The sequence below is a fragment of the Dicentrarchus labrax genome, unplaced genomic scaffold (genome assembly GCF_905237075.1).
Source record: "Dicentrarchus labrax unplaced genomic scaffold, dlabrax2021, whole genome shotgun sequence".
Lineage (NCBI taxonomy): Eukaryota > Metazoa > Chordata > Actinopteri > Moronidae > Dicentrarchus > Dicentrarchus labrax.
In genome coordinates, this window is record NW_026136718.1 from 28,694,220 (window position 1) to 28,766,308 (window position 72,089).

The window sequence follows — 72,089 nt, forward strand, 5'->3', positions numbered from 1 at the left end:
AATTGGTGTCAAATACGGCACTAAGATCTAATAATACAAGTACAGAGACATTGTCAGAAGCAATCAGAAGGTCATTATTAACTTTAACCAGAGCTGTCTCTGTGCTGTGATGAACTCTAAATCCTGACTGAAAATCCTCAAATAAACTATTGTTATGTAGAAAGTCACACAACTGTTTGGCGACTACTTTCTCCAGAATCTTAGAGAGGAAGGGGAGGTTAGAAATCGGTCTATAGTTGGCTAAAACCCCTGGGTCAAGAGTGGGCTTTTTAAGAAGGGGTTTAATTACAGCTACTTTAAAGGACTGTGGTACATATCCTGATAATAAAGAAAGATTAATCATATCTAGTTAAGGCAATTAAGGGTATGACTTCTTTAAGCAGCCTAGTTGGGATCGGGTCTAACAGACAGGTGTCGATGTAGAAATTACTGAAGTTAGTTGATGAAGATCGATAGCAGAAAAACAGTCTAAATATATATATGATTTTTCATTAGTTAAAGTTCCTGAACTTGGAGAGCCAGTGATAGCTGTTGAGGGCATTTGGTTATTAATTTAGTCTCTAATAGTAACAATTTTATCATGAAAAGAAGTAACTACTGAGGGATATGGGGATACGTGGCTCAATAAAGCTGTGACTCTGGTTACAGCGCTGAAGAGGAACCTGGGGTTGTTCTTATTTTCTTCTATTAGTGCTGAATAATAGGCTCCTCTGGCATTACGGAGGGCCTTTCTATAAATTTTAAGATTATCTTGCCAAATTGAGCGATATTCTAATAATTTCAAAGAGCGCCATTTCCTTTCAAAGTTCCGCACTTTTTGCTTTAACTGGCGGGTTTGGTGGTTGTACCACGGTGCTAGTTTCCTATGTTTTAATATTTTCCTCTTTATAGGAGCGATAGAATCTAACTCGTAGTGAGCCTGCAGCACTATTAACAAGATTATCAATTTGGGAGGGACTAAAGTTGTTATAGGACTCATTCAGACATGGCATTGAATTAAACACTGATGGAATGTTCTCCTTAAATTTAGCTACAGCACTGTCAGATAGACATCTGCTGTAGGAAGTTTTGCCTAATGGCTTATAATCTAGTAATAGAAATTCAAAAGTTATTAAATAATGGTCAGATAGAAAAGGATTTTGTGGGAAGACTATTAAATGTTCAATATCAATGCCATATGATAGAATGAAGTCAACAGTGTGATTAAAACAATGAGTTGGTTTATTTACACTCTGACAGAAGCCAATTGAGTCTATTAATGATATAAACGCGTTACTAAGGCTGTCATTGTTAAAATCCACATGAATATTAAAATCACCTACAATAATTACTTTATCTGATTTAAGGACTAAACTTGATTTCAGAGTACGGGCCCGGAGCGTGGTACACTATAACAAATAGAACTGGCTGCAGTGTTTTCCAGGCTGGGTGAGAAAGACAAAGAACAAGGCCTTGAGGAATGTGAGTATTAATATGACTGGGGGGATGGATTCATTTAGGCTAACATACTCCTCGTGGGACAACCAGGTCTCAGTAAGACAAAGTAAATCAATATCATAATCTGATATTAATTCATTCACTAAAGCAGCTTTAGAGGACAGAGACCTGATCTTTAACAGTCCACATTTCATTAATTAATAATTAATAATTATTATTATTAGTGCTGTCAAACGATTAAAATATTTAATCGCGATTAATCGCATTAATGTCATAGTTAACTCGCAATTAATCGCAATTAATCACACATTTTTATCTATTCTAAATGTCCCTTGATTTCTTTTTGTCCCATTATTTTTTCTCATTTTAATGCTCTTATCAACATGGAAAAGTGGATCGGCTTGCTTTGTGCAAATGTTGTTTTTATTGAAAACAACATTGGCATATACTGTAGTGTTCAATTTCACACTAACATTCTCACGTGGAGCAAATAATCTCTCACACAATGTAACACTGTCCATCAATAAAAGGGTGAAAAAAATACTTTGTCACACAAACAGCCCCTTCAACAGCCCCTTCTAAGGGATCAAAACAGGGCGATACAAAATAAAATTACAAAGTGCACATGTAAGGTAAACTAGGACTCAGCCTATAGTGCAGTTAAACCATGGCTTAATACTTTTCTCAAGTTTGCTTTGAACATAGCAGTCAGGCTACTGCTCTTTATTCTTTTTAAAATTAAAATAAAATTTTTTTTTTTTTTTTTTTTTTTTTATCAAATTAATAAAAAAAAAAATTTTTTTAAAAATTTTTAAAAAAAAAATTTTTTTTTTTATTTTTTTTTTTTTTTTTGTTTTTTTTTTTTTTTTTTTTTTTTTTTTTTTTTTTGTTTTTTTTTTTTTTTTTTTTTTTTTTTTTTTTTTTTTTTTTTTTTTTTTTTTTTAAAATATTAAAAAAAAAAATTTTTTTTTTTTTTTTTTTTTAATTTATTTTTTTTAATTTTTTTTTTTTTTTTTTTTTTTTTTTTTTTTTTTATTTTTATTTATTTTTATTTTTTTTTTTTTTTTTTTTTTTTTTTTTTTTTTTTTTTTTTTTTTTTTTTTGTTTTGGGGGGGTGGGGGTTTTTTTTGGTTTTTTTTGGGTTTGGGGTTTTTAAGGAAGGAGAGGAGGAGTGTGTTGGTGGGAAGTTTTTTTTTTTTTTCCTTTTTTTTTTTTTTTTTTTTTTTTTTTTTTTTTTTTTTTATTTTTTTAAATTTGGGGGTTTTTTTGTGGGTGGGGGGGGTGTTTTCTTTTTTCATTTTATGTTTTTTTTAAAAAGTTTTTTTTTTTTTTTTTTAATTTTAAATTTTTTTTTTTTGACCCCTCCTCAACACCAGGGGGGGGAGGGAGGATTTGGGGTTTTTTTTTTTTTTTTTTTTTTTTTGGGGGGGGGGGGGAGGGGAATTTTTTTTGTTATATTTTTTTTTTTTTTTTTTTTTTTTTTTTTTTTTTTTTTTTTTTTTTTTTTTTTTTTTTGTTTTTGTGTTTTTTTTTTTTATTTATATTAATTATTTTTTTTTTTTTTTTTTTTTTTTTTTTTTTTTTTTTTTTTTTTTTTTTTTTTTTTTTTTTTGTTTTCGGTGTGGGGGGTTTTGTCTTTTTTTTTGTTTGGGTTGTTGTTTTTTTTTTTTTATTTTTTTTTTTTTTTTTTTTTTTTTTTTTTTTTTTTTTTTTTTTTTTGTTTTGTGTTTTTTTTTTTTTTTTTTTTTTATTTTTTTTTTTTTGGTGTTGTGGGGGGGGGAAGGGTTGTTTTTTTGGGGTTTTGGTTTTGCATTGCTTTTCTTTCCCAAACCACTGAAGCTGCCATGCATCACTCAGTGAGCACTTCACATAGGTATGAGCGGTGACCCACACTTGGGGCTCATGAAGCCAGTCAGCACCCATCAAAACATAATCCATCACACTGCAGACCCTTCTTTTCTATTAATTTGATGTCCTGTTGTCCTTCTGGGTGTGCATCACAATGAGAACCTCACCACAGTGTAAAAAACAGTTTGTTGCTTCATTCATAGCCAAGTTAAGGCTCGCACCAAACAAAAGTAGAGCTTTGATTCAACTGCTGCTGTAATGTGTGTCAGGAGATTTTATTTAAAAAAATATGTTTTTATTAAAAATGCATGAGACTGTATTTGTTATTTATCCATTTTAAGAATAATTTTAATTTTACCTCTTATGTCATTCTGGCCCGCACTGAATTTTGGCTTGCACAGAATCTTTTCAGGTTTGGGTCGGGTCAGGCATGAGTTGTGCTTATTCACACATTATCAGTCAGAAGGAAACCTCTCAGAAACTGGATGGAGCAGGGAATGCAAACAGGACTGTAGTAGGAAGTAAACTCTTAAAGCAAGAGCGTTGAAACTCATCAGTGAACTCATTATCTCTGACTCCATGTTTGATGTGCAGTGTGTAACTTTCAAACATGGAGAGGTTAAGGGTCAGCACTGCCAGAGACTGAGCAGCTGTAGGTGGAGGATTTCAGCCTTTTACCAAAACCCATACACTACTGGCCTCCTGACACCTCAAGCAAAGCTCACAATTATTTGAGCTCAGTTTTGCAAAGAAATGGACTCGGGCATGAAATAGAATGAAAAATACCTCTGGAGAGAAAAAAAGGATAAGCAGGGATATTAGCATATCTGAAAGGGCTTAATAATGATGTCAAATCTCCAGAATGGTCAAGGCAGTTGAGCAGGAAGCTTGGTGAGATTATAAGTCATTACCATATAGGCTGTCATACATAGTCCTCACTCCCCTCACTCCCATACACACACAAAATCAGCATCTGTACCCAGATCCAGAGACAAAGGCGACATCTGATCACTGTCAGCAGCACTGCTTAGCCAAGGGACCCATCACCAGCCATATGTGAAATAAATGCACTCTGCCTAATAGACAGTCTGCCTAATGTTACAGTCATTTTGAGAGGAAATTGATGATTATACATGGAAGCACTTGAGCTGCCATGATACTCGTCTCCAGTCTTTCCATATAATGAAGGCCACTGGAATTATAATCAAGGCTGTGATTCACAGTTTGCTTCGGAAGTTCTTCAGATAACACAGAGACAATGCACTTGCAGTTGGACTGTGCTGGTGTGTAACCCTTATTCTTTGGTCTTTTATGTGTATCTAAAGGTTTTAAATGAGATGGTTGCAGTGCCTGCCCTCTGGGATGCCAAGCTTTGAGAGATAATTTGGGGAACAGGTTTTATCTCATGCATCCCCTCGAAGGCATTTGCTATTAATTCCATGAAATTACTTTCAGGCATCTTGCCATTACCTGAATCAAATAGCCCAAAGCAGGGACAGACACCAATGAATCATGTCTAGCTATCCTTTTTGGGAACTTAACACCTGCAGTTACAGTGATTTTGAACCATCAGGTGACTGTAACCAACCATTGTATTATTTATGTTGCCCATGGCCCATCCAAGAAAATCAGAAGGATGGCACTAAAACAGGTAGCAGAATCAACCAGATTAAAAAAAGGTGCATCATTTGAGATTCTTTTTTATGATGTCACAGCACTGGAAAGCACTTTGTGTTTCTTGCTTGAAACGTGATAAAGAAATTATTATGATCTCTGATGATCCTGTTTGCCTTCTTCCTGCAACGCTGGGTGTATGGGTCCTCCATGGAGGGCAGCTCCTTCCTACTGATGTGCTGAGCAGTTCTCACCACCCTCTGTAGAGCCCAGCTGTAAACCTGCTGTGACGTCTCCATTGGTTTGTGGAGTTTGCGGAGAAGCATCAAATTCAGCATTATGCATGACGGTTTTTCAGAGCCAGCAGCAGTGACAGACTGCGAGTTGAGATACGCTCATTGGTTAGCTGTAGCAGGAAACAATGGCAGCTGGCTTGGTCACAAATACAGTAAAATATGTTTGTGAAAAGGTTTTACAAGAGAAATTGTCAACGCATATTTGATCAGACCTGCATAGTTTGACAGTTTGATCTGAGTTAGGTGCATTGAGCTGGAAGGACTCACTAAGAATGACCAATCACAAGGTAGCCACGCCCTAAAGCATACCCTGCTTTATGGTCTATTTTACTCTAAATGGGACCATAATTTACTAAATGAACATCATGCTGCATGGAAAAAGACTGAAACTAGAGGTTGAGACCATGAACTCATCAGTAAACTGTTTACTGAGCTCATAAATCAAGTCAGAAGTAGGCTCATTTCAAAAGACACGATACAATATCTGAATTCTTTTTTTGCCCTCTGCTGGCCATTAGAAAGAACAGTTCAGGTACATACCGGTAATCATTTTCTAACTAATTTGAACTTGTAAATAATTAAAATTAGAATTACACACTGAAAACGTGTATTATTATTATTATTATTATTATTAATTGGCAGCCTTTAGACTCGACACTAGCAGGACAGAAGAAAGCAAAAACAGTTACTATGTTTGTGTTTCACAGCACACACCACTCCACAGCACTAAGAAGTGGCCAGGTCTCCAGTTAATTAAGGTACCGCAGTAAAATTAGTTCCATCAGATTAAACACACAGTTTGATTAAATTCCTCATTAAATTAAATGATGGTAGTCACATTGTTCAATACAACTACAGTACACACACACACACACGCACGCACGCACACAGGCCTCATGAGCACCTCTCATTTAGCTCATGTTTTTCACTACATTGCAGCTCACACCTTACTTCAACGTTCAACGCACAACCCTCAGACTCCTTCTGCACCCCATTTATCACCTGGGCTATTTAATGCTTTTGTTAGCTGTACACGTAAAAGCAGCTGCCTGTAATTGTCATCTACCTCACCTAGGTGTGTACATGTACACTCTCTGTCTGACTGCTTCATGCTGTGGATCAGTGACACAAAGGTTTTCAAGAGCAATCCAGAAGGAGGGGAACAAAGTGGATTCATTATGTTATTTGGCCAATTACATGTGATAGAGGGAACTGGCTGTTGGGAAGTGACCTGCTGCTGTATGCCCTTGACAACTCTGTCTCCCCTTCCCTCTCCTAGCAACACACAAATACACATACCGTGCGCATACACAATTACATAGACAGTATAGATGAGAGCAGCCATACATCACTTTCTTGTCTTCAGAACGACCACGCCCCCTTTTGGGTGAAACAAACGGTGTAAAAAGTGCCCATTTGGCACCATGTCTTAAAGCTGCTGTGTCACATTTTGCTTTTGCCACAGCAGTGTGATTAGTTAACAGTAACGTCACATTGCACAGACGTGCAAAACAGAAAATAAAATGTCTTAACGCCACGGAAAGTGACAGATGTCAGAAATATGAGATTCAGGAATGTAGCTATATATCAGGTGGAGATAATGATAATGATTCCGGCACGGTACAACGACAGCAATGACATAATGTGATTGTTTGTCTTGCTGGCCATAGGATTTTGGCTACTAATAGCTATAAAACAATACGCTATTCTTATTTTAAGCTATTAAATTGGCAAAGACTTCAGAATTTGCATTTACTGCCAGTCAAATTAGATGGACTGCTTTCACCCAAAAGGGGGCGATGGTGGGCTGCTCTCCATACAGCTGCTGTGCTCTCACTGATATTCACTAAGGTTGTATCCAAATAAAATATTTTAAAGTGAATCTACGTAACTTTGGCTGCACAGAACTGTGGGAATAAGAGGCAAAATTAAACGATAATGGTAATTGCTAAAACAAAATGTAAACCTGCTGACCCTAACCTAACCTAGCCTTGAGACATCAAAAATGGGGAGGATTTCAAAACCATTTTTCAATATGAGTGACTCTTACAGTATCTCATGCAGGCTTTTATACTGCTTCATACAGTATTAAACTCTTCAGTTGTTGAAATTCCTTTTGGACAATGTGCTGCTGCACTTACATGAACCAACCTTGGAGCCACCCACACAGTCTAGACCAACCTACTCTACACTTTACGTGTGATTAAAACAGTTCTAATTGACTTGGGGCTATGAGAGGTTTGTCACATCCAGTCAGCCTCTCATTAAATTTCCCCTACAGTGGGATCAATAAAAGTAGATCTTATCTTATAGCTGGTACTACATAGAAACTCCAAGATCAGCTCCACAGTATGTCTATGTACCCCATAACTGCAGAAGCACCCCCTGGGGTACAAGTACTTCTTGTTGGGAAGTACTTGTACAGGTAGGGTCATTCTGCAGGGCAGGTGAGGTAAAGATCTTTGATAACCTGTACAAGCTGCATTGATCAGCCACTAGCATGGCTGTGGAGTTGTTGAAGCTTACACATCTTGCTATTAATGTTTCCCAACTCACCTCTAACACACACACACACACACACACACACACACACACAGAGAGAGAGAGAGAGAGAGAGAGAGAGAGAGAGAGAGAGAGAACCACCAGGCTATAAAGTTTCTTCATCAACCTTCAGCCTGTATTTTATTTCTATTAAACCTCCTTCTTTACATCCTGTATAGTGGGCTATTAAGACTAATGATGAATAAAATAAGTTTTTTTCATGCAGCACTGCTGCGTATCCTAACAGGACATATCCTGAACTGCCTTCATAGGATGTAAGTATAATCATCTTTAATGAATTTCATACTTAATTATTATTTCTAATTCAGGAGGAAATGGGATTCATTAAATTGGTACTTTTATAAATGAAATACTGTAAAGGAGCTATTAAAGGTGTAGGAGAGAAGTGTGTTTGATTATTTTTTAATGATGCTGGACTCATGGTTGGATTGGGTAAATTAGGTAAATGTGTTTCAGGCGGTTGCATATATCAGCAAGGCTATAACTAAAAACTTTTACTGATGTTAAATGTTGTAGTTATAAATTGTTTGACAAAAGCTTCATACAATGTCCACTTACTGGCTTTGTCTGAAGCATTCAGCCACATTTCACAGTGTTCAGAAGATTTTTGCTCAGTTGTCATCAGGGGACCACAGTACGGAACCTCAGTCATGTGATAAAAGGTGTTTGTATATGGACGTGAACGAGACAATAGGGAGGACCAAAATGCAGACACTGAGGCAGAACAGGTCAAAGCAGGACTCAACTAATGTTCAAATGAACAGGCTTGTTAAGGCAAACATCCAAACAAATCCAGAGGTCAAAACACACGTAGCATTAATAATGCAGAAGATGACATAACATGGCAAACTGGCACTTTTAAACGTGCCCACTAATGTAATGTTTTGATGTGCTGTTGAAATCAGGTGGCATACTATAAAGAGCAAGAAAGGCCACATATGATGATACATGAGAGAGGCACATATTAAGCGCCACAGTTTTGAAGGTGAAGGCCACTCACCAAGTGGCCATATTTGACAAGTTAAGAATAACAATGTGTTGGCTAATGCATACATTTTGTCCATCCTTTTGTGTCATCACTGCACTACAATGTGAATGTAATGCTTAGGGTTACCTCTTACAGGAACTTTTGCCTTGAGTTATGCGGTGCCCTCTTGTGGTGAAAGTTAGTAACAGTTCTTTTCTTTCTCTTACAATGTACTGTGTCTGTGTGCAAAAGACTGGAGCACAATACATAAACATAAAACATTTATAATAACCACATATGTTTCCAACTTTTCCAGACTAATATGAAGAAATGTGTGAGGAAATAACTAAACAGTTACATATGTACAGCACATCAGTCCAGCTGACCAAGTCAAAATGAGGGACAGTGTTTGGTTTTGAAAGGCAGAAATCTCATTGAAGTGATCAATGGCCCACTTTATTCACTTACATTATGACCTGTCCATTATGTCCTCTTATTTATGTAATCTCTCAATATCTCATATATCTCTGTAATAGTTGCTGCTCCAGCTCAAGCTAACGAGCATCCTAAAAGTTAAATTAAATTGGTATTGATTAGCAATCCCATCAACACCCACACATTTTATGGTCACTTTGTGGTTTGGGGCAGTAACACATTTATTCATAAGACCTTTAATAATTGGACCGTTTGTTGACCAAAAGTATGGAATTAAACTGTCAGAATGGTGACTGTTGATTTCTGTCTGATCCTGTATCACCTGCTAGGCTTACACACAGACACACACAGCCATAATGACCATAATTAACAATCTCACTGTTTTTTTTTACTAGCACGGTATACTGAATAAAGTTACTGACGTCACTAGGGTTAGGGTTAGGGGACTGTAGTCAGAAAAAACAGGATTAGTACAGTCTAGATATCATGATTTTTTAAATGTACAATCACAGAGGGTATAGGACAAAAGTTTGTCTTTGGCCTGTACAAATACATAAGCTACCCATAAGTCAGTTTTTGCACGGCTACTATTTGTGTCTTAAAAACGTTGCTATCATTAGATATTACTAAGACTAATGTGCTCTTTCCTTATTTTAATTTTTTGCTAATTTCCTAATGGGTTCAGAATTCCAATAAAAAGCAAAACAAATGCAGCAAAAAATCTTCTGAAACTGCCTCTTTGTTAACTTCAGTTACGAGTGTCAAGGTACTGTATAGAGCACAAAGGCCCATTGAAATGAATGATAACTGAATGATAAAAAAAAAAGAATAAAAAAACATCCAATTCATGTTAATTGTGGTGACAAAAAAAGGGTGTGTTCACTAGCCTTTACACCTGCTCATTGAAAATGATAAGGGATTGATACTGCACTCTACTTGTTTTTATCAGGGGAAACATACCAAGTTAACAAAACCATTTGTACTGGTCCACTAAAAGCAAAGTAAACCAGCTCTGCCTCCCAATTCAAATCATCAAATACTATCACTTGGTCAGTGGCCCTCTGCTTCAAAATATGAAGGTACCCATTTTGCGTCATCTTTGGACGTACAGGACATCTGTGGGCAGGTTAGCAACAATAAATATGCAACATCAGCTAATTCTGTTCAAATTAGCACTAATACTAGAGATAGTAGAGTAGAGAGTAATAGAGTAAACTTAATTGTCCCTGAGGGGAAATTTGTCTTGGGCACAGTGCCACAATCTGTTACTTTACATTAAAAACAAAACATCACAAAACATGTTAAAACAGTTGATTATATTTTTCTTTTTATTTCCCTTTATCAGGTGCAGTCATATACATTCACACATACAACACAGGTGTAAATGGGGCAGAGGTAGTCCATGGATTGACTTTACTATTCTTAGTTATTTTTTTGGCCTTTATTTGATAGAGACAGCTGAAGATTGACAGGGAAGGGGGGGGTAGAGGGAGGGGATGACACGCAGCAATGGGCTGCAGGTCGGATTTGAACCCGGGCCGCTGCAGCAACTCCGTATATGGGTTGCCAGCTCTACTGACTGAGCTAACCGGGCACTGGGATTGACTATACTTTTAACATTGTCAATGTGGCAGCTTAAAAAGAGACTATAAGAATTACAGTGCTAAAGTGCTGGTATATTTATTACATTTAGTGTTAGAGCAGATTGATGGAGGTTTGGATGAATGATAACTTCAGTCAGTTTGATTTGCATTTTGGCACACAGAATCTTCGTATTCAGAGGAGAGGGGATGTTGAGGGTCTGCAATGATTTCTGCTGCTGGTTATGACTGCCTGCTCGTACAAAGTCTGTACAGGCTCATATTCTTTCCTTCCTATTATCCTCATAGCTGTTTTGTGTGTGCTGGCAAGCATGCTTTTCAGCTGCAGTGTTAGGTTGCCAAACCATGCTGTAATTCCATATCTAATGATGCTCTCTAGTATTGCCTGGTAAAACAACAGCATGATCTGGCTGCTGACTCCTTACAGTCTCAGTTGCCTAGGAAAGTAAAGTCAATTGTACGTTATCAGTGTGTGTTTTCCAGCAAAGAAGGTTGTCTATGTGGACACCTAAGTATTTATATAAGGACACCTTGGTCATTTTCTTGTTTTTTTTCTGAATGTCCTGATTTTTTTTTGTCCCCGATATAAGTAATTTAACATTGAGTATCTGCTGATACCGAGTCCCGACCTGTCTGGAGGGAGTTTCTCTTTTCAGTCGTTGTTACCCCAGTGCATCCTTTACCTTTACCTTTTTCAGTTACCTGAATGAACTGTATTCTGACTCGGTGTTTATTTTCCTCATCTGTACATCTCTTGCACGGATCACATTACTAAATCACCATTAAGGGTCTTTATTTTTAAATACACGTAAAAAATGCCTTGATACATATATGTCCATAAATGACGCCTGTTCATAAATGACGCTAGTGGGATACATACAGTGGCCTCTATAACATAGCTAGATTAGGTTTGATTTCATAATGTGTTTGCAGTATCTTCTATGTGATGGTAGATTTTCATATGGTATACTGGTGCATTTATATAGCGATTTTATCCAAAGTCCTTCATGGCTCCAGTTCACCCATTCACTCACTCACACTGATGGCCATGAGCTACCATGCTGTCAGTACAGTGTCTTATCCAATCCAAGAACCAAACTAAACCAACAAAAGGGTTCTGAACTATTCTTAGTCACATTAACAGCATGATATTCAGGCAGATATGCGATTTGTAATGAAAGTCAATGATTTAGTAAACTTTTATTGCCATTATGGCTCAGGCTAAAAGTCAACCAGTGGATCAAAATAAGATTTGGGGCCAGTCTATCCCGAGGTGCAGAGGGCTACAACGAGATGCTACCAGATTCTGAAACATTATCGTCAGACAGAGAAGGTAATAGAAATGTGAAGCGGGGACAAGTAATAAATCAGTAATCTCTCGAAGACAGGAGATAATTAGTCAGCGCTAGTGATAGTGAGTGTCGGTGAAAAGGAGGGAGCGGGATGAGAAGGAGGAAATAATTATCTCATTAGTGTATTTCCATTATGCCAGACGCTGGCTGCTTCTCCTCCCACCATTATGATTAGGTTTCAGCTCAGCAGGGTCTGTGAAAGAGAATATCAGCCATATACTTTGTGTCAGCTGTTAACACCCATTAGCTCAGTGATGGAATTCAATTGGCAATAACAAATGGGGAAAATCAAAATTATTTAGCTCAAATGAAAGCTCTTATATTTGCATTTGTAACAATAGGTGGTGTGTTTGTGAGTGTGTGCATAAGTATGTATGCGTTTTTGCTACCTATTGTGGTCCTTTTTATAGTATAAACACTGACCTCGTTGAACACAGGACAGGAAGACTGCCCATGCAGAGGGCAAATATAGATATCAACAAACCTTATGCAACTTTGAAAAGCTTTGTCAAATGACAATTCACAGACAATCCACACTGCGATGTTACGATCCCAACAATTAATGCAAATTCAACCAGTCTGTGTAGCTTTGCAGAAAAACTGCGGAAAATTGTAAAGTTAACTAAGCATTTTTATTCTCACTAGAACAAGTTGCCCTTTTTTATTTTTTTTTTTTTTTTTTATCTTTCTTCTGCAATTTCAACATGAATCGCAATTTAATTGAAAAGCTGCAGTAAAATCAGCCATTTTAGGCTGTAACAATCCCAAGAACAGCTCACAACATCCTGTAGGGACTGATTTTGTAGCAATTGGACCTACGGTTTAGGAGGAAATGTGTTTTTCCAAAAATTCTAAATAATGGAAAATCTTGTTAGGTGGTCCAAAGTTGTAAAGCACATTGAGCTGGAATTAATGGTTCCAAGGAGGAGTGTGGCCTTTCCAAATTGGATTTTTGTTAATTTTCTTAATTACAGCACCACCATCTGGCCAACTGGGCTAGTTTTTACTTGGGAAGCACATGCACATCATTTGCAGTCATTTCCAAGTTTCATGTGTCTAGCTCGGCCAGTGTACATTAATTAAACATTCCTGTAAATGCACCAGAGTTAGCCAGAAGGCTATTTTCCATCTGTTGTCCCTGGACAGATGTTCTAAGTCAACCTAAAAGTAAACTACAATACAATGTACAATGTTAAAATGTTAAAATAGAAAACAGGATTATCACAATGAAGACAATGGATTAATATACAATAGTTGAACATCACACAAGTGATTAGTTAAGACAAAGACTTAAAACACACACACACACACACACACACACTCTCTCTCTCTCTCTCTCTCTCTCTCTCTCTCTCTCTCTCTCTCACACACACACACACACACAGCAAGGTGGCAAAAAGGAAGCAGGTGGCAGCAAGGGAAGTCATGCACTAATTGTGAAATAATCACTGAGCCTAAATGTTTTAATGGTCACACATCTGATTGTGTATGAGCCATTTTTTCAGGTAGAATTTAAAAGACGAATGTGAGTCCAATTCCCTAATGTGAGCTGTAATGGTGTTCCATTCTTGTGCTGCTTTGTGTGAGAATGTGGATTGACCAAACTGACTTTTCCTGAGTGGGATGATGCAGTCCCCTCTTGCTGCACCTCTTGTTGAGTGATATGCAGATTCTCGAACTTGTACAAATTATTTGAGTGGAGGGGGATTGTTGATGACTTTGTTCATTAAACACATATTTTCATATTTTATCATGTTATCCCAGCTGAGCGTATTTTTTTAAGATTGGGCAGTGGTGGGAGCGGATTGGTTTCTTATCCAGTGTTTTGATGACCTGTTTGTACAAAGACTGGAGTAATTTTAGCTGAGAAATACCTGCATGTGACCATGTTGTGAAACAAGACATCATTTGTGACAATATCATGGAGTGCATATACATTTTAGCTACTTCAGGTGATAGTTGGCATCTGATGCTTCTAAAATTTGAGAAGCTGAATTTCACTCTATCACAGACCCTTTTCACCTGGGACTTGAATGAGAGCCTGGAATCTATTATAATGCCACGGTATTTATATTCTGTTACCACCTGCAACTTCTCCCCTGATATGTACACATCTGGTGGTATTGTGTCAGTCTTGGATTTACTAAAAAACATGCATACTGTTTTGGACACGTTGAGTTGTAGACAGCACTTCTCCAGCCATGCAGCTACATGACCCAGGGACTCTGTTAACTTACTAGAAGCTTGTGTGCTACTGTTGCCATGTGCATAAATGAGTGTGTCATCTGTATACATTTTCAGGTAGGTGTTGGGACACACTGATGGCAAATAATTTATATATAGGCTGAACAGTATTGGGCCCAGGATGGAACCTTGTGGGACTCCAGTTGATAAATCAAGGGTAGTTGATTGATGATTTTGAATTCTGACCTGCTGTTGTCTCATTCCTAAATACGATTGTATCCAGTTAAGTGTATCTGGGGAGAAGTTGAAAGCAGATAATTTTGAGACTAGGACTTTATGATTTACCATATCAAATGCCTTTTTGAGATCAAGAAAGACAGCTGCTACCACACCACCTCTGTCCATCAGAGTCTTCATTTTTTCGGTGAGAAAACAATTTGCTGTTTCGGTCGAATAATTATTAAAAAGGGGATGTGTTCAGGTAATCAGAAATTTGCTGTGCAACCAGCTTTACTGCAACTTTAGAGATGGTTGGCACTATGCTTATTGGCCTGTAATTATTTGCAATGAGGGGGTCACCATTTTTAAAAGTAAGGATAACAGCAGCAGACTTCCAAGACCTCCAAACACTTGGACATGTTCCTTGTGTGAATGATTGGTTGATTAGTTTGGTAAGTGGGTAGGCCAGTGTTGTTCCAAGCTCCTTCAACATGGATGTATCCATTCCATATACATCTGTTGCTCGAGATGTTTTTATGGATTAAATTATTTGAGTTACCTCTGTTTCCGTAACATTTTGCAGGTTGAAAGCTGGCTCCGTTGTGTTGATCTGGCTAACATTCAAGGAGACTGGGGGAAATGTTTGAGTCAATAAAATAGTGATTAAAAGCATTTGCCACTTCAACAGGGTTATTTGTGTGCTTTCCATCGATTTTAAGCTCAAACATTTTTCTTTCTTTAGTTTTTTTAGGTGATTCTATATTAATTTAGGATTACTCTTACAATGTTCTAATATGGTCAGAAAGAAATCTGCTTTTCCTTTACGTAATTGTTTTACTACTTTGTTCCTTAGCATTGCAAAATGACTTCTGTCATGAGTTGACTTGGTTTTAAGTGCATTTTTTAGGACATTGTCTCTTTCCTTCATTAATTGAATTATATTTGAGTTCATCCAAGGGATTTGATTTTTATTGGGTTTGTGCTTGATTTTGGTGCTAAATTTCTTAATCATTTTTTCCAAGGATTTTTGTGAATATTTGGGTGTCTTCCTCACTGTCTGTTCCTCTAATTACATTGTCCCATTCAATTTGTTGCACAGCATTCTTAAAACTCTCCTGTTTACCTAAATTCCACCTACTAAATTCATTTTCTGTGAGGTATGGGTGGAAGCGCTTATTTGTTAGTTTTCTGGCCACTAAAGTCAGATTGTGGTCAGATAAACCTGTTAACATGTTGAACGATTTAAAAATTCTCTCCAGTTTATTAGTAAAAATTAGATCAATCTGAGTCTTAGTTGAATTGGTTATTCTTGTTGGCCCATTGATCCTTTGAGACAGGTCAAATTTATCTGTTATACGTTTGAGATTCTTTCTGGATGAATTATCCTCCCAGTTGATGTTGAAGTCTCCCATGATAATAATATCTTTGTTAAAATTACATTCTTTCAATAGTGTTTCCAGCCTCTGATAGAAACTGCAGTCAGATGAGGGAGGGCGATATATAACAATTACAGTAAATGGCATGTGTGGAGATAAGGTGATATTTAACAAAATACATTCTAGGTCATTACAGTTTGACCAATTGATTTCATTACATTGGAAATCATTTTTAACATAAACCATAACTCCACCTCTTTTTGATCTCTCTCTGTCTCTCCTAAACACATTAAAACCAGATACATTCACAGCAGCAGAAGGGGCGTTTTTGTTCAGCCACGTTTCAGAGAGACATAAAAAGGTGTTGTATTTGATCACTTTTAGAGATGAGACTTCGGATGTTCAGGTGACCACCTAGAAGTCCTTTTGGCTTTGCTTTAGGGTCCCAGATTGTGCGTGAGTGGTTGACAGTTCGAAAGACCGCCCTGTTTTTTACAATTCCGGGGTTGAGCAGCCCTGGTAGCCTCCGACCCGATGCAGACAGCAGGTAGCTCACCGTCCCGCTGGGCCACCTCCTTGTGGTGTATTGCGTCTGATCCCGCGTGGTATGGAGCAGGATGTGGATGTATGTCCACAGGTAGAAGGAGTTTAGTTTCTAATGGCGTACTCATAGCGTGGTGTGGACCAGGGCATGGATGTATATCCCCGGATAGAAGCAGGCAGATCACAATGATGAGAGAATTGCTTTGTTGGAGAGGAATTGGTGGCTTTTCTCATTTCTTAATCCGTTTGTAGAGGGATGGATAAATTAATGCAATGGCCAGAGCATGTTTCCCGTATTCAGTGTTTGTAGTGTCGCTGGATTGGATCAGGTCATTGTTAAAAGGGTTTAAAAAGTTCATTAAAAGCACATATGTCAGGAGAGCTGTGACAGCGCCTTCCCCACCTTCAGCCATCTTGCTCCAGTCAAGTCAAGCTTATGTACTACCTGAAGAACGTGCATTACAAAGTCTTATCACACTAAATCAATGAGCGAGAGATCTCTTTGTCCACCACATCTGATATTACAGGAGAGAACCGACAGTAAAGAGGCAGCTAGAATGAAATTTGTGTGTGTGTGTGTGTGTGTGTGTGTGTGTGTGTGTGTGTGTGTGTGTCTCTGGCTGTACAGCGGTTTCTGTTGTGTGCATGTATTTATTATGCAACGAGTCTGTGGAAGTTCCTGCATTTTGATTGGGGAGGTAAATAAACAGGAAAGCATGGTGGAGCTTAAAGGCACTCTCTCCTCGCCTGTATTGATCTCAGTGCGGAGCTCTCCAGGGGCTTTATTACCGCCAGATGAATGGAGATGCAGGGGGAGGAGGAGGGATGTGGAGCGGCGGTACCCACCAAGGTGAGGAAGGAGGGCTCCATCATCTAAGAAGTACAGCATTCATAACCAAAAAAAACACAGTCTTTGTCACGCCTGGAAGGGGAGATGAAACAGAGTAGAGTGACGTTTCACCCTGTATTTCCCAGCATACACAGATCATTTGTCAACATGTGTCAGACATTGCTGGGATGCTGTGATGGGTACGCTTCTGTCTGTGCTGAACTTCCATTGCTGATAGGCGTGCTGGAGGCAGTGTTGAGTTTAAGTGTACAGTGATTAGGTGGAGTTACAGTACAGGCTCCTCTGACAGACACAATGAATGAGTAACATTCAATTCAATTCAATTCAATTTTATTTGTATAGCGCCTATTCATATCAGAAGTTATCTCAGGACACTTTTCAAATAGAGCAGGTTTAGACCGAACTCTTTAAAACATTAATTACAGAGACCCAACAGTACCACCATGAGCAAGACCTTGGCAACAAGGGCAAGGAAAAACTGCCTGTTAAAAGGCAGAAACCTAGGACAGATCCTTCGGCTCTAGGTGGGTGGTCGTCTGTCTCAACCAGTTGGGGTGAGAGAGCGAGAGAGACATTGTGGCCTACATCTCTACATGACAACCTAGCAACTTCCAATTGGGATAACAGTTTTAGCCTTGCATTAGCATTACTGCCTGCCAGAGTACCTTTTTTGATTCCACCACTATGGCGTGCCAAAGTCAGAAATGTTCCAAATCTAAACAGAAGGGCTCAATGCCCAAACAATCTATATCACAGATACAAAGTCTTGTTTTAAGTAGGTCAATAGGATTAAATATATATATAGATATATATGAAATGGATCTATAACAATATATTCCATCGTTCATAAAGCCCCTATTTATTGACAGACTGTGGAAGGCGGACCTCTCCTCAAGTAGCTGTGACCTGGATTGGGAACTAATCTGGCAAAATATGCAACTATCTTCCAGGAACCTTGACACACCACGTTATTCATTTTAATTGCATACATGGACCACGCTTCACACCCTGCACATTGCACAAAATTAAAGCTTTTTGCCATTGGGGTGCAGAAGAAAGGCACTTTACATGCATTTGATGGTGTTTTGTCCAGTTGAAGGGCACCCTAGTGGGTACCCATGTTTTTCTCCTTGGCTGTAACTTCCCTTTTCAAAAGTGTCACTGTTTCTAGCACAAGTAGTTGCACACAATGCAAATAATACCCCTGAAACCTGATCTGCCACCCTATTACCATTACTCCGTCTTTCAGAGCCTCCGTTTTAAAGCCAGAGTGAAGATACTAGTATCATATGAAACTAGATGACCTAACGCACCCATGTCCTGCTAGCAGGAAGGGAGGTAAATAATACATATATACATATAGAGATCACATCTCTCCTGTAGTAGCTTCTCTGCATTGGTTCACTGTAAAATTTAGAATAGTTTAATAATTTAATTTAATTTATTATTTTAATTTAAAATCCTCTTCCTCACCTACAAAGCTCTTCATGGTCAGGCCCCTTCATATCTTAAAGAGCTCATAGTACCCTATTACCCCTCTAGAACACTACGTTCTCTGAATGCTGGGCTACTTGTGGTTCCTATAGTCTCTAAAAGTAGAACAGGAGCCAGAGCCTTCAGTTACCAAGCTCCTCTCCTGTGGAACCAGCTTCCAGTTGTGGTTTGGGAGGCAGACACCCTCACCACATTCAAGAGTAGGCTTAAGACATGCTGGATTACCAGATAAAACATGCTGGATTACCAGATAAACAAATACAATAATAGACCAAACATAATATACTGATAACTTATTGAAACTCATAATTTCCCTCTTAACGAAACTCATTCCAGCAACAGAAATACAGAATAGCCTACACACTGCGACAGTTACAGAGTTTCTGCACGGCTACATCATGCTACATGTCATAAACAGCGTTGTGGTTATCACTGCTAAAGGCAAATGTCACTAGCTTACCCATCGTCAGATAATTAACTTCCTTACTACACAATGCGCGAGCGTACTGCATTACAAACTGTTTCATCAGCACATGTTCACATTCACATCACACTTTGATAAACATTAACACATATGATACTAATAATAATAATAATAATACTTCCTCTCTCTCTTTCTGCACTCATTCATGTCCCATTAATGCATGTTACTAACTTCACTTCTTCCCCTGAGTTCTTGTGCTTCCTCGTCTCGCAGGTTCTCAGGATCCTGGTGGAGCCTCCTGCCATGGTCCTGCCTGACTGCCATTGCTAATATCACTGATATTATTGTTATTATTATTATAAGTATTATTATGGCTGCGGTTGCTGCTGTTGCTGTTGTCGCTGCTCGTTGTCATCAGTCACTACTATTAGTGTAGTTGTTGCTACTGTTGTTGTTGTGCACTTGTCTGTCTGTCTGTCTGTCTCTCTTTGTCTCTCTCTCTCTCTCTCTCTCTCTCTCTCTCTCTCTCTCTCACCTCAACTGGTCGAGACAGACGACCACCCACCTAGAGCCGAAGGGTCTGTCCTAGGTTTCTGCCTTTTAACAGGCAGTTTTTCCTTGCCCTTGTCACCAAGTGCTTGCTCAAGGTGGTACTGTTGGGTTTCTGTAAATAATGTTATAAGGAGTTTGGTCTAGCCTTGCCTATTTGAAAAGAGTCCTGAGATAACTTCTGTTATGAATTGGCGCTATACAAATAAAATTTATTTGAATTGAATTGAAAATTACTCATTTTCCCCCACCATTGCTGTTGTCGTTGTCATCATCTTCTTCATGTTCATCATCATCAGTCACTACTATTAGTGTAGTTGTTGCAACTGACTGTCTGTCTGTCTGTCTGTCTCTGTCTCTCTCTCTCTCTCTCACCCCAACTGGTCGAGACAGACGGCCAACCACATAGAGCCGAAGGATCTGTCCTAGGTTTCTGCCTCTTAACAGGCAGTTTTTCCTTGCCCCCGTCGCCAAGTGCTTGCTCATGGTTGTACTGTTGGGTCTCTGTAAATGTTATAAGGAGTTCGGTCTAGACCTGCTCCAAGTGTCCTGAGATAACTTCTGCTATGAATTGGCGCTATACAAATACAATTGAATTGAATTGAATTGAATTGAATATTATGAGGGACTCGTACCTGAAAAGGGGAGTATTTGAATGAAAGATGCACAGACACAAACTTTCCTCAGATCATGTGTGTAATGACTGAAGAGAGGAAACGAGGTTCACCGTAACATCGCTCAACAATTTTGTGCTCCCCTGCTGGGGGCAACTCTTACTACTGCTAGTGTTAGACATTTGGCACATACAACATAAGAAAACACTGTACTGTACTGTAACTGCTGCAACTGACAATAACTATTATAACCATAAACTATGATATAACATGAAAATGTAAAAAATACTAAAGATTCAGGTTAAATGTTACTCTATTACTTCGTCTGACTTACTGATATTACACATTATTCTATCCGTCACACTGGTCTAATGCTGCCATAATTTTTTTAAGTTTGTGTGACTATGGTGTTTTAATATTAGATGGCATATTAATACATCTAACAGATTGGACCGAAGTCCTGGGACAGGCAACTGAGAGGAACCTGGTGAGAACGACCTCTATATCCGTGCGCTCTTGGGTGCTGCTGTGTGACTCCCCTTGAACCATATTTGCAGGGGAGTATTTTGCATTTTTGTGACGTTTATTCGTTTATATGTGTAAAGACCTTAACCATGTGCAATTTATTCTACTGTGCAAATATATTATGCTGTACTGTGAAGCATATAGTGTACTGTGCAAATAAGGAAGTTCTAGAGAAATGTCACAGAGAGGACTTCCATCATAACAAATGTTATATTGCACCTTCATACTTTTGAGTTTACTTTTGTTCGTCTAGGCGAGGCAAAACCTGACACTGACAGGTATCCTCTAGTTGATCAGCAGGTACATTACACACTTTGGTGTGAGCCTGGGCTGCAATATATGATGACATGATATATGATATAATGCACAATACAGTACACATGCAAAATGACAACATGCAACAACATACAATATGATATGATACATATCATACATAATGTATGGGATATATATCAGTATTGATCAACAATATACAGATGATGTTACAGTAATATATAGCAGAATGTCATGTGACCTGACAGGACAAATACTGATAAAATATGTATGTATTTGCTGAACGCTGTGATCCGATCACTTTCCTCTCAGTGCAGCCTACATACTCAGTTAGGATGCCTTTGTGTAATAATAAATACCATAATTTATTCAGTGGTTGAGGCATCCTGGTAACTTGTGACTAAATATATCACTCTGCAATGCTGCTCACAAGTATATGTAGACATCAACATTGTACTTTCAGACCAGTGTATGTGAATATAAATCCAAAAGCAAAAGTTACAACTTTTGCTTACTTCATTCAAATACTGTATGAGGCCCAGCATGTGGGCAAACACACTTGTTAAGTGAGCAGCAACCCTTATTGATCTCAGGTGTTACCAATTAGGCTATCAGTCAGCTCATTAGCCTGTATATCTTAACATGCTGGTAGCACACATAATCCCTCATCCACACAAGCACAAAAATCAATTCAACAAATGGGATGTTGATGGATTTTCCACCTCAAACTCTCCAGCCTCAGGCCCTCAGTGAAGAATTATTCCTCTTTTTGTAAAAGCTCTCTGGAAACATATTGTAGAAATAAATGAATCTAATTGTGGCCTAGGAAATACTATGCATTAATAACAGGGCTGGAAAGTAACTAAGTACATTCACTCAAGTACTAGGGGTGTAAGAAAATATTGAAATATATCGTATCACGATGTTGTTTTGTGATATTGTATCGATTCTCAAAAACAATTGTTATTGAATCCCCAAACTCTAGATAGCAGTGTTGTGAATGTAAACTGAGTTATGATATTGGATGTTACAATGAAAGGGCTCAAATTTGAGGCATATTGATGGCAGTTTTCCTTAAATAAGATTAAAATAAATCCCAATGTATCACCTTGCTTACAGTATTGCATCATATTGAATTGTAACCCCTGTATCGTGATACATATCGTATCACCAGACACCAGAACAGACATGGTGACAGGCTTAGGATTTTGGAATGACTGGAAAGATATGGGCTCTCCCTTGTGGCAATGGAAAATAAATCAGGAAATCAATATAGGACTGCATGCTAACAAGCTAGAAAGCTTTTTCAATTCAAGCCATGTGAGGATATCCATGATCAGTGGTGGGCTTGTTACTCAAAATGTTTTATTTATTACTCATTACTTTTTTCAAAAGTAATTGTATTACTTTACTTATTATTCCCTGCCAACAGAAAGTAGTTACACTATTAGTCATGTTACTTTTTTGCGGTAATTAAGTCCATTCTCTCCAAATTCAGACTTCATATGTTCACCTCTGTTGAATGTCGGGGTATTCGCCTGGAAAACACAGCAAAGACTTCAAACTACTACTAATATTGAAATGTATTAGTAATTAGTTATTACTGTGATATTAGGACTTGTAATGAGTACGCACTTCACGATTATCCCAATAATGACAATTCACCAACACATTTCTTTGACTGTTTTTTTCCTCAAAATGTGATAAATTCACATATCATCCCATCCCTAGTTATTACTTTGTGAAATAACATTTTACATACAAAACATATTATCTGTTAATGAAACATGACATATTGTTGTGGTTGGTGCTAACTAGCGAATACATGCTAACATAAACATATGTTAATCCACACGTTAGAATTGTCATCAGGAGAACTACTTTGTAAGTTGTTTATAACTATGAAAGAATCTTTTTTTTTTCTTCTCAAAAGTGCCTCTTAGATATAGATTTCCACACTGCCAGCTGTGGTCGGCGCTTTCTTGCTCAACTACAGCTTTATTATTGTCACAGTCAGAGGTAATGAGAGTGTGGTGGAAGTGAGGTGGAACCAGCTGTGGATGTAAGGCTCCGTATGCAGTCACTCATACCTCAGATATTCTCTATCTGTTGTGCTTGTTTCTCTTCAGACTCAGAATCGTCTGCAGTCATTTGATATGTGTTAATGTCCGTTAGTTTGAAGGCAGCGGAGGCATCGGACAAGTTATACAAGAAGAAAAACTTCAATTCAAAATTTACCGAACAGGAGGTGGTTGTGTGTGTGCGTGTGTGTGTGTGTGTGTGTGTGTATGTATGTGTGTCTCCCCCAGTGTAATATTAATAAAGAACAGGGTGGATGGAGATGGAGAAAGTGTTGAGTCCAGAGCTGTTGTTTATTTTCTAGTGGTTTGTCAGAGCAATGAGCACAGAGAGCACTCACTGTGTCTCTTTAAATGTAATTCTAACAAATTGTGTGTGTGTGTATGTGATGTGGAGAGAAAGAGAGAGAGGGACACGATGACTGTACCCTGCTGTTTCATTATCAGATGAGACAGAACTAAGAGAATAGTGTATCAGCTGCACTTTTGGCTGCTGATGGGTGCAGGCTGACAGATGCCACATGCTGTGTGATCAGACGGGGTGACTGACTCACAGATGCTTCACTAGTCTGCTCTGATGGAATAAAGAGAGTGCTGCTGAGAGCACAGTTACTGCCACTATTGTCCTCACACACTCCCATAGTCTCCTCAGGAAAGCATGGACTTTATGACATAAGAATACTTCCTCCAAGTGCTACTGCATGTAGACTAAGTATGGCTAACAGATGGCACTGGTTTCAGTGTCCCATAATGGTTTGACTGGTGTTTTAGAGGCTGTTTAGCTGCTGTCAAAAATCTACTTGAAAGGATCACAGAACCACAATCACAATAAATAAGCCTACTACACTGCACATCTTGCATTCTGTCTGTAAATGTGATAGTGTGTGCAAGGAAAAAATCTGCCTGGCTGTGCACCGCGCTGTGACAGGAGCGGCACTCAAAAGCAGCGGCACTTACACAGAGACAGAGAGACAGGTCGCCTCCGCAGCAGCGCGGACAGGACAGAAACTAAAGTATCGATCCCATTACACTGGTATCAATTAATATCAATACCAACGTTGGATCGATATATCGATATTTTGGATCAATCCGCCCACCACTACTGAAGGCTTGTTGCGATGGAAAAGATGTTTCGCTCTTCTCCCGACTGACTTCGGTTGAAGTTGGTCGAGATCACCGGCCAGGTATCAGTGGTGCCTGCCCTTTTCCAAACATTTTTCAATAACTGCTTGCCAGAAGATTCTGTTTTACAAACCATGGGAATGAGAACAGGCTGTAGGAGTTTATTCGTGTAGTATATGCATTCAAATGGCTAGATATTTCAAGAATATTACCCAAATCCTAACCTTGCAAGGCAGCCGGATTCACAAGATCACAAAACCATAAGATGACGTGACAATCCTTTTTTTTGCCAGGCTTCAAGCTATGCGCTTGTGTCCCCACTAGGGATCACTACAAGGGATCGTTCAAATAATCCAAATCACTCGCCTTACACAAACTTCTTGCAGTTACTGAATTCACTATTTGGGTTCATTGTACATGCAACCCGGTCAAAAGTCAAAAAGTCATTTAGGAATAAAAACATTTAAATAGTTGATAAAAATGTTAAAAGCTGTTTAAAGATGATTATATGTTTATTGTTTTATTTAAAAGACATGTATTTGTGAAAACTGTGTGAACCAGCATTTATGGGGTTGATAGCGCTCGGCTGGACCGCCCGGTTTCAGCATGGACAGGGAAGGTCAGAGGTTAAGGGAAGCTGCTGGAGTGAAGGATAGAGTGAGCATGACCCAGAGGTTTTCTGAGTTAATTTGTGAGTGCACAAACCAGTGTGTAACTTGTGTCTTATGATTGTTTGCACAACAACCAGTAAGAAGAGTGACGGGCTGCATATTGAGAAACGGGAGGAATTTCAGAGACTGTTGACGTTTTGTGCTACTGCTAATACTAGCTCTTAAGTGAAGCTCGAGTCAGTTCATTACGAGTGGACAGACATTGTCTAGTTAAAGTTTGATTCCCTCAGTTGAACCGTTTGAGGGGTTTGGCTGCTGTTTTCGACCTGAAGCCGGAGGAGAGACCCAGACAGAGCGTGGAGCAACCCCGACTTCACTCGTGAGTTTTCCGGCAACCTGGAGGAGGAAAGAGAAATCCATGTTGTCCATGTTGAGATGCTGATCGGATGCTGAGCCTGCACCTGTGACTGAGGAAGGACGGGACAGAAACCTAAACTCCTGTATTGTTTCTTTTATTTTGCTCGCTGACGAGTGAAGCGGCCATTAAGTTTTGGGCCACAACGAACACGTGCAACGCAATAGGCCTGCAACGGTACATTTTAGTTACAATAAATCTATTTGCCGGCTTTAGATTGCATTAAGGTGTGTGTGGGCCCACGAATTGTGTTTAAGTGACTTTAAAGTTGATAACTTGAGGTTTTCTGAATTAATCCATTTAAGGGTTAAAGTGGTTATATTGATGTGTATATAAGGTACAGTATTTACAGTGCTTTCCTGAAAAAAGGTGGTGTTTCATTTATAGTGTTTTTCTTTAAAAGGGACAATTCATGTGAAGTATTTTCCTGATAAAGAGGGACATTTTATTTTGAAGGTTTAAAAAACAACATTCATATGTTTATTGCATTTTCTTATATATAAACAATGACTTCTTTATTAAGTAAATAATTGAGACATTTTTCTAAAACCTTGGGTTGTGTCATTTTCTTACTTACCTGGAAAGAGGTTATCATTTCATTCTGAGAGAGACATATAGACGCATAGGGTTAAAAATATAACTTAAAGCGGAGTTCATAAGTAGGTTAAAAAACGTCTCAGGTGTGTAGAAATCCAAGATAATATTTTAACTGAGTTAATCAGGGTTAAAACTATTGGATTGATATCTTTAAAGAACCCAAAAAAGAGCCCTGCCCTTATCTTTAGGACTATCGAGGGGAGCGCTACATACAGTTTTGGATATAATATGGAATATTAATAAAATATGTCACTTAAGCAAGGGTTGTAAGTTCACTTAATGATAGAAAAGGGGTCCCTTAAGAAAAAAGGTTTGAAAACCACTGCAATAAGGTGTTTTAGTAAACCATATCAGTGAGCCAGGGCACTGGAACTGGGACAATAAAATTTAATCTCTCCTAGAAACTACCTTTACGTACCACTCATTTATTTCTATACAACATTTAATGTGTTTTTGACAAATCCAATGTTGACCAGTTTATGTATTCTATTAACATAATGAGGAAATGTTGTTAATGAGTGTTTCTGGCAAGTCACTAAATGATCATACAGAACTTCTCAATAAAATGTTGACTAATGTTGTATTTAATTAGTTTTATATCAAAATACCAATTTCATCTCACTGTTCTGTAACATTGTAATGAGAGAATATCACACTTAATTCATCTAAAGAACGTGTGACTGAGCTGAGCAACAGGAAGATTAGACATCTGATTTCCTGTTATTACATGTGAGCCCGAGTGGCAGGAAGTGATCACAAGGGGGATATCGTATATTCATACAGGATGTGATGAATCCAAATTGGAAAGTGCATTTTACGACCATCTGTAAAAGAACAATAAAAGTACACGACACACTGTAGAGTAGATCATCCGACTTCTCTTCAGCACCTTTTATGTTAGTAAAAATTCTTGCAATTAAATTCAAAAATGTATTTCTTGCTCAATCTTTGAATCATCAAATTAAGTATTTGTGGGAAGATTTTATTTCAGTGAAAAAGTAAAGAATTGTCTTTGTCCAAATATGGTGCATGGAAGGAAGCATTGCATTGCTTTTTTTGTTTGTTTTACTTCCATCTATGTTGGAAATTGTCCAGTGTCACCACACTCCATATTATCGTCATTTCCCACCCTAATGCTTTGTTCCCAACAAACTTGAGTCGATTACATACAAAGTCAATGCAAAGACAAAATGAATGGGAATTCTCTCCAGGCTACGTGAATTGGGCAACGCAAATGGCGCAAACACATGGAATTCGCCCCATTCGCAATTTCGTGTGAGTTAAAAATATTGAACTCTGAGCAAAACATTTGTAACACAAGGCAAATATTTGCTTTGTGTTTGGTGGGAACACACAATAACAGGAGTGTTTGGGAGTTGTGAGTCACAGTCTGTACACATCCTTACAGTCCTGAAAAGAGCCCCTCTGAGGTCAAACCTTCAAGTCCCCCACATGAATTACTTTTATGTTCCTGACATCTGAACTGTTTACTTTGTAAGTTAGCTAGAAAACTGTGTTATTGTAGTGGCAGCAGGGTAAGGCTGAGGTGGGGCGAGCAGATAGTTGCTAAAACCCTTTTCACACTGGACAAAAATACCCACTAACATTGGGCTTTTGTCATCAGTGGGAAAGGGTACAACTGGAATTTATTACCAGGTCAAATGTCCTCCATGCTTATTTATACCAGGTTAGCTTAGCTTAGCATAAAGAGCAGAGGGAAACAGCTAGGTATAAATACATACTTATATAAGGGAGCATTACAACAACCATCAAGAAAAGAATAGTCTGATTCAGTAATACAGTAATAAATGACGGTCTGTTAGATAACGCGAGCAGGACACTTATCCAGTAGCTCCGTACATGTTGTGTTGTTTTTAGTACTTTAAGTGTGTTTTTTAAACTTTTAACTCTTTATGTTACACTAGCCGTGTAGAACTTTAAATATCCTATGGATACAATGACTTTTTACGGACAACATAGCGGTGGACATCTTGCTTATTCAAGGGAGAAGCTGCTTTCACTACAAACAATGGGACGAGCATTTTCCACCACATACCTGAGGAGCTGAGGAGGAGGCACCGAGGCTGCAGAGCCGGAGCGAAGGTGAAGGCTAGGCTAGCGGCTAAGTGGTGGAAGTACAAGCCCTCGGTTCCGTCGATAGTGATGGGGAATGTGAACTGTCTGACCAACAAGATGGACGAGCTGGCTGCCCTTTTGAGGACGGACAGGACTTTCAGGGAGTGCAGTTTACTTTGCCAGACTTTCACCAGTTGGTAAGCTGCCCCACCAGGAAGAACAGGACATTAGACCTCCTGTATGCCAACGTGAGGGAAGCTTACACTGCCACTCCTCTGCCCCCACTGGGAAAGTCTGACCATAACCTGGTCATGCTCACGTCACAGTACAAACCACAGATCCAGAGACAGTCCACAACCAAACGCTCCTTCAGGAAATGGTCCCCTGAGGCAGTGGAGGCTCTGAGGGACTGCTTTGAATGTACTGACTGGAGCGTCCTGCAGGCAGCACATGGTATGGACATCGAGGGGGTCACACACTGCATTACTGACTACTGACTACCTGAACTTATGCATGGAAGTTGTGGTCCCCATCACAACTGTATGCTGCTTCCCCAACAACAAGCCCTGGATCACCAGTAATGTCAAGGACATCCTGAACAGGAAGAGGGGGGAATTAAAGGATGGTGACAGAGACGAGCTGAAGCGAGTACGGGGGAACTCAAGGTCCACCTGAGAGAGGCGAAGGAGGACTACAGAAGGAAGGTAGAACAGAAGCTGCAGCACAACAACATGAGGGAGGTCAGGGATGGCATGAAAACCATCACAGGCTGCAAGAAGAAGGGCAGCATCACAGGAGAGGGGGATGCTGGGAAAGCAAACCAGCTAAACCTGTTTTTTAACAGGTTTGATATTCCAGCTCCCACAACCAGCGACAGCCCACTTCACACCCCAACTATGTCCATCACCTCCCCCAATGCCACCACCATGTCCATCATCACCTCAGACTGCAGACCACCCCCACCCTCCACACCCATGGACAGTTCAACCCTCCTCCCCACCACCATCACCAGGGATCAGGTGAGCAGAGAGCTGAGGAGGCTTCGTCCAAGGAAAGCTGCGGGCCCGGACAGAGTGTGTCCAAGCCTGCTTAAAGCCTGTTCTGCTGAACTGGGGGAGCCACTCCAGCATGTTTTTAACCTGAGCCTGCAGCTGGGGAGGGTCCCAGTGCTCTGGAAGACTTCATGTCACATCCCGGTTCCTAAAACAAAACACCCCATGGAGCCGGGTGACTTCAGACCAGTAGCACTGACGTCACACATAATGAAGACCTTTGAACGGCTGCTGCTCCATGTCCTCAGACCCCAGATCCACCATGCACAAGATCCACTGCAGTTTGGATACCAGGAGAAGGTGGGTGTGGAGGATGCCATCCTCTATCTGCTCCACAGGGCCCACTCTCATCTGGACAAAGAGAGCGGCGCTGTGAGAATTGCGTTTTTTGATTTCTCCAGCGCTTTCAACACCATCCGGCTGCTCCTGCCGAGAGACAACCTGGCAGAGATGAGGGTGGACCCACTCCTGGTGACATGGATTACGGACTACCTCACGGATAGACCACAGTACATCAGACTGAAGGGCTGCACGTCAGACACTGTGGTCAGCAGCACCGGAGCACCACAGGGGACCGTGCTCTCTCCTGTCCTCTTCACCGTGTACACATCCGACTTCCAGTACAACTCCGGGCTCACATGCAGAAATACTCAGACGACACTGCGATAGTTCGATGTATCAAGGAAAGACTGGAGCGGGAGTACAGGAGCCTGGTTGAGGACTTTGTGAGGTGGTGCAGGTCCAACCACATGCAGCTGAACACCTCCAAGACCAAGGGGATGGTGGTGGACTTCAGAAGGAAGAAACCACATCTCCAACCTGTGTCCATCGAGGGGGTCGATGTGGAGGTGGTCAGGACCTATAATATCTGGGGCTGCAACTGGACGACAAACTGGACTGGACAGCAAATATGGATACTTTACACAGGAAAGGGCAGAGCCGTCTGTACTTCCTGAGAAGGCAGGGGTCCTTCAACATCTGTAAAAAACTGCTGCAGATGTTTTACCAGTCCGTGGTGGCCAGCGTCCTCTTTTATGCTGTGGTTTGCTGGGGAGGAAGCAGCAAGAAGAGAGACACCGGTCAGCTGGACAGACTGGTAAGGAGAGCTGGCTCAGTAGTGGACATAGAGCTGGACTCTCTGGTGACAGTGGCAGAGAGAAGGACCCTGGACAAACTGTCGTCCATGCTGGACCAGGCAGAGGAGTGTGTTCAGTGGCAGAGTGCTGTCCCAGTCCAGCTCCAACAACAGACTCAAAAACTCTTTCGTCCCCCTGGCCATCAGACTGTACAACAGCTCTCAGTAAAGGCAGGGAGGACAATAGATAATAGACAATGGACAATTTCTACCTCCACTTGCACATCCATTTTCACTGTTTTACTTCCATTTGCACTCCACTCCATTTGCACTGTTTACTGTTTGCACTGTTTACTGTAGCTACTGTTAATTTGATATATATATATATATATACATAATATTTTATATTTTGTCTTTTATTTTATTTTTAATTGTATTCTTAAGGGTTTTTAATTTTAGTTCAATGTATGTTTAATGTATGTTTTGTATTTTGTATGCTACTGGATACTTGAATTTCCCTCGGGATAAATTAAGTATCTATTTAATCTAATCTAATCTAATCTAATCTAAGTGTTGTCTTCATTAATTATAATAAATGGTCTAATTTATGATCGACAGTTAATACGTTGATGTTGTCCACTGTAAATTAGACTCCAGCCCCCCCCCCCCACACATACACAATTTATTTTTGTGGACATTAATGAATCTGTGATTTTAATATGGAGCTGAATGCGACTCTTCTCCCCTGGATGGCTGCTGGAGTTGCAGTGCTGCCGTACGATTGTCTTTTAGTCATCTGTAGCTATATTCTGACAATGAAATACTGTTATAATGGTCATATAACTGGATCAACTTTCCAGTTGCAGGTTTCAGCAGGCAGCTTACAGGCTGGTTGTGTGGTTAAAGTACGAATTATGTTAGATAGGTTTTCATAAACTACCTCCAAACAGAGGACAGTGTCTGAATGTCAGACTTTGTCCACATCTGAGCCCTGATATTGATCCATAAACTTTAGAGAAAGTGCAAAATTCGTGTGTGTATTTAGTTGATGGAGGCAAGGTCACACAGCTCTGCAAAATAAAAAATAAAAAACACTTTTAATACCAATAATACCATAATTCTTAATTTCTTTTTTAATTTTATCTATAAATGTCAACATCGAACAGTTAGATGTTTGCACACGGTACGTTTGTAACAAATTTCAAGACTATAGACTAACCAGAACAAATGCTATGGCATTTTTCTTATTATATCGAATATAGTCTTTGGGGGCATTTCATTATAGTTCTATTTCTTTGTAAAGACCTGTTTATTTGGGGACTGTTTGTTTGGGGTTTTGTTTATTGTGGAAATTTGGGGATTTGACTCCATGGCTACGGCCTTGGTGGATTCTTTCCTAATTTATGTCTGTAACCATCACACAGCAGCAGTGTTTCTCCAAATGTTCATTATGAGCAGCAGTAAATTAACAGAATAAAAGCCTGTTTGAACTCTCTTTTGACTTAAACTTGGCCTGGACATAGTCTTTAAAAACCTTTTCACTTGGACTTGTGTCTGACTTAGAGGCATCTAGAAGTGAAGTTGCAGCTCGCAACCAATTGAATACAACTTACCCTTCCAATTGTGTAGAACAAACTACAGTGGCCATGAAACTCGTGACAAACGTGTTAGAAGCATTTCTAATATTGTAATATTGTAATAATTATAATTTTTTAATAGTAATGCCAATGGTTTGGCAGCACCTGGTGGTAGTCTGGTGCTAAACAAAGCACACAGCATCACCTCACCTCGCATCTCTAAAAGAAGGCAGGTGTGCTGTGGTTAAGGACTGTGGAAGATGCCATGGGGGATATGGTTTTCAACTGCTGCATTTTTTGTGACATAGTTCTGTTTTTTTTACCATCGTGGATCACCAAACAGTGAGTAACAAGTAGGACTGGCCCCTAATAGTTGACTTAACCGTCTCACTGTCAATGAGAAAAGTCTTAAGTCGACCAAAAAGTTGGGTAAGTCTTTCTCTTGTAACACAGGAATGCTAACTACTAGCTGCCAATAACATTAGCTGTCCTATTAGCTTACTCTACCTGGAATGGGAGCGTCTTTGACCAGGACTGTGATGAGTTCATGTGTAAGTAACTGTTAATATTATATATCATCCATCATAATAAGTAAGTTCGCCAGTATTTGTTTTAGTGAAGTTGGAAGTTACACTGTGTAGAAATAAATGAACTCAATGTTCAGTCTCCTTGCTGGCTCTTCTGTGACACCATTGCTGCTTTTTCTGTTGCATTTACAAGGCCACTGTTAAAATATAAATATTTAAATAATTAGCACTAGTAGTGAGTTGATCAATTCTAACATTGTGGCGTCTTTGGGCCACATTTAGTCGCAACAACTTGAAAGGCCCTATCAAGAGCCAGTGCTTGGTTTGTCCCCACTGGGCTACTGTAGAAACAAAGCGGTTTAACATGGTGGACCCACTCCCTCTGTAGATAAAAACAGCTCATTCTAAGGTAACAAAAACACAATGATTCTTATTTTCAGCTGATTATACACTAATGAAATCATACCTATGAATATTATATTCCATTTCTGACAATAGATCCTCCTCAGTGTTACACACTGGACCTATAAGGGGTCTTCAATGCATTAACATAAGTATATAAGTTGTTTAAAGCTCTTGGGCTGTTTCCTGACTGCAACTTTTACTATTATTAGTATCTGTGTTCACTCATCCCACCATCCCGAAGTTTCTTTATGCAACAGAAAGCAAGAGGGATTCAAAACCTTCAATGGCCCAGATCTGGTCCACGTGCATATGTGATCCAAAATCAGATCTTAAGCTGTGACACATACAACTTGTATTAGTACTTGAGCTGAATTTGACAGCTTTGCTGTGACTGCGCATGAATCGCATATCATTCACCTGGGATGAATGTCACCATGTCTGCTTAGCTGAAGCAGCTTTAATATGATTGGCAATACGATACAACAGTGGCAATGCAGACAAATGGGTGACGGGAGCCTTTGAATCTGGAAGATTTTATTGTCACCTTAAAAGGGGGATGTGTCATTTTTATTATTGTAGATTTTCAGCGTGCTGTTGCTCTGTTCTGTTTGTTGTATATCCTTCAGCTCATGTTTGCAGCGATCCTAAAGCTCGGCATGAATGCTGCTTTGTGAGCACAGCCTCTCCTCAGCAGCCTCTCCTCTGTGGGTCTAGCGTCTCAATTATATCCCAGCTATAATGCAATCAGCTCAGCTGTAATGGGCAATATTGCCTTGCATAACTCACTCATAACTCATTTGCAGAATTAATTGCTGCATTAGACGCCGGGTGTCCCCAGTGGCAAGTGAGCTCCACCGATAAGAGATTTCATTAAGTTCACTTGTTTACAACACATTCCATCAGCAGCGGTGTGGTTATTCAGGATGAGGAGAGACGCAGCCTGCCATTGTCACAACACAGGGTCCCAGCGTAAGAGGCAGAGCAATCAAAACCAACCCAGGTCCAGTCCAAACTGTCAGGTCCTGTCAAGTCTGAGACAAGACCAGGTCCAAAGGGGGTTGAGACAAGAGCAGAACAAATTGAGTCCTGTTCAAGACTCAAACAAGAGATCAAACAGGAAGCGTTCATGTCTTTCCAAATGTCCAAACATCCTTCAGACAGTAAATCAGCACTGAATGTTCTGAAGCTTCCAAGAAGAGATGCACCAATAATGGAAATATTATCAAAATTGGAATATGGCCAAGCAATATGCAAATTGCAGAAGCTCCAGATAAAAGATCAAATGTGACAAACAGCATTATAATGAAGTACTGAGGAGCTGCAGAGATTCCCCGACCAACAAAATCAGATTTAAGAAAACATGTTTGTTTGGTACAGACCCCAAAAAATGTCACATCAGTCAGGTCGCAGCTTCAGTGTTGTCTCAATATGCATTCTTCACTTTTAATTATCCAATTTCATAATTATTTTTTAAAAAGTTTTCTGTGGATCATCTAATCTAATTGTTACTGCTGTAATTAAGATGTTAAATGTAGCTCACTTCATGTGACTAATATCAAAACTTTGTTCATCAAATTATTTGGATGCATACTTAGGTATATGATGATTTATAAACAAACAAACAACACAATTAATGCAAAAATAATGATATTCCTATCAGCCTCAGCTGTACTTTTTGTTTATTGCTGATTAGCAAATGTTAGCATGCGTTGTAGGCTTTTAAGGCAATTGAATACTGATGTTAAGTCTGTGCAGATGCAGCTTTATGTACTCCCAGTATAAACCCACTATGACATCAACCATTTTTTTGCAGACAACTGACTTTAATCCTTGAGTTTTGCATTATGGACGTCGCCATCTTGTTCTTTGGAGCCAGAAGTAACCATATTTGGAAAGCGGTGGGAGACATACTGCAAGTTAAGCAGTGCTTGTTTTTACTCCGTTTTCAAATCAGAAATATAGTTTTTTCTCCATATGACTCAATGCAATCAGTCTTTTTGGCTATTAGAAAGGTTTAAGGCATCTCTGCAGTGGCTTCACTTTTCAGAGCTGGAAGCTAATATACACTGTCAGTGGTGTACTCACATACCAGCGCTAGAAGAGCAGAAGCTCAGAGGTTGCCATTTTGATTTCTAGTCCACATATTTGGAATGCATATGTACAGGTGGGCGGATTGATACCAACATACTGATACTACCAAGAAGTCTAGTATCAGTTAGCGCCAAGAGAATTGATTGAACAGAAACATAAATCTGTCCTATGTTTGATCACATTCTGTGAGTATCAGATCTCTATATATGATGATTCTGGCCCCCAGTAATACTTGATATTGGAGGTAAACCACATTGGCCACCTCTGAACTGTGTCTACTGTCCACTGTGCTCTGCTGTATTTGTTTCGGCATACGTTCGGGCTCCAGTCCTGCTCTGTACTGTACATATGAAACAGAGCGTCTGTTGGTGTAGAGAACCTCGAGGGACAGAGCAGAGACATTAAACACCAAACAAGTGTGTTTGCTTAAGCTTAAAACAAACACTTACGCCCACGTGGTTACACAGACTGTACAGCTGTGATCTTCCAAAAACACTGAGCCCGCTTCCCAAGTATGCAGACAGAGCCCTTCTCCGTCTTCCTCTTTCTGCTCTGGGGATATGACGGTATAAGAACAGTGGCAAGGTTCCAACACAGTGTCTGATGGTTCTGGCTGCAAACAGATAACTTATTTCCTGAGTGTTATATTATTAATTTCCTCTCTCCTCAAAGGTAATAACTGGAAAAGCATGCATAATTCAGTGTAAATCAGGACTTAGATTACTGTCATATGAAAGCGGTTTAATGCGGTTAATGTGACTGCTTCATCATTTCCTCATAGCTCCCAGAGGACTGTGTCACCAAGAGGAGTGAAATGCGGTAAACACGCCGGTTGTGGTGCCATTTCTTTTTTATAAATGCAGCATTCATTTTGACATTCTTGGTCAGAATCTATGAGGCTCGGGTGTTCAAGCATATCAAAAATAACTGGCTCCCCATTTAACTGTCTTAGAAGTAAGCAAAATGTGTCTCTATCCTGTTTTTGGCTAAACTTAACCAAACTCCTTATTTTGGGTGCACCTCCTGTTTACATCAGCCCCACAAGGCTGGCAGGCACTGCAGAGGAGCTGTTTTACCTGCAGCATGAAGTAAATGGTAAATGGACCTGTACTTGTATAGCGCCTTTCTAGTCTTCCAACCACTCAAAGCACTTTTACACCCTTTCACACACATTCACTCAGTGATCGTAAAGTCCATCGAACAGAAACTAACACATTCATACACATTCACACACCAATGCACGGCATCAGGAGCAATTCAGGGTTAAGTATCTTGCTCAAGGATACTTCGACATGTGGCACCAGGAGCCGGGGATCGAACCAACAACCTTCCGATTAGGGGATGACCTGCTCTGCCTCCGCACCACAGCTGCCCCACGTGCAGGCTCACCATTCAGAGCCCTGCTACACAGCTGTTAATTGCAACAAAGAAGTGGGAGCACATTAATACACTGTTGGCTTCCATTCCCAGCAGCATTTGAAATAGATTTAAGTACGGTAAATGGTCTAAAGGCTGTGACACAAGATCAGTGGACAGGCTGTCTGTGGGGCAGGGACAAAAAAAAACAGCAATACACAAAACAGCAACAACACTATATTTTATTAAAATTTTCTAATTCATTGTTTTGTCCATCCTTTCAATGAATTGTGATAACATTGTATGCAATGATTGCTGAGATATGGAAACATGTTGACATTGAACACTTGAGCATTCAGATGATCAGTTTACCGCATAATGCTGATCTAGTGATTCTTCAACCTCGTGTTCCGCTGCTGCCAGCTTTTTGTGTGATCTACCACTTGTAGAGGCCCGGGTTTAATTGTACACCACCTTTTCCTCTATTCATGTTTCTATGTAATGTCATCTCTTTTCAACCTGAGGTCTATTTATTCCATTAATAACAGAAGCCCACATTTTGTTCATTTGGACCTGCAGTGCAGCCTTGTAGTAGCTTTGTAGCCTTGAGTATTTTTGTGTTTCATTACCTCATTGATTAGAATGTCTATTTCATCCTCACTAAATCTGGCCTTTTATTTTCCATGATGGCTCAATCTGACACAAATTCTACCTCTGAGCTGCCCTTTCATGTGCTGCCTCATTCACAACTGTGGTTAGTGGGCAATCTGAGGAACTGATTAAGTAATGAATTGGAGTTGTAGTGGTGAATTGGACATTATTTTCATGCAAATAATGGATAATAATGGAAGCACAGTTTCATACCCTCTGACAGGGTGTACACTGCTTCTCAACCAGCGTTTGGGAGTGGTTCCAGCCCCCGCGACCCTTAACAGGATAAGTGGTTTGGAAAAATGTATTTATTTGTGTTTTGTCATTTTGGGAATGGTTCCTACCAGATTTTGTGTAACGGTAAGTAACTTCATTGCCTTGAAGTTTTGACACATACCGAGCATGCCCTGTACACTGAGAGGCCATCATTACCACTAGAACAGCCAGGGCGGTCTGACTGACCGTTTGGGTTTTTATAATGCAAATCACTCTGTTTAAATAAAAACTACACACAGACTTTTCAAAATGTATGTTTTGGATGTTTTCTGAAGCCTAGAAAGGTACTAAAATGAAACACATACTATTTCTGAGCATTCATACCTCTGACCACCACTGCAATCATATAGACCCCAGTTGCCATTATTGAGAAGCCGAGGGAGTGAAACAGACTTAATGATTTTATTGCAGTCAAGTACTATAATTGTTTTATTAACTATAGTTATTAATTAAATAAACCAGGAGGTATTTTTTTATGCCAATTTTTACTACTATCTCTTGTCCCTGGAATTTTTATTGTTTTTTTAGATTTCTTTGGAGTTTACTGGAAATTATGGAACCTTTTTTCTGTTATGCCAAGAACCTTTTTTCCTGTGAAATAATTAGACAATTGGGAGTGCATTATGAAGAACACCACAGACATTTAACCATTCGAGGCATCTCCTTCAGATACTGTGATGGCAGCAGATGTAATGAAACAGACTTTGTGATATTTTACTGCAGTCAACCATGACAGTGCTCATTATCCATAAGTGCAACAAAAGGGAGATGATCAATGTATCACACCTATTGAACAAGCAGAACATAAACTTTCAGAGTTCAGACTTCTTCAAGCACAATGAGCTGTTTCTACTCACCTCCCCATGTCTGTTTTGACCACTGACATATGTATAATACAATACTATACTATACAATACTGGTTATTTGTTTTCACTTTAAGCACTTCTTGTGAACGTGCAGGGTGGTAGAATTCTGGTGGTCCTGGTGTTAAGGAGCTTACTGAGGCCTTCGTGGACCATTCTTGGTCAGAACACTGTTGGGCCTCAGGCAGAAGGTGCACTGGGACTTATTGACATTCAGACCAAAATATTGCCTCAGGCTGCAGTCTGAGCATAGGCTGCTACATGCCTGTGGTCTGAGCTGGCTACCCTTCTGTGCAAACCTGGGTGAATGGATGGTCTTTAAAGAGTAACTTTGTTGGTCTTTAAAGACCATGCACAAATTTGTATTGTATTTTAACAGTGGTAGCTCAGCTGGTAGACCCTCTTCCCTCTCTCTTTCCTCCCCATTTCTTGTCTATCTTCAACTGTCTATGTCTATCAATAGCAAAAATGTATGCAACTAATGTAGATATTGCGGGTACCTCCGCTGTGCCCCTGCCTCAACTGCGAACCCTGACAAGCTTCATTCTCAATCTGTGGCTACCTGCCACCCTTTCCCTACATGTTACACTACTGAGTCCAAGAGCCACTGTTCAAGTGAGTGTTACAAAGCCTTGTAAGATCCCTGCCTTGTTCCCTATTGTTTAATTTGTAGTTTTATTTGTAAATAGCATTGACAGTATAGTGTATAGTGGGCCGAGCTTCTAGAGGGGTATTGCACAAAAGTAGAATAAAGAAATCCAGGATAATTGAGCAAACTCCAGACTTACGGTACGCCCTTGGTAAACAGGCTTGGCTCATATATACTTAATACTCATACATCAGTAATATAGGCCTGTCTTTTTCAATGCATATACCCCCACCCCTTTTGCTTGCTTTGAAATTATGCCCCTCCTTGTTCAGATGCGTTCAGTGGCCCATGCTTGTTGGCCTAACAAACGTATTTGTCATTGAAGACTCAGATGAAGGACGTGACGTCTATCATTACTCTATTGTTCCCTTTGTCTTCCTGTTTTTTGCATCTTGCTCACTTGGTGCTCCTTTCTTCTTCATCTTCTGCTGACACTTTCTTATTACTTTCCATCTCTTTGTCTCCAACCCTCTCCGCCTCGTCTGATGTTGTGGATAGGATGGTGCCGTCGGGGAAAGATTTCCTGGTTTTCCTGCTGGGATCAGAGGCTGGCAGCGTCCTGCTGACGTGACGGGGCGTCCACAGGGCCTGGATATTTTAATTAGAGAGCAAATCTGAGGAACAAAGAGGAGAATGTATTATCAATTATTCATTAAAGCTCTACCCTTCAAACCATGCACTCACATACGCGACATCCAAAAGGTGCACACAAACACACACACACACACACACCTACACACACATGCACAGTGTTTCCCAAAGGCAATCAGCAAACTTCCTGAAACACGTAGTGAACTCACAGTCATGTGAACTTTCTGGTACCATACGCATGGAATACTTACTCACAGACAGCACACTCAACCTGCGCCTTTCAGGCAGGGGGGGGTGGACACCTAAACATTTCCTGCTTCCTTCCGTTGGTGTTTGTAAATGGGCTTTGATTGTGGGGGTGTGCGTGGCTCTGCTACGTCTGCTTTGGCATTAATCACATTCTCAGGTCCTGATTCATTACATTTCTGTCTCACAGGGTATCTGTGCAGTGCTTTGTGCCTCAGTGGATAGATGCAGAAGCAGAGAATAATTTTTCACTAATAAATGCATGTCTATTAATTTTAATGCTGTTTCCCATTTGACTTTTCTGTTAAAGTTAAAGATTAAATATGTATGTATATATATATATATATATATATATATATATATATATATATTGTCTATATGGCACCCCTACTGCCAATGTTGAAATGTAGTCCATTACTGATTGCACATTTCATGGCATTTTATGTAAAAGTAACCTAATTCATTGGATTACAAAAAATATAATATTAAACTCCTGGATTACTTTAAAATCAAGCATTAAAAATATTGTACCTTATATTAAAGAAATGAATGCAGCCAGAAAAATTGGAGCTTCACAAATATTTTTTCTCTTTAAATGTTTTTTGTAATACTAAATCTTGATTACGTTTAACCAGCTCTGCCTACTGGTTAAGTAGAGCCCCTTGCATTTGAAAGGGTTTTACGCCCCCATCTACACAAATAAAAAGGCAAGTCATCTCCTTCAGATACCGTGACGGCAGCAGAGGTAATGAAACAGACTTTATGACAATGGAGCCCATTTTGGATCCATACCCAAAGGTATGTAATTTTCCTTCAAATATAGGTTGACACTCATTTATCTTCTTCTTAAAGGCTGTACACACCAGGAACAATAACTCTAAATATATATTTTTAAAAATCCTTCCAACTCAAGTGGATGGCATAGTTCACATCACAACTACTGTATGACGACAGTGGCAAATAATATTGTTGGGATTACTTTCAAACAAACAATTATGTGGTATAAAACTTATTAAAAGCTTATATAATGTAACATTACATTGTCAATCACACATACCTGAAACATATGTGTCTCTTTTTTTAAGTATCAAAGTATATTCAATTCAATTCAATTCAATTTTATTTGTATAGCGCCAATTCATAACAGAAGTTATCTCAGGACACTTTTCAAATAGAGCAGGTCTAGACCGAACTCTTTAACATTAATTACAGAGACCCAACAGTACCAGTATATGTCTTTTGAAGACGACAACTCGCAAGGGTTGGATTCTCCTTTCGTCTTTGAAGAAGGCCTATATCCATAGTAGTAACACCTCATTAATAACTTTATCTGTTTTCCTATTAAACTGCCGACACAGCTGAAGCGCTCAGCGTGGGCTTGGGGCCACTGTTTAAACAACGTTATCTTTCATCAGTGTAGATGGTTATTGTTCTGGGTGAGGATGGCCCTTTTAATTATACACATGCAAAAAATACATAGTACTTAACACTGAATGTGCTGTCATCGATCTACACATATATTACACAATCTGTTTAAATTACAGCTAATACTTTTACCATTACTGTACACCTGTCTACCACAGTAATTCGATTTTATTTTATAGCCTAACTTGTGCAGTTGCCTTGTTATGTCTTATTTATTCATGTGCTTTCCTTTTTTACTTTTTCATACATATTTGTATTAGCATTGTTGGAGTGAGCCTGGGAACTTTAATCGCCAATGACTTCTTCACTGTAACTGTTGTGCATGTGACAATAAATAACTTCACCTGTTATTTTATTCACTCCCCAGAAAATTCTCTCCAACCAGGATAATCCTGCCTGGCTGTGAATTATGTAAAAAGTGATGTGAAATTTAAAGTGTGTGTGTGTGCTTGCGTGTATGAAGATGAAAGAATCCAGGAATCAAGCACTTGGTGACATTAAGGCTGTGCAATGATGCAGCTGTTGCATGCAAAATGTACGATGTTGTCTAAAGCAATCAGGCGTCCTATCAGGTGGCGATGCAGCATCCTGGAGGCAGCAGAATACTGATGAGCTGTCTGAGGGGAAGAGAAGCCACTGATAACTCTGGCTCAAGTGATGAGGATGGGGGAGTGTGTAAGTGCATTGGCAGTCATTACATATTTACTTGTAAAGGGAACCTGCTAGGAAATGGCAGGCAAAACACACACCACACACACACACACACACACACACACACACACTGCATATCAGTGACACTGGCTGTTTTCACCCAGCTGTCAAGTAATTTTATTAAATGTCACAAAAAAAAGCACGTTTGACATTCATGTGTACCAAGTAGCCCCTAATGATAGATAGGTATTAGATAGTGGCTGTTAAATGTAAGAGAAAAAGCAACATGGTTGGTATGAAGGGAAGTTCTGTTTGAGTGTTGTTTTTTGTTCATTTATTTCTAAATTGTCTTTATAGTTTTGGCCATCATTTTTGGAGAATTCAATTCAATTCAATTTTATTTGTATAGCGCCAATTCATTACAGAAGTTATCTCAGGACACTTTTCAAATAGAGCAGGTCTAGACCGAACTCTTTAAAACATTAATTAAATAGAAGGGCCCTCTTGGTTCTCAACTAGGGGTCCAGGAACACTCAGAGGTCCTTGAGAGGGTTTTAGCGTGTTCCCAGAAAAAGATTTTAATATCACTATTATTTCATTGACTAGAAGTTAGCCCACTTAAATAATGCATGAGAATGACTATGCTGTTCATAGGTTTTACCCTAACCCAGCCTGATGTGTTTCAGTTTGGTGGTCTTTGACACCAAAAAGGTGGAGAATCACCGCTCTAGGGTGCTAATCCTAACCCTGACTATGCTTTTTTACCATAAATGCATCACAACTTTCTGCCCTTTATATATTTTTGCCCCTGCCTCTCAAACAGCCTGGGCCCCCACTGACAACATTTTATTGACCAAGGCAGACATTTGTTGTCCAACGGTAAAACATGTAACATTTTGTTGAATATAAGGATAATGGTCATGTTTAAAGTAGCAGAGGCAGAGATGTCTTAACCTTAAATCACTAGTTTTATAATCCATGTGTCCATTTTGAAACAAAGGCTTTTTGGTAAAAAATGTGTTGAGGACCCATGTCACTTGACAAAGCTTTAGCTTCTTTAGCTGAAAAAATTGTTGTTTTTCTTTTCCTTTCTTGACATTTGGTGAGTTTATTTTGTTTATTAATGCTGTGAGACCTTGTTGCATTTAGTGAACTCGCCACTCATCTCCCAGCTGAAATTACTGGGGCAGTGATTGGGGGGTAAATACAGTATATCTGCAGATTGTTGGACTGACAATCAAAGTTATTCATTCATCCTGAGGGGAACATGGATGTCTGTACCAAATTCATGACAGTCCATCTAATAATTTCTAGGGCTTTTCGCATAAAACCACAGATAAATGTCAATGTTTACATGACTAACACCATTTATTTAGGAAGCATTACGTGATGATAGAGCAGAATGTGTGTGAAACATGTCCCACCCTCCTGCAGTGTCCTAGCACTCTTTTCTTTTCCTCACTTCCATTTTTTTCAATACATGTATTTCAGTATAATTTATGGGCTTCTAATGTGTGTTCAGCCAGCCCTCCTCCATCTGCAGAATGTACCTGCAAGCCAGTTCCAGTTCCTGATTTTGCAATTAGCTACTGCCTTGGTAAATTATGTGCTAATTAAACCCAGATTGCAAGTTTGACTGAGAGCTTTTGTGTATATCAATCCAGCCCCGAAGGTGTTGATTGGCATGACAGGAATGGAAAAAGTCCTGTTTCCACGTGTTTGTGTTGGTTGTAGCTTTGTAACATAGCAGTTAAATGGGTCTCATGGTTGTGTTTCTGATATCACAACTATTCATGCAACCGACTTAAACCAACTATTTAAAATTCCTGTATGCGGAGTCAAAGGCCCATCTTCCGTAAAGTTCTAATCCTTCAGATTTTAGTCCTGGTTGATTTGGCAACACCTGTGGTTGCTGTGGTAACAGTTGGTGTGGTTTAATACTAAAACAAACTTAGGTTGTTTTAATAAAGAAGTCAGTCAATAATAATTACAACCTCCATCAGATGTCATGCTGCACATACAGCCAGTAGTTTTCCACAGCTGGTCATAATAAAAACAGTTGGTTAGACTGCTGAGGAGCTCTCATCTAACAGCTCACTGCGGTTGCTCCTCACGCTTCCATTACTCCCTTGCAAAACTTAAAAGTGATGAAGAAATTGTGATCAGAGCTAACTTCAGTGACACATATAACAATGTGTGTCCAGTGACTACTTCGCAATAAAAGGAATGAAACAGAATTTAATCAAAAACTGGATTTTATTTTATCTGATGGATTATAACTTTAATGGAGTTTGGGGCTGATGGGGCCCACACTGTCACAGTATTGTGGCAGCAGATCCATCTCAAATTCTGCTTAAGATAGGTTTGTACATAACAATTGTATAAACATTTAAATAAACTAAGTCATGTCTATTGTGACATTTTCATTCTGTATAATGTACACATAGAAAGAACCGGGTAATGTCACTTTTCATTTTAAGTTGGAATAACTTCACAACATTAAGTAAATACAGCTGTATTCTAAGTAAACTTCTAAAGTATGCATTAGGTAAATATGAGTATCCGGTTCAGATGTACTTTTGTACTTTGGTACTTTTTATGAGAACGCGTATCAAACAAGCACAATGTGTCAATATCTGTACCTAAAAAAAAATCTATTCTGTAAATAGTTCTCTTATTCTTCTAATTAAAAACATTGCAGTTCTGTAAATATTTTTCTAATAAATAGCAACTTTCAGGCTTAAATGAACAAATTCCGGTTACCCCACCCACTTCCGGTCTAAGCCCTGCCCATCCAGAGTAGATTATGGATATATATACAGTTAATTTAGTTGGTTGAACAGATACAGAGCGTGTACTAGAAAGTGTACTAATAATACAAAAATAATCTGGCAAATCCCAGTACCAACGTATAAATATTTGGGTCAGGCGAGGTCACTTCCTCTTCCTCACTCTGGCTAGTTGGAATGCTGTTACAAACACATCCAGTTGGTTGTGTTTGTTATTAGTATTGTAAACAGCCCCAGCTAGCATAGTGTGTGGTGTAATCTGGTTAAATGTTTCTACTGTTCACTTTGCTCACGCTAGCTTTTTAGTAGCTTGCGATGCAGAACTCCCATCGGGAAACTGCCATTTTAAGGAACTTTAGTGGAATGTATTGTATATTGTCTGTATTAAACATTTTAATGAGTTTTGATTTTAGTCCAGTATGTATTTAGATTTGATATTTTTGTGTAAATGATTGATTATATTAATTATTGTGGTAAGCCTTAACTAAAGTCCTTAATTTAAACTGTATTTTCTTTTTCTTCTCTGAGATTATGAATTGAAATGTGAACATGAGAATTTAGAAATTATAAACTGAAGCTTTGTTTCCCTATCTATTTTTGAATGCATATTTGTTTATATATATATATATATATATATTTCTATCTATCTATCTTCTGTGGATTCCTGGTTTATAATCTTTTTTTAAATTCATAGCTAATGCCACCTGCTACAGACAGTAATGATGTAATGACCAGTAGAAGATGAGAATAAGCTTCCAGGCATACACAGGAAGGTTGACAGACAGACAGACAGACAGACAGACAGACAGACAGACAGACAGACAGACAGACAGACAGGCAGTTGCAAGTGAACAACAATCTAAAAACTGACTGGGTAAAGGGGGCTGGTGTATGTGCTGCAGAGCTGATGAGGAAATGAGGTGCAGGTGGGGAGATGGGTGGGGAACCAGAGGGGAGTGGCAGGATCTGGAACAAAGGGAAAATCTGAGGACATCTGGTGGACAGGTAGATAATACACATATTTCACATAAAATATTAGGGTAAACACAGGTGTTACTAATGATACTTATTAAGGTTCAGTTCCATGTAGTGTAGCAGAGCCTTTCCAGTGTGTACAGTTGCAGCAACCCCTACTCTGTTTAACTGAATGGAACAGAACCTTAATAACTCCTCAGTGGATGTGAACTGGTGGCTTCAGGTTTCTACATCACACTGTACAAGTTGTATACTGGACCAGGACTGACTTCCAAATTATTTGTGATGTCACAAATTATGCTGGTAGGCCCCGCCCCCTAAAATCAGCTTTTCAATGAGAAACTTTCCACTTTCAGCAGATGAATGTGAAAACATCCTTCTAGTGTCAAACTCTGCACGGACATCATTCAAACACCATAGTGTAGAGACAAGAAGAAACTCTGATTTCTGACTGAAAGGTTTAACTTTAATGCAATTTAATAAATGTAAATTTAGTATTACAGTTGTTTTTCTATGTTTAATGTATGACCTTTTTATGAAAGCCTGACATACAGTTTAAAATCTGAATTATAATTTGTGTGTGCATGTATTTGCATGATGCCTGTGAAAAAAACAAAAAGAAAATGAAATCATTTAGCTGTTCCTCCACCCATATGTTCCACAACAGACAATAAACAAGACAATACACAAGTGACAGGAACCCATTAACAGTATTAGAACATAATGATCTGGCCTGTGGGTGAATGGACAGCTTTCCTTTGCGCCTGTAAAGCAAACCAACAGATGTTGTGTGAATTCTTTTTAATTCTTCTGGCACAAGTTCACCTACATTCAGATGCAGATTCAGAATACCTCTTGACTGTTTGTCCTCACTGTGTTACAGCGGAGCTGTTAGACCTGTTACATCCTTATAAATGGTTTCTTTGCTGTGCACAAAGACAGTATCTCTGAATCTGTTTGCGAATGCTAAGTACATGTGGGTGTGTGTGTGTGTGTGTTAGTGTGTGTGTGTGTGCTCCTCTGACAATATAAAGTTTTCCCTAGGATGTAATTAATTAGTAGCGTGTATTGTATTAATGTCAACATCTAAGTGCTTTATTCCATGCATTATAATCAGCTTTATTATCCCAGCTCTATTCCCAATTCAATTTTACTCCTGGCTTCCCCCATCAGCAGCTCAGGGCCCCACACAACGGCAGGATAAACGATTCTACTTTGTGTGCCGCCACTTCCTCATCAGGCGATAAGATTGCACTGATTAAAGAGATTACTTCTGCCTGACATGTCAATAAATCAGCTTTATGGTTTGCATTGAGACTGCAGTGCAGCACAGGGATCCTCTGAGTGATGGTATTGTTTGGTTGTTGCTGTTTTTGGTTCCTAGTGCAAACTTTATGAGGCAGGGAACTACTACCATGTGAGGACTGCGGTGTTGCTGTCAGGCCTGGGGAGTAGTGCTTACTCACGCTCTCCATCTGTTTGCCTACGCTCATCGTCTTCTTTCTTCTGACTTTCTCCATGTGCTTTTTGTGTGGCCATTCCACCTTTTCTGTCTCTAGGACATTACACACATACATATGCATTAACAGAATCTCTATAATGCATTGTATTATGAAGTACCGTGTCCAGCACTTTGCTGTAATTGCAATTTGAAGATACATCAAGTAAAACCTTCATAAAAATGTCCTATAATGCCAAATAAATTAGGCTAAAATCCCTGTGCCCACTCTCTAACACGATACTGAAAGATATTGATTAGAACCCTTTTACAAATCTTACGTTTTTTTGAATTATTGTGTGACTCTATTTCAGAATAAAGCTGCAGTAGGTCACTTTTATAAAAATAACTTTTTGTCATATTTGCTGAAATTTTCACTATATCCTGACAGAAGTACATGAGACAAATAATCTATGAAATCAGGTTCCTCTGGCTCCTCCTAGTGCCCCTAATGGTATTTGCAAGAATCCACTGTGCCTGAATAAAAACAACCAATCAGAGCAGAGAAAGATGCTCTGGGAGTCTCATTCCCAGGACCCAAAGTGTCGATATTTGACAACCTAGAAAAGAAACTCAACACTCAACTACCTTTCTTGGTTCTGATTAGTTGTAGGTAGTTGAGAGTAAAAATATGCATCCTGCTTATATTTCAGTGTGTTCACAGTGGACATCAGTAGAGGAGGTTGGACCACCGTCTGCTTCAAAAGTGGTTCAGCCAACTACAGTCAGCACAGGCTAACTGCTGTCACTTGGCATCACAATTTTCTAAAGCCTGACTGCTAGCATACATACTTTAATTTATGCTGTCCAAAACACTATGGACAGATCAAGGTCTTGTACTTCTTGTTCTGGTGTTGTTTCACTCAATTTGACATTAATTAACTAATTAAAAGTTTTTCTACTTACAGACTTCTCTTTAGGCCAGTTGGTTACAAAGGCAATATCCACTGAAACTCTGAATGAACAAATTCGAACCAACACACACAACATGGACTGAGCCTTTCTCCAGGTGTGTGTGTGTGTAGACTTGCTTATCTGTAAGTAGACACTAAATACAAAATAAGACTCAACAGTAAACGTGAGCTGTCTGGCTGTATAGAAATTGTATTACAGCTACACTGAATCATCCCAATGCCATCAACTCAAATACCATGGGGGCTCTCAGGAATACACACACACACACACACACACACACACCTACTCAAACCTGACACTGACAATATATTGCAGTTCTTACACACCATGCTGCTAAACCCAATCTCCAGTCGCTAGCAGCAGACAGCCAAAGAACATTAGCACATATCAGGATACATCACACACAGACAGGGATTTAAACTACTAAATACAAATATCAGCAGGTTTTACCAATAAGGTGTCTCATCTTTGCAGAGAAAATGTTTGCTATGTTCAGGATATTGGGGCGGTTACAAGCTGAGTCACAAATAGCTTGAAAGGCTTTCTAGTGCTGATTTAAATTGGAGGCGTTTACAGGTCTAAGCTCAGTGATAAGAGCTGCAGGAAAAGGTTTGTATCAAAGAAGTTGGTGTGAAGACATAAAAGAGTAAGCAATTTCAATTCAGGCCACTATATGTGGATCTACCAAACAGATATTAAAAGTAAGAGCAGGGACGTTCCAACGAAGACTGATGTAGTGTGGACAGGGGCTCTTTAAACTATTGTTGTAAGAAAATATCAATATCAATATTTTGTTTTGTGATATTGTCTCTTGTCAAAAACAATCGATTTGATTTTAATTTTTATGTTTAAACGACCAACCGTAAGTTAGCAGTGTTGTAAACATAAACTGAGGGCTATGATGTTGGGGGCAGCAGTACCTCAGGCAGTAGCTCAGTGTGTAGGGACTTGGCTTGGGAACTGCAGGGTTGCTGGTTCAAATCCCACACTCTACAGTATAGAGTGTGGACTGGTAGCTGGAGGGGTGTCTATTTTACCTCCTGTGCACTGCCGAGGTGCCCCTGAGCAAGGCATCTAACCCCTAACTGCTGCCCATTGCTCTTAGTGTATATAGGATGGGTCAAATGCAGAGGTCAAGTTTCATTTCAAGTATGTAAATGCTGTATATACTGTGAAAATGACAATAAAAAGACTTTATCTTTATCTTTATCTTGGATGATTACCGGTACTGTGATAAATAGAAGTGCACATCCCATTGTTCTGGTTGTATAAAAAGTCAACTTTATTTAACTGACAGTGACAGTTATCCCAAAATTAGATTTTTGGGAAGAAATCTCAATATATCGGCTTGCTTAAAGTATCGCAATATATATCGCAATATCCTGACTTTAACCCTGTAACCCCTGTATCGTGATTCACATAATGACCTGCTTTATGTAAACACACAACACAGCTCCAGTTAGTTACCGTTTTTTTGTAACGACTCATTTATTTTTTTTCTGTTAACAAAAACACAATAACCTTGCATGGGACTAGCTCAATTTTCATCAAGTTCATTATCTATCATGTGCCCAACAATCACACCAGAGATTCTTGTCTTCAGGTTTCGTCCAACAATGTTCATACAATATGTATAAAAGAAAATCAGGCAAGTAAATGAGGAAGAGAGAATCTCTGACACAAATAGTGCAGAGGTTAAAATTTAGGTAGAAAATATAAAACATATCTGCCATAACTGGATTTCCTGTACTCCTGCAAATCACCTGAGACTTCCCCATTAACCCAGCGCTTCAGTACAATGACCATACAGTAATGCTCGCACCACTCTATAGTGCTAAAGCAATGATGTAGGGCCGAGTCTGATTGGTAGAGGAGCTCCAGACATGGCAGCCGTCCCTGGCGCCATCTTCTCGCAGTCTCTACTACTACTGCTATGGTACACCCTTGTATGTACCATAGTTCAATGGTTCCCAACCTTTTTCTTCAGGGACCCCTTTTCTATCATTTAGTCAACTGATGCACCCTTTACAAGGAGACATATTTTATGGATATTTCACGTTACATTAAAAACTGTACAATTAATCCAGTGAACTCAGTAACTGCAAGAGGTTTTAGTGTTTTGGTGATTTGGATTAATTTGTAGCAGATTATTTCCTGTGTAGGGACCTTTTTTAACAATCATAGGCTTAATTTTTGACAAATTCAGTGTTTTCTTGTCCCTGACGCTTGGCCATCGTTCTATTTGACAATTTACTTTTACATTTTTTCACAGAAACCTGCAGGTTGGGAACCACTGTAGTACACCATAATACATACCATCATACATACACACCTCATGGTGACCTAGGAGTTTGTATTGTAGCATTCAGACTGGTTGGTCAACTGGCCAGTATACTGAGCACTGTTCCAGCTGACTGATGTGCTGACAGAGAATGTGTGACTGGCAGGCTGACTGATTGACTGATTGCTTTAAGCCGTCTACAGCTAGCATCGACTGAATATCTTTTGACATAAAATGTTTTAGACACACACACACACACACACACACACACACACACACACACACACACACACACACACACAGAAGCACGCACACCCACATACACACTCTTTTTCTCCCACTTCTGAGTGAGATTGATGTACAGGCTGTCTTTGTCTGGCACGTTGGCTCCAGTCAGACTCTGGCTGGCTGACTCTGGGAATGTTATCTCTCTCTGTCTCTCTCTCTCTCTCTCTCTCTCTCTCTCGTGTGTGTGTGTGGGTGTCAGTTTATTTATACTTGTAAGGACCTAATCTAAAGCCACTGTTGCTTGACAGATATTTTAGTCTTTCCTCATCACTTACATGCCTTGGTTTTAGAGTTAGCATGGTTAGTGTTAGGATCAGGGTAAGAGTCATTGTATGGCAAGGGGTTTTAAACTAGGTACTGGGAATGAGTTCAAGTCAATGTATTGTCCTCACAAATATATAAATGGAGTGCCTGTGATGGTGTGGCCATCACTCATGATGTTCATGCCTCAGTGGGAATAAGTGCTGTACAAGCAGAGCTGAGGAAGAGTGCTCTGCTCTCTGTCCACCACTGACTGATGTTTGGCCTTAAGCAGACTCCTTTATCTCTCTCTTTCTGCCTTTCTTTTCCTTTCTCTTTCTCTGCTTCTATTTCTCTTGTTGTGTTCTTGAAGCAAGAAAGGGTAGTGAAAGGGAAATACTCTCCAGCTGTGCTTGCTACACGAGTACTTGTGTCGAATGTTCCTCCCTTGATTAAGGATGATGTTTTAGCGAGTGGCTACCTCACTGTAGGAAGTTATCAAGTGGCACTCTGCAGTTTTAGAGCCAAGGTCTGAAGCATGTTTAGTCTCTTAGAAGACACGTGTTGATGTATCCTAAAACTCCTGAGCAGACACTTCAGTGACATTATATGAGGAACATGGTGAAAGCACTTATACTGTGAATGAGACATCAGATAGCCTGTGGGGTTTTGAGTGTGTTGAGATGCCCCAGGAGGGGGAAAGACTTTAGGGCCACTAAAGACAGCAATGCTGCTGGCTGGATTTCTTACAGAGCAGCAGGGCCAGGAGGTAAGATCTATCAAAAGACGTTATGTAGGAAGGTGAGATTCATCATGGCTGTGCCAAGTCACTGACTGATCCAATATGACTGTACCGCATGGCTTCATGCGCATGCTCTTGTGGATGTACGCCATTATGACTGCGGAAATAAGGCTTTAGGGTATTTATACCTAAACAAAGTAGTACATAAAGGTTAAAGGGACATATGATTCATTTGTGTGAATCGTGACCTCACCCATTGGTTTGTGAAGTACCGTTTTGAAGCCTCAAGTGTGGCGTTATGGTCATCGCTATAACCTGTTAGTCGGAGCCAGTGGAGGTGACATACTGCGAGTTGAGCTGCTCTCATTGGCTGCACAGTTTCAACTCATCTGTGGCAGGAAACAATGGTGGCTTGCCTGATCACACACAATCACATATTCCAGATAAACAGTACACTAAAACATGTTTGTGAAAGATTTGAGGAGAGAAATAGTCAACGCAGTAACAGAATCTGGATTCATATTTGATCAGCACTGCCTAGTTGGACAGTCTGATCTGAGTTTGGTGCGTTGAGCTGGACACAAGGTAGACCCGCCCCAAAGCATATTTTACACTTTTTTACTTTAAATGGAACCATCATTTACTAAATGAACAACATGCCGTATGGAAGGAGACTGAAACTAAAGCTTGAGACCATAAACTCATTAGCAAACTGTTTACTAAGCTCATTAATGAAGTGAGAAGTAGGGTAATTTCTCCCATAAGACTGTTTGGTATCTGTGTTTTATTGCAGCCAATGGAGCTCCCCGCTGGCCTTTATACAATGCAGGTTTAATACACTTATACGTTGGCTTCACTTCACAGACCCGGAATCTCTGTCCATTATAGATAGATAGATAGATAGATAGATAGATAGATAGATAGATAGATAGATATTTCTTAATTTGTCCCACAATGGGGGAATTCCAATGCTACAGCAGCAAAGTGGATAGACAAAAAAGGTACAAAAACAGTAAGAGTAGGAAATAATAAAAACACTATGTACAAGAGAAAGAACAGTAAGAATCCACAACAACAGATAACACAAATAGTAGCAGCTGTTGCACATGGGCAATAGATTGCACAGTGAATATGGTATGGTATTGCACAGTAATTATTGCACATTGTTATTGTCAATATTATTATTATTATTGATGCGGAGATGGGGGGTTACTGGGAGCAGTGCTGGTTGTTAAACAAGGGTTAGGGTTATATATCCTGTCAATGGTGTGAATGTGTTTATTTTTGTGAAAGGTTCTTTAATTAATACAATAACTTTAACTAGAAAATTCCTAAAGAAATTTTAAGTGTGCTTGACTCTGGCGATTTATCGGCAAACTGTTTGAACGCTTATAAAAGTCATAGCACTAATCCCCTGGCCGAGCCGCACGTTTTGATACCTTTTTGTGTATGTGCGACCAAAACTGCGGGAGGAGTAGTCGACCGAAAAATGACACGTGGAGAAAAATGCCTGTTCACAGTCAAGGTTGTGAGGGGCGGGCTTTGGTTGCCAAGCATCAGGGCCAGGCCACAGCAGTTAATTCATACTTTGCAGTCATAGAAAAAAGTCATAGCACTAATGTCCTCACCGAACCGCACGTTTTGGTACCTTTTTTGTGTATGTGCGACCAAAACTGCGGGAGGAGTAGTCGACCGAAAAACGTACGGAAGACGTTTGAGGAATAATAGTAGTGTGCTTTCAGGCACACTGATTAATACATTTTACATTTTGAGTTCATTCGTAGGGGGCATACTGTAGTTCTGTGATCACAGTGACCACAATAAAAAACAAAAAAAAAATTCCATATTGGAATTGACAAGAACCCGAATCCATTGTCAGAATCAGAATAAAAAAAATAGAAACAATACCCAACAAATTGTTTGAACACCTGTGAGAAATTCCAAAAGGTATACCTCTGGGGTCTGCGCATACCCCAGTTGGTAGGATTAAGGTTAAATACCCTTATTGGGGAATATATGCACCATGTGAACGCAATATAAACTACAATAGTCAAGTCAATTTTATTGTACAGTCCAACAAATCACATATTTTCCTCATGGGGCTTTACAATCTGTACGGCATGGGACAGGACCCTATATTCTTTGACCCTCAAGGCCCCTGGAGCAGTTGAGAACTTTACCTGGCATAAAGATGGATTGGTTTGTTAAGCAAGGACTGGAGAGTTGTCAGTGTAACTAGCCATTCATATGCAGGCTACAGATAGCTCTATTAACATATAACATGTAGATACAAGCTCCTACTAATAGAACAAGATGTTTCCTTGGTTATTTATCTGTTAGTTGTTATCATGGATTTATGAGCAGTGAGTGCCTCTGTCAATATGTTTTATGTCAGCTAGTAGAGATGTGCTGTTGCTTTGCTCCACTGATCACGTGTGTTTTTGTCATTTCTGTTACATATGAAATTTTTTGTGCTATTCAACTCTTTAATTGGATCTCCGAAAATGTTTTCATGGTAACACTACAATGCGCCCATGGAGCATTTTTTTGTATTAACAACAGCAGCAGTGTCAGCAGAACCTTTAATCACTCTGACAGCCAGTGGTTACGACTGACAGCCGCACCTCATATTTCTTCATGTCAAGGAAAATGAGCACAGTTATATTGCAGTTAGCAGTTAGACACAGGGAACAGGTGTTCATTACCACTGTGTCCCATCAGTAGGGCAGTCAGCGATTGTGCCACTGAAAAGGAAACTACCTTGTGTTTCACTTATTTTGTCTGTAATGACCACTTGACTCCAGGCTTTACAGTGGAGACAGAAATCAAAGCGTAGTCAAACTTGTACCCTGCAGCCACATGCTGTGCCATCTGACTTTCATTTGTCATGGTTCATTTATTTTGGAAACACTGACACACCACCAAGATGCAAACAGAATGTGTTAGGGAGTGGTAGACAGGTAATAACACCTTATTATCCTTTCAGTGTCTATACTCCTTCTACCAGCTTGTACCCACCTCTGAGCAGCTGCTTAGCTACCCAAAACACTGCCAACCCAAGTCCTGACCTTCACCATACACACACACTGACTGGCTGCTACTGATACACTACTGCGCTACTTTTGCTGCAACTCACACCTCCCACACCAGAATAACATCCTTCCTGTGACTCTGTAACCACATCAGACGTAATGATGTCGAGATTGGTAGGGACAATGAATAATTGAATCTGGTCAGTGTTTGCTTATCATGGTGACTGATGCTGTGAAGGTTTTGTGGCTGTCTAGGCACTACAGAGTAGATGTATCATTGCAGAGCTGACTGTGGTAAGTGAGCTTTTTGGTGGCGTTAACATGCAGTCTGTGTCTAGAGTGTGCACAATGCATTGCAGCTGGAATGCAAAAGAATTTGGCAGGGGGAAGTGATCTGTCACATTGTAATCAGATCCAGTCAGACATAAATGCAGTATGTAACATGTGGCCACGGTCTTAAAGCAACACTATGTAAGAATTGGTATTTGTTGTGATTTGTTGCTTGAAACTCCGGAAAATTGTCACCTTTTGAAGGTAATACTGCTATATTGTTAGCAAACAGTTGCAGTATTCATTTGTTTCCGCCGTTGGTTTGTTGAGTACCGTTTTTAAGCCTCAAGGTTGGTAGCTCATTGCATGGCTCCCCCCAGTTGTCTTCAACACGACCAGATATTTAGCCTGCTAGATATATTTCTGGTGTCGGCGAGCTCTTATCGAGCCTGTGGGTCACGTTGTTTAATAGTTCACACAACACGATCCTCCTAATGGGGGTGTGCACTGATTTGCCTCTGATATTGGGAGATTTGTCGCAATGTCCTTAAGTAGTTGGCGAGTGGAAAATCAGGGTTAAAATCACATAGTGTGAACACTAATTCTACCCCTCCCAGTGTTTTTTTTTACTTTTATTTGTTTGTGTGTGTCATATATGGCCATGCATTTGAGACCCATTTGAATACACACACAAACTCTATCACACACTATTCTATTTCGAGCTGTTATGGCAGATTGGACAAAACTCTGTTTTATATTTTCTATATTTTTATAAGGTCCTGTATCTACGACCAGACAAAGTGAAGAGAGGATTAAGGAGATGATCGCTGTAATTTGCTGTGACGAATGCAATCTGTGCAATTGTTCTGTTGTCTTTTTGCTTTCTTTATATACAGACAGTTCATGCAGATTCAGATCACCACAGTCAGTCAAACAGTGTGCTTCCACTCAAACCACAATCCTCCTCCTGCACCTCCGACCCTTTTGTCTCAAAGGGAAGCTAACCTCACACTGTGGTCAACAAGCAGCGGGAGGGGGTGACACAAGGAGGTGGACGACCACCTGTACACACACACACTCTGCCTGGCCAACCACCTGTATGGTTGAGGATTCACACACACGTAGACACACACACCCTAAATCAGCTGCAGAGTGTGTGCTGCCTGGCTGATTCAGCGCTGTCACTGTGACAACAGGATTACCTGTGACAGGGGCCACCTGAGTGGAACTCTAATGGGTCAGCCACCTGGAGTAGTGTGTGTGTGTGTGTGTGTGTGTGTGTGTGTGTGTGTGTGTGTGTGTGCGTACCGGAGGATGCATTGTAGCGTGAAAGTTACCATTTCAAGCTAGATTTTCCATCAAGGAAGCGAGTAGTCAAGACATCTGAGGACAGAAGGAACACTTCTCTCTGTTCTGTGCTCTGCTGCAGAATGCCATCTGTTTGGAGCAGATTCATTTCCCTTTTGTACTTGTTTACTTATTTTAAGATATGAATGAAGGAAAGCGTTTCTTAGTCTTCTCTGGCCTGTAACTCAACAAATATGTACAAGTACACATACACAAGTATGTACTGTTCCCAGAAATGAGAGTGAGTTCTTTACCTTGGGAACAGTTTGAGAAAATAATCTTAATAGTTTCTGGCTTTTGCTTGAATTTCTAGAGTCAGTCTAATCGGTTGCCATGAAGATGGCTTGTTTTTTGTTTTTTTATGATGTGAGTTACCAACTTGTTAAAAATCTTGTTTAATGATGAATGTCATGCAGATTGTATCTGCTTTGGCTTGATTTGTTTATACTATTTAGACTTAGACTTTATTGATCCCTTTGGGATGACTCCCGCAAGGAAATTGGATTTCCAGCAGCTTACAAAAGACTTATAAAAAACACAATAAACACAATAAAAGAGGTATAAAAAATACAGTATAAGATAGACAATAAACTCTTAGCTAAATATAAAAAGTAAACAATAAACAGTAAACAATAAACTCTTCACAGAAAATAAAATCAAATAAGATAAATGTAGAGAACTGTATAGAGGATAAATATAGATAAATAAAGATAAATATATAGGACTGTATATGGCATTGTGTTATTATACAGTGGATAAATGACATTAGCAGAAATTAGCAGTTAAATTAAATTATTGCACTTAAGAGGTGGATTAAGTTATTGCACAAAAAAGAAGAAGAGTGTCCAGGTATGTATGAGTAGCTTATCAATTGCACAGTGAGTGGCTACCACTCCTTCCCTTCTGTCCTCTTTACCCTATTTCCTCCTCCCCCCGAGTGAGGAGTTGTAGAGTATGATGGCATGAGGGACAAAGGAGTTCTTGAGCCTGTTGGTCCTACACTTGGGAAGGAGCAGCCTTTCACTGAACAGGCTCCTCTGGTTGCTGATGACGGTGTGCAGGGGGTGGCTGGCATTGTCAATAATATCCAGCAGTTGTCCTCCTCTCTGCCACCGTCACCAGTGAGTCCAGCTTCATGACCACAGAGCCGGCTCGCCTGATCAGTTTATCCAGTCTGGATTTGTCCTTCTTGGATATGCTGCCCCCGCAGCACACCACAGTGTAGAAAAGGACGCTGATAACCACAGACTGGTAAAACATCCACAGCAGTTTGCTGCAGATGTTGAAAGACTGCAATCTCCTAAGGAAGTACAACCTGCTTTGTTTATTCCCGTACAGGCGGCTGGTGTGTGTTGTCCAGTCCAGTTTATTATCCAGCCACAGCCCGAGGTATTTGTATGATTGCACAGACTCCACCTCAGCTCCCTCTAGTAGGACTGGTCGCGGTCTTGGTCTGGACCTCCCAAAGTCAATGACCAGCTCCTTCGTCTTAGAGGTGTTGAGCTGTAGGCGGTTACTGTGACACCAGAGAGCAAAGTCCCCCACCAGACTCCGATACTCCTCCTCTCTGTCACCCCTGATACACCCAACGATGGCTGTGTCATCGGCGTACTTCTGTATGTGACACAGCTCCGAGTTGTAACAAAAGTCCGAGGTGTACAGGGTGAAGAGAAGAGGGGTCAGCACTGTGCCCTGGGGGGCTCCAGTGCTGCTGACCACAGTGTCAGACGTGGTGTCCTTCAGCCTGACGTACTGTGGCCTGTCAGTGAGGTAATCGTTGATCCAGTCCACCAGATAGGGGTCCCCTCCCATCCTGTTCAGTTTGTCCTGAAGTATAGGGGGCTGGATGGTATTAAAGGCACTGGAGAAGGTTAGTATATGTTAGTTACTTTTGCCTGTTTGTAGTTTGGATTCGGTGGACCTATAATACCTGAAAGAATGCAAGTATTAAGGCTGACTGTAGAAGGAAGTAGGAGGAAGCGCAGAGACTGTACTCATCAAAAATAAATCATGTATACCATTGACTGGCAAATATAATTAGATTGTTAATACTGATGCATCAATAATAGAACATCCAAAAATCATGACTGACCTTAAAAGAATAGTTTGACCCTTTGGACAAACAGCAGTTGGTTGGCTTATTTTAGCATAAAGATTGGAAATTGGTAGACATCTGGCCTTAATCTGTCCAAATGTAACAAAATCCACCTACCAACGTCTCTAAAGCTTCCAAATTAACATTAACGTTTGTTGAATCAGTAGTTTCCACCCATTTCCACCTGTCTTATCTAACTTTCAAGCAAGTGAATATTTTGCAAAATGTACTCATTTAAAGGGATTGAATTTATTTCACTTTTCTTACATTGGGTTGTGGGACTCAAAGAGACACATAAAAAAAAGAATGAAACCAACTGATGCAGCAGAGCCAGAGATATCTAACCAACACAGTAAAATTAGTCTGAGCCAGTGACGGTCCACACAGCTTAATTACTCTCAGCTCAGATACAGCAATTAATAACAGTCAACAGGTGATCAAGAACTGGTAGCCACATATGGCCTGTGACATAGCCATATCTCAGCCAACTGTAGGACCATAGCTGGCCCTATTCTGGCCCTATGTTGGACCAGACAAGTTTTGGTACTGATTTCAGATGTCAGTTTCAACTAAACCTCAGTGAACTCACTTTATTAATACACGCACTTGCCGTATTTGGCCCAGATGAAAACTGCTTCGATGACAACAGTATTAGGACCATAATCCCTAGAATGGGTTCCAGTACACATTGGTTTCTATACTTCACATAAAGCCACTGCCTATCTTATTTGGCATCTTCATTTTTTGGGGTTTTTTTTCAGATGGTGGATGGTGGGAATGCTTTATAATGTGTAGAATAACTTTAAAAATACTTGTGTCCTATCTGTTAGAATTTTTACTATATCCTGACAGTAGTACATGAGACAGATAATCTGTGAAAAAATCTGCTTCCTCTGGCTCTTCCTAGTGTTCCTAATGGCATTTGCAAGAATGAAGGTGAAGAAAGAAGATGACAACGGCAACAACAGCCACAACGATGGCGAATGTCAATCAGGGCCCAGAAATATAGTTGATTGTCACTCCCAGGTCATCAAATACTGACGGACTTCGAAGCCAAAGCGTCTGTATATCTTTCTTAGCTATGATTGGTTGTTTTCATACAAGCCCGGTGAATTCTTGCAAATGCCATTAGAAATTAGTGAAAGTGAATGAAAAATTTGACGAAAAGTTATTTTATAAAAGTTATTTACTGCAGCTTTAACTCTAACATGACTTGTTTTGGGGGTTTGCACTCAGCACAGATGGACTCTGGTAGGCAGTTCACTTTGCATGTATCTGGCTTTCATGGCTGACTTCAACAAGATGAGCAGGACTCCAAGGACGGGCAGAGAGACACAATACAGCATGTATCAACTCCAGGTCAATACCAAACTTTTAATTAGGACAACCTTTTTAAGACAGGAACACAACCTAATAAACAAATAAGGAGTGTAATTAGCCAATGACAGATCGAGCGCCAGTGAAGCCATCCAGCTAATGAGAGGAAGGATGAGGGTGTGGCTGGGTCCTGACTACCTAATCAAAGCACAGTGTGAATTATACTGACAAGCCAACAGCTGTGAAAGTCACCTTGATAAACAGGTGGAAGGGATACTTGACGTGTGTGTGTGTGTGTGTGTGTGTGTGTGTGTGTGTGGAGTGAGAGAGAGAGAGAGAGAGAGAGAGAGAGAGAGAGAGAGTGATAGATCTAGATGTTGCATACTTCTTCGTGATTGATTTATTTATTTAGTTTTATTACTTACTGCAACCAAATCCACCCTGCGGATCAATAAAGGCTTATCTTATATTAACGCTGATGCTATGTTCACTGAACCTGCATTGGCTTAACTGTCTGAACTCACATAAAGTTACATAACATCATAACATCATTGCTAATAACAAATTATTTCAAAACTAACTTTTAAAGGTTAATTCAATGTGAGAACCAGGGCCACATTTCCCAAAAGCATCTTGAGGCACAGATGATGCTAAAATCCATCAAATCCATCCAACCTTCTTAAGCTTAAAGATCCCCTCCAGACATGTATTAAGAAATATATATAAATAATCTGCTTGGAAACAATAATGTGTGTCTGCAATGTTTTTTCCACAAAAAAAAAGTATAATTTCCACATTAAAGCCCTTAAAAATACATCTCTTCTTCTAAAAAATCCAGAATCTATGAATATGCAAATAATGTTCATTTCTAAAGTTTTCCTGCTGGACACAAGATGTCTCCTACTTCTCTGTAAAATCCATTTTCAGTATATGTGCGCTGGTGTCTTCAAGTTTAGTTTCTACATGAGACAGATAATAATAAAAATCAGGTTCCTCTGGCTCCTCCTGGTGCTCCTAATGGCGTTTTCAAAAATACACCAGGCCTGAATGAAAACAACCAATCAGAGCGAAGAAGACGCTTTTGGACCCTGGGAATAAGTCTCAACAATCAATTATATTCAAGTGACCAACCCAGAGTGTCTTTATATCTTTCTCAGCTCTGATTGGTTGTTTTGTGTTTTCGTTAAGGCACGGTGGAACCTGATTTTTTTTTTTACAGATTATCTGTTTCAAGTACTACTGTCAGGATATAGCGAAAGCTTCAGCAAATATGAATTTATTTTTTAAAGTCACCTACTGCAGCTTTAACTCTAATGTGACTTGTTGTTACTCTTTGCACTCAACACAGATGGACTCTGAATCACGGTTCTGGCTTTCATGGCCGACTTCAACATCTGACTTGGAGATTTTGCATTTTAATCTTGAACTTAAAGGTAAAATGTGTGCACTATGCACATTCCACCTTAAAGCTGCACTTACTATTAATAACACAAATGACTGAGTGTAATGTGAAAGGGTTCATTTGTATTGACATTCACACAGAGAATTGATACCAACTCTGCAGTTCCCCCTCAGCTTTAAGAAGAATATAGAGAGATAGATAGATAGATGGATGGATAGAGTACTTTATTAATCCCAGAGAGAATTGGCAGTGTTACAGCTGCCAAATCACAAATACAGTACACAAGAAATAAACAACAAACAGTACACTAAAATATGTTTGTGAAAAGATTTGAGGAGAGAAATCGTCAACGCAGTAACAGAATCTGAATTCATATTTGATCAGCACTAACTAGTTTGACAGTTTCAGACTCATCTAAGTTTGGTGCGTTGAGCTGGACGGACTCATTGAGAATGACCTGTCAATCACAAGGTAGCCCTGTCCTAAAGCATACTCTGCTTTATGGTCTATTTTACTCTAAATGGGACCATCATTTACTAAATGAACATCATGCTGTATGGAAGAAGATTGAAACCAGAGATTAAGACCATAAACTTATTAGGAAACTGTTTACTGAGCTAATAAATCAAGTCTGAAGTAGGGTCGTTTCTCCATTAGACTCAATACTATCAGCTTCTTTGTGCAGGCAATGGAGCTGTCCTCTGCTGGCCATTACTTAGAATGCAAGTTTAAGACACTTCTGCATTGACTTCACTTCACAGACCCGGAAGCTCTGTCCACTATATATGCTGTTAATGGTTTACAACTTGTTGTGCTGCCCTTGAGTGGCCAAAATAATTAATTACTTCAGAGGTCAAAATCAAAACAGCAGCGGCCATAAAACACTGGGTCCTACACTTCCCCTAATGCTTTCCAACTTTAAACATTCCTGGTTTTTATCCATTTTGTTTTAAAATTTGGTTTGATTTTCATGTCTGAACTGTAGTTGTTCATGATTGGATTGATTTAGCCCAAATATTTCATGAAATTGTGATATTTACATGTAGATTAGAATTAGAACCTATTTGGTTTCCATGCCAGACTCCATAAAGGGGGCCTGCTCCCTCTGTAAAAACAACTCATTCTAAGATTCCTATATTGAGGTGATTTTACACTAATGAAAACATACCTATGAATATTATATTCCATTTCTGCCAATAGACCCTCCTAAATGTTACACACTGGACCTTTAAAATGAAACTTACATATCCGTTGTACACTGCAACAGTAATTAGTTGCTGTGATCATTCCTTCGGTCCATATTGGCACTGCAGAGATCAATTTCTAACACCAGTGGAAGTAATGGGGGACAAAATCCATAGTACTATTTGAAAAGTGTCCTGAGATAACTTCTGTTATGAATTGGCGCTATACAAATAAAATTGAATAGAATTGAATTGAATAGTACTGGACCTTGACCACTGACAGTATGAGCAAGGGGGATGGATATCTGTAACATTCTTTTTAAAGAAACTTTGAGAAAAATATGTAGCAATATGTAAATATGCAAATTTCAGCTGATGATAGTTGACTCATCTGGTTCTGTCATTACCAACAGGCATAATTATACATGTGATGAAAGATGCGACTATATTGGATTCAAGTAGAAGGAAAATGCACATGAAAAAACTATATATTAAGCACACATGTATTAATGTAAACATTTATGAATGTACAATAGACTATATATTGGTTACATAAATTAGCCATATATTTCACACAATCACATTCAGTGCAGTTTCCAAAACCTTTCCATTGTTTCATTCGGAGTGTTAAAGCACTGTGAGACAAGCTGTTCATAATGTGTTTTCACTTGGCTGGGTTTGTGTCTCTCTCTGGTGAAGACCATCACATTGCTCCCTTAAGGCACACTGCATAGACAATGAGTTGATGCTTTTTCATGAGCTGTTTGATAAATGATGTCTCATCTTTAAATCAACAGATAAGCACTTAGAATATATATATATGTGTGTGTGTGTGTGTGTGTGTGTTTGTGTTTGTGTACATGGGTTTCTAAGGCCAGCAGAAAAGGCAGAGAAGAGCAGGCCATGAACTCGGCTTAGACACATAACATAAATAATTTGGTTGGTTTTTATCTCACAAAAATAATCTCTGTAGTTTTCTCAGCTGAAAGATTTCTCACTGAGATATACATACACTTAAAGAAGCACACAAGAATCAAACATGAAAGGACAAAACGTATATATATATATAGATACCTTTTTTTGTAAACAAATACATGCCTGTAATATAATGTGCACGCCAACTAAACATAATGTACATTTTCAACACTTAACACCTAACACAGTAACAAAAATTAGGAAATGGGAGCATATCAGAAAGCTTCATACTAAAATAAGACCAAATAGAAATAAAGGCTTTTCTCTAATTTAAGCCTGCTTTCCAATTAAAGGCCTGGTACCCCCTGCTTGGTTAATAGAGAGGATAAGTAGAAGAAGACCAACACGGATGTACCAAGTTTTGCTACAGTAATTAGTTAATAAATAAATTAAATTTGATGAACAGAAAGCAAGCTCACACTGCCTGAACTGTCTTTGGACTGTCTTTTGGCGCTGATGTGCTGTATTTCTCTGCAGTTGCCCTCAATTTTAAAGACAAAAGTAATATAACAAACCCATTCAAATTTCAGCAATTGTGAAATTTAAGTTGAGAGAGATTTAAGATTTATTTAGACTTTATTTAATTTCATTTATTGGATGTTGCTTATTTATCCTTACTCACTTGATCTGAAGTTGCGGACATTGCATGGTAATTGTTGTTAGCTTGACCACAGAGTCCTGGGCCACAGCAGTGCCCAGGCAGTCACCAGCCACCCCTTTGTTCCCACGTCAAGTCCCTACAGACTGAGTTTCTGCTGCCCCAAGCAAAGCAAGAGACTACACAATCTGGTACACAATCTGACCAAGGGCGCAATTAGAACTGACCTCAGCGTGGGTTACGCCTAAATTCCACCAGGTACGGATTTAGGACTTTGAGTCAGCGATGTGATATGGCTCTGTGATCTGTGCGTCTTCAAATCCCATCAAGAGTCTTTCATCTCTTGAGCAATGTCTAGTAAGGGCGCAATCAGCTCTGGCGTCTCAATTTGGGGGTTATAAAGCCCGTAGTGTGGATCAAACAGAGCCAGAAGTTCAGGAGTCAGGCTGACATACAGAAAAGCTGACAGATTGACAGTACAAAATACTAGCAGCCGCATATGACCAGTTCTTCTCAGTTCTCACAGACTTGAAAATGTTTTCTATCCTGTGTGCTTTTCATCAGCAGCTTTTCATCACAGAAGCAGTCTAACCAGTAGGATCTATAAAGTGGCTTTAACTGGGTTGGTTTAGAAATACCACAAAGACCTAGAATTTAGTTATCTCAGTTTAAATGCTTTTCACAGCTGGTGCAACCTCTGAATGTGAATTAGTTTATTTTCTATAAATTGATTATTTTTGAGATGTTGTCTTATTTGATTTTTCTTTAGAAAATATCTATAAAAACAAATGTGAAAGAGATAAAATTTTATTTAAAAAGATTCTTATTTTAATGGAATAAGAGAATGACAGAACAGAGTACAAGCTGGTGGAGATATGAAGGAAAAGAACAGGTATGATAGCAGCTGTCAATCATGTTGCATGCTTTGTGTTTATCACATTGCCAGAGCCCAGCCATAAACCTAATGTCGACAGGAGACAGAATTGGAAAAAAAAAAACACATCAGAGTACAACCCACACTATTCTTTTATTAAACACAATACAAACACAGGTTCCCTTCTTTCTTTCACAGCAGGACGCACAGCAGCACTCATGCACAGGCTTTATTGTTGTGCAACCACTCTTCCTCCATCTGTCCAACCTGTTACGGAGCTTCAGTATCCACTTAACATAAAGTGCAAGTTGGGTCTGAGAGCTTTAATTATCCACTAATTATCATGGGTAAAGAGGAGCCGCCCGGTGTGTCTATGCATACACAATGTGTTTTCCTGAATACAGAGTCGGAGTGTGTACAGAGAAGCTGGAGAATGACAGGATGACAATTAAAATCAGTTGTTCAAGCCAATCATTTAACATTTGTAATATTAGTATTGTTTTCCACCTCAGCGAAAACAGGAGTGCCTCTAGCTTAATGTTGATATGTTCTGGCAGAAAGACCATTGGAGCGGTGATAACGAAACTGAAAGGTGGAGGTAATTAGAAATAATTAGTGGTGTGTGATAGCCATCTCAGTTTCTGATATCATGAACATCTCACAGTTTAAAGGTCCAGTGTGTATCATTCAGTGCTATCTAGCAGATTACAATCCTCCCACCTCGGCCTCCTGTTCCAAGTGTGTAGGAGAAACTATGGTGGCCGGGAAACTTGCGAAAATGCTTACACAAACTAGCCAGTTTGGTTTGCCTACTCTAGAAACATGATGGCTTTCGGAGAAGAGGACCCGTTCCTTCTGTAGATAAAAACAGCTCATCCTAAGGTAACGAAAACACATTGATTATTATTTTTAGGTGATTATACACAATTGGAAACAAAGTTATGAATTTTATATTCCATTTCTGACAATAGATCCTCCTAAATGTTACACACTGGACTTTTAACTGGACTATATCTGTAATACTGATGGAAATTCTAGCTCTTTTTAGTGAACCAGATCATTTGGCTATGCTCAGCAATAACAGCAAACGGCTCTTCATTTAGTACCACTTCTGGCTTTTCTAATTCAGCCAATTCAGCAATGTTTTGACCTGTAATTGGTGTGTGCACTAGGGTTGCCCTGACTAAAGATGTTTTTAGTCAACAAGTAGTTGTTAGTGAAAGCCATTAGTCAACTAGTTATCACACATTTAATTACTTAAAGCCAACAAGAAGCAGCTGAGCTTTGTGAGGAGGATCCAACACTGAGCACAAAGGCTTCCTAGACACTTGTGAGACCTGCCAATGAAAGGAAAGCTGCTTTAAAGAACCAGTGGTGCAGGAAGCAAAAAGGGGCACACTGACCAGCCTGAGGAGAAGGCGGTGAAGCAGCTCCTAAAGGCTCAAAAAGATCTGAAGGAGAAGGCTGCTAAATACAGGGAGTACAGAGAGGCTCTCCACCATCAAATTGAGGAGCTTAGAGCCAAACTGTGCACCAGTGAGCTCCCTAAAGAAAAGATTGAGGTGAAGGCTTGAAGGAGGAGGTTAAGAAAACCATAGCCTCCTACTTTGCACAGCTGGAACAGCAACAGAATGAGAACACCAAGATTGTGGCCGCACTGAAAACAGCAGAGAAAAAAGCCTCACTTCAGCAGACTCTGCTAAATAAAGTAGAGGAGAGGACACCATGGAAGCAGGCTGCATGAACTCAAGTCCATGGTGACATCTAACAAAGACTGTTTGTGTGAGTTTTAATTTTGTTTGTCACAATAGAATGCATTTTTGTCTATGGAGTCTAGTGCAACATCCAGTAGGAAATGAATTGCAGGTAAAACAATTAATTACAAAAAGCAGCAAGAAAAAATCACCAAAAATGCGCACGGAATTCACTATGGCCAACTTTGAGGGCACGCCACGGACACGCCCTTTAATGTACATGCACAAATAGCACAACTTTTAATCAGCACCATTTTTTGTCTGTACCGACCAATTTCAAAGCAGATCCGATAAATTCCCTAGGAGGAGTTTGTTCAAATACAAGGCGAAAAATTCACCAAAAACGCGCACGGAATTCACTATGGCCAACTTTGAGGGCACGCCACGGACACGCCCTTCAATGTACATGCACAAATAGCACAACTTTTAATCAGAAGCATTTTTTGACTGTACTCACAAATTTTAAAGCAGATGCGATAAATCCGATCTGAAAGTGAAAATCAAAATGGCCGACTTCCTGTGGGGTTTCGGGTATGGGTCCAAGAGGCTTTTTTTGTACGTCCCAGCATGTTACACGTGCCTACTGAGTTTCGTATATATCGGTGAAACGTGGCGCCGGGGCTGCTTTTTTTTTATCCTGTAGGGGGCGCTACAAACAGGACAAACACGATTTGTGGTATGTGAGCTTCAGGCACCACTCTACACATGCCCTGTGAATTTCATATTCATAACTATTACGGTCTCCGCCCAGTCATTTACCATGCCACCAGAGCGCCACCTAGTCGCGTATTGTTGACACATTTTTTAGCGAGCCTCAGGGAGCCATGGGCAAGCATCGTACCAAGTTTCATTTCAATCACACGTGCCGTTATGGAGATATAAACTTCTTCAGGCGATGGCCTGAAATTGTGCACGATGCCTTAGGAAGACATGGCGAACTAAGGACCCAAGGTTGATGTCAATTGGACGTACCAATGTGGAGAAATGGTCCACTTCCTTTTTTGACGAAAAATCTACAGGAAGTTAGAATTTTATAGTGTGCTTATGTTTTGAAATTTCAAAAATGTTCAAATTACTCTTTTTGCCAGGGTGGTCCCCAGGTGCTAGGTGAAAAGTTTTGTGCGAATTTGACAAAGTGTGTAGGAGGAACACGAAAAAGTAGTTTAAGGACATTTCGCGCTCTGATAGAAAAACATTATAGGCGGAAGTGGTATATGGGGAGATTCAGCTCTATTCACCGAATGCGTGGATTTTTTGAATGTGTGACAAACGATGCGGGAGTTATTAGCCTAAACGCACTTTTCATGATAGTAGCGCCACCTAGTGGCAAACCCGAAAGCGACGCATAGAATTTCACCAGGCCTGACCACTTTGACAAATAAAATTGACTTTTCGTATATGTTCAGGGGGGCAAAAATGCAATCAAAAGTGCTAAAAATAGGGAAGAAGAAACAAAGCAAAAACAATAGGGACCTCCAGCGGTCGCTTGCGAGGTCCCTAATTAATGTTAAGTATTTCCGATTAATTAACCACACAAGCTCCTCTGAAAGCCCCAGAAACCATTTTGTGCTGCCCTGTGTAGCTTTAAAGTACTCCTCTTTCCTGGCAGCCTCCTCTGACAGACAGGGAGATCCTCTAGGATGTGTTTGTGGCTCTTGTCCTTTTACTGAGAGAGTCAGGCACAGATGGATGGCTCATCATTCTGCTGTGTGGAGGTACCTGAGCCAGGCTGTGCAGCCTACTCTTCCTCCACACACCTGGCTACAAAAGATCTAGGAGCAACCACTGCCATCACGGTCACATCGCCCAAATGTGCAAGGTTTAATCCAACTCCATCAGTGCTGGAGACCCAATAGCTGGCTGCCCCCGATGCCTTCAAGTGGCTGCTGTGGCCTCTCTGTATTCTCTGACTGTTAAGCTCCTGCGAGGAAATAAGCAAGAGTGACTTACAATACATTTTGAGTTGACTGGGAAAGTGGTTTGCCAGCGTAAATGGCTTTTCCCAGGGGTGCTAGGCAAAAATGTCCCTGAGAACAGAGAAAGCAGCAACTCTTAACCTAAAAATCTCTTTGCAAAAATGTTCTTATTTAAAACCAGGTCCAAAACTACAAAATATGAGCATCAGTTTGGACTTTAATTTTACAAACAATAGTTAAATCTTGCCCTGTAGTCAGGCACCTGTCCTTACATGGTTAAAAAAGATGGACATGGAGACAATGGGGTACATCTTAATTCCCTCATGTGATCACTCCCCGCTTAACATGAGGGAGGATACACGAGACCGACTATCACTGAATTTTTTTTTTGTTGGACTGACACACCCCTGTAATCTCTTGGACGCTGCAGCTGTTTGGATTTATGGACCCCAGAATGCAGGAATGTTCAAATACACTTGGTGAAAATACAGTTATACCACATGCAAAAAACTGCATGGGATTAGCATAAAGTGGACATTTCTGCAAAGGAGAGACTTTTGGGTACCCATAGAACCCATTTTTTTAAATTGAGGTCAGAGGTCAAAGGATCCCTTTGAAAATGGCCATGCCAGTTTTCCCATTGGCATTGTTTAGCTTAACTTTGGAGCATTAAATTGATGGACTATGTCATCTAGTTTTATATGATACCAGTATCTTCAGTCTAGCTTTAAAACCAAGCACTCTACAGCCTTGGAAAGACTGTGCAAAGGGGAAGAGGTATGGATAATAGGGTGACACTTGGGGTGGCCAATCAGATGTCAGGGGTGGCCTCTGGACAAGCCCCTGACTACATCACAACATTGCTGCAATTTTAATGGAAATTAACAGACAAATAACCAGTGCTGGGCTAGTTCCTCAAAAAACGTAATACATTACTCTAAAGTAATATCATTACTTTACTTATGACTGCCTGCCAACAGTAATTACTGGTTGTATTACTTTTATTCTACTCCTCACCAAGTTTTCTCCAAAATTCAGACTTATGGCATTTAAAATTGAGTTTTGTTTGTTAGAATTAAAGTAATAGAATATTTGCAGCTGCTGAATGTAAACATTTTCATCTTCCAAAATACCTTTCTCCATGATTACAAAAATGAATCCAAGGATGTGATTGGATTGTTGGATTTTTAATTAGTAGAGGATGACAACAAAAGTAATATTGTAACTAATAATTTTTTGGAGGAGTAACTGTAATATTATTACTGAAATGTATTAGTAATTAGTTACACTTCTAGTTACTGGGAAAAGTAATTTTTTACTAGTAATGAGTTACTGCCCAACACTGAAAATAAAAGAACCAACTCTGCATTACTCCCAAGTTTTAGCTACCTTAACTGACGGTCTGATTAACAAAAGAATTATAAATAACTGTACTGAACTTTATTCATAAGCAGAGAAGTCCATTTTCAGTCTGTGGTTGGACTGATCTGAGCACAGCATAAATACAGATTGCAGGTTTCCAATAAATGTACATGTTTACAGTTTAATGTAAAGAAGTGAAACACTCAGGGAGACTAAAAAACTAACGCCGTGCTGGCAGTGGTATGTGTGCACTCTAATTATTATTTGGATGTTGCATTTATGGGCAAAAAACTCAGAACTCGACTGACACACGATCCTTGTTTTCTCTCCCCTCGCATCTTTTATTTCATCCCTCCTCGCATCTTTAATTGAAGTAACTAAGATTCGAGGAAACAACACAAGTGAGGGAAACACAGACACAATTAGGGGAATTTATACGTTCCCAAGATACACCTAAAGGCACACCCACAGACAGCCCCACCCTTAACACCTCACACACAGTATGTAACCCTGAAGCATTCTCTCAGTGAAGTAAAAGACAGTCAATACACACATTACACCTCATGAATAAAACATGTTTTTTTCACTTTTGCTCTTGTTCTCTCACCTACAAATATAACACACAGCCGCGAAGGCATCAAGTTCACACAACATCTTGTTCACAGGAAACTCAGGAAGTCGCTAACTTAAGCAAAAGAAGGCAGTTTGAAGAAAACTATATAAACAGACATGAAATAACTCCTGGAATAAAGTGGATTCATGATCTCTAACCGTGAGGGGATATTCTAAGAGATTTTTTCTCCCTAAGTCCTGTGATGCTTCCATCAGCTTTCTCCAAACACAGTATACATGGTGTTCAGGTGTTCAGCATCAGGTTAAAGTATTGCATTTAGAGCTTAGAATGGGACTAAGTCAGCACTGTAGCATGTAGAGGGCCCAGCCAATATCAGACGACTGCAGCCTACGAGAGATATATGCTGAGGGTGGCAATGGAAAGGTTTTTCCTGATACTGCGTATTTGCTGCAGGACTGGGAGTCAGATAACTAACTCCTCCACCCATGTCCACATTTTTCATCCACAATTTTCAATCTTCCCACCCCTTTGCACAGGAATGCAGCACATTAACAGAAAAGGTTCAATAAGGGAATACACAATGTAGGTCAGCTCCTATTGACCATCCGTATGCAAACAACAGGGGAAAAAACGGGGGAAAAAATCTACACACACTGCCCCAGGCAACCATGGTGTCCCTCAAGGCTTTGTGCCAGGATCCTTCCTCTTTACCATCTACATGCCCTTCCTCGGTCAGATCATTCATTACCACGGCCTAAGCTTCCACTCCTATGTCAGTGACACCCAGCTGTATCTCAGCACTAAACCATCCACTCAGCTCCCCCCACAGTCCCTTGTCAACCGCCTGCATGACATAAAAACCTCGATGTCATCCAATCTATTCAAGCAAAATAGCAATAAATGGTTGTGAGCTCATTTTTGTGGCTTCCAAGGTGCTCGTCCGTAAGGTTTGAGATCATCTCCTTGAGGTACATGTCTGGTCTATCTGCCCATCCCCAGAAGTCTGCAACCTTCATTTCATTCTGGTCGCCCCCTTTGCACTCTTGTCTTGTCCAAATCCATCACCAAATCTGCTTTCTACCACCTCAAAAACATCTCCAGACTCCGGCTATCAATCTTAGACTCTGCGGCTGAGACCCATACCCACGCCTTCATCTCCTCCCTTCTGGAGTATTGCAATGGAGTTCTGTTCAGGGTAGCCAACAAATCCATGGATAGGCTCCAGTATGTGCAGGACTTGCTGCCAGGTTTCTTACTTGCCCCAAGCCCTGGCAGCATATCACCCTCCACCGGCTTCCATTCAAGTCCCGTATCTCAAACAAAATCCTCCTAACCTATAAATCCCTTCATGCCGTTGCCCCAGAGGACTGTAGTGACTTTTCAGCTACATATATCATTAAATATCCCCAAAGTCTCTACAGTCTTGAATACTTTACACGACATGGCCATTATTTGTCTCTGACGTGAACAAACTAAATGCCCTACAAAGTGCAGAAACTACACAAACACTGAAACTGAGAAAATCCTTTAAAGTCAACTATGTTGTAGATGGTTTAATGGTAATGGATTCATGTAATGTCTTCTTAGGGATAAATATTGATTTAGAACCATGACCAGTGATCTGACCTATGACCACAAAAATGCAGGTACTGTGCTCTGCCTTTGGATGACCTATTAGCCATTAACAGTTTTCACCAAATTCATATTGTTTTTTATGTTTTTATGTTTAGGTTTTTAATGTTGAAATTGCTTGTGATAAAAGCACAGAATCTGCTTTTATCACAATGTGCTCATTAAGAAATTGACTTTGAAGTAAAATGATAATGATGATGAGTAAGAAGTAATGATAATGATAAATATCATCTCATAACTATCATCTACATTATCATCATTGTAATCATAGTCATTGTTATAATTATCATTATAATTACCATAATCAGCACTACCACCATTGCCATCTTTACTGTTGTTGCCTTGGCTGTTCATCATCATCATTCTTTTATCACCATTGTACACAATAAATAAATAATGGTGTGTTGGCTTGCATTAGAAGTTTGATTTTTAATTAAAAATACAGTATTACGTTATTGTATTTTACATACAAACATATTTTTTAGTAGTAGTAGTCTCCCGCTGTAGCTTCAGCCGTATTAAGAGTACATGT